The 72089-nt window shown below is 35.9% G+C and overlaps 3 protein-coding genes and 1 non-coding gene across 4 annotated transcripts; 3 read left to right on the forward strand and 1 right to left on the reverse strand.

The window, feature by feature from the left end:
• Nucleotides 1-21588: 21588 nt before the first annotated feature.
• On the forward strand, nucleotides 21589-23177 carry LOC131639311 (uncharacterized). The gene is made up of 3 exons (XM_058909814.1): nucleotides 21589-21776; nucleotides 21857-21909; nucleotides 22867-23177. The coding sequence occupies exons 1-3, from the start codon at nucleotides 21686-21688 to the stop codon at nucleotides 22987-22989; spliced, it is 267 nt and encodes an 88-aa protein (XP_058765797.1). The 5' UTR covers nucleotides 21589-21685; the 3' UTR covers nucleotides 22990-23177.
• A 2776-nt stretch (nucleotides 23178-25953) lies between these two features.
• On the forward strand, nucleotides 25954-26060 carry LOC131639315 (small nucleolar RNA R71). Its single transcript, XR_009294918.1, has one exon. It is a non-coding gene; the product is annotated as a small nucleolar RNA R71 (small nucleolar RNA).
• A 2078-nt stretch (nucleotides 26061-28138) lies between these two features.
• Nucleotides 28139-32870, forward strand: LOC131639313 (ubiquitin-like modifier-activating enzyme atg7). Its single transcript, XM_058909817.1, has 14 exons — nucleotides 28139-28400; nucleotides 29491-29708; nucleotides 29820-30011; nucleotides 30109-30163; nucleotides 30273-30367; nucleotides 30504-30696; nucleotides 30790-30889; nucleotides 30983-31127; nucleotides 31202-31360; nucleotides 31452-31640; nucleotides 31778-31969; nucleotides 32052-32167; nucleotides 32272-32428; nucleotides 32536-32870. The coding sequence occupies exons 1-14, from the start codon at nucleotides 28262-28264 to the stop codon at nucleotides 32701-32703; spliced, it is 2118 nt and encodes a 705-aa protein (XP_058765800.1). The 5' UTR covers nucleotides 28139-28261; the 3' UTR covers nucleotides 32704-32870.
• Nucleotides 32871-32881: 11 nt separating this feature from the next.
• Nucleotides 32882-35937, reverse strand: LOC131639314 (serine carboxypeptidase-like 40). The gene is made up of 6 exons (XM_058909818.1): nucleotides 35528-35937; nucleotides 35068-35175; nucleotides 34665-34939; nucleotides 33651-33908; nucleotides 33356-33564; nucleotides 32882-33261 (listed from the first exon to the last, which is right to left on the reverse strand). The coding sequence occupies exons 1-6, from the start codon at nucleotides 35910-35912 to the stop codon at nucleotides 32997-32999; spliced, it is 1500 nt and encodes a 499-aa protein (XP_058765801.1). The 5' UTR covers nucleotides 35913-35937; the 3' UTR covers nucleotides 32882-32996.
• Nucleotides 35938-72089: the final 36152 nt, after the last annotated feature.

Raw genomic sequence — 72089 nt, forward strand, 5'->3', positions numbered from 1 at the left:
AGGCTTAGTTCACTCCTAAGACTTTCTGCTCAGCCAACTGCCAAGACTTCCTGCTCAGCTAACTGCTAAGACTTCCTAGAGTATACTGATCAACTGATCACTCTAGTTCCTTACAACTTAATGTAATCAATTCAAGAGTTTACAAATGCTTCTAAAAAGCGATAATCACAACTGTGATATTTCTCTTACAATTTAAGCTTAATCTCACTAAGATATTACAACAGCAATGTAGTGAGCTTTGATGAAGATGAAGATTCTGAGTTTAGATTTGAACAGCGTTTCAGCAAGTTTGATATGAGTTGTTTTGGTGCAGAATCGTTAACCTTGCTTCTCATCAGAACTTCATATTTATAGGCGTTGAGAAGATGACCGTTGAATGCATTTAATGCTTTGCGTGTTCCGTACAGCTTTGCATTTAATGTTATACGCTTTTGTCAACTACCTCGAGCCTTGTTCACGCTGTGTCTACTGACGTAGCCTTTAGTAGCTTTAACGTTCCTTTTGTCAGTCAGCGTAGTCTGCCACGTGTACTTCCTTCTGATCTGATGTTTGTGAATACGACGTTTGAATAACATCAGAGTCAAACAGCTTGGTGCATAGCATCTTCTGATCTTCTGACCTTGAAGTGCTTCTGAGCGTGATACCATCTTCTGATCTTCAGTGCTTCTGATCTCATGTTCTTCTGATGCTTCCATAGACCCATGTTCTGATTCTGCTTCGACCATCTTCTGATGTCTTGCCAGACCATGTTCTGATGTTGCATGCTGAACCATTTGAGATACATCTTCTGAGCGCTGAATTATGCGTACTCTTTATATATTTCCTGAAAGGGAAATTGCATTGGATTAGAGTACCATATTATCTTAAGCAAAATTCATATTATTGTTATCATCAAAACTAAGATAATTAATAAGAACAAATCTTGTTCTAACAATCTCCCCCTTTTTGATGATGACAAAAACATATATAAATGATATGAATTTGCGATCAGAAAGAGTAGACGGCAAAAGACAAATTACACAGCTATAGCATAAGCATATGAATATGTCTCCCCCTGAGATTAACAATCTCCCCCTGAGATAAATAATCTCCCCCTGAAATAAATACTCGAAGAACTTTAATAAAAGACTTCCCTGATTATTTCGGTAGAGACGATCATATGAGCTTCTGCCTTCAGAGAATTCATAGCTTCTGACTTCTGCTTCCATTGGACAGCTTCAGAACTTGAATTTCTTTGATCTTCAGAACATTCACAGCTTCTGACTTCTGCTTCCATTCAGGACAGCTTCAGAACTTGAATTTCTTTGATCTTCAGAATATTCACAGCTTCTGACTTCTGCTTCCATTCAGGACAGCTTCAGAACTTGAATTACTGGATCTTTTGGAACATTCACATCTTCTGATTTCTGCTTCCCTCGGATAGCTTCAGAACTTTGAATGTCTACCAACATCACTTCATGCTAGTTTTGTATCAGAACATTGTTGAATGTACCAGAGCATCATTTGAGCATCTCTACATCCTGAAATGTTACAGAACAAAAACTAAACGACAAAAGTCAGCATGAACGAGTTAGAACATAAAATGTATATTCAAATACATGATATGTATCAGAGCCAAATGTATCAGAGCATTTTAGGCTAAAAACATGTATCAGAGCAAATAATGTATCAGAGCCATAACATTATGTGTATCAGGGCAAATAGAATTTTGTCAGAACAGGATAGACAATGATATTCAAATTCTATTATCAGTGCTTCTGATTCATTCTTCTTTCTTGCTTCTGATCTCTGAAGCTTGATAGCACTCAGCTTGCTTCAGTTTCCATGGTTTTGCTTCTAGTGTTTGCTTTGAAGATTCACTTCACTTCTTTGTACCTGCAAAACACTTAAACCATATAGAACTTGCAGTTCTTGTTAGTGAATGCAACTGATTAAATCAAATCATTTATCACAGTATTTCTCCCCCTTTTTTGTCATATCATCAAAAAAATAGAAAAGATTCAGATGAATAAAACAGAACACATGGAGGAAGAAAATGATTTCATTAAGGTTCAACCAATGGGTACAAAAGTACAGGATGAAAAGATCAGATGCACAGAAACAAAACAGATGCAAAGAAAAGAAAGAAACAACATAGACTCAATCTAAGATGGCCCTAGTCTTGACAAGATCTTGGCCAGCATCTGTTTGACATCATTGTTGTGTCCTTCTTGCCTCTCAATGAAAGCATCATACTTCTCATTGAGTGAGCTTTGCTCATCCTGTCTCCTCTGAATTTCTTCTAGAGTCCTTGCGAGACGAGAAGGTTCATCAAGAGAAGTTTCACCGCTTTCAACCACAGGAATGACAACTTGATCTGCAGCTTCCATAGAAGTATCATTTGCTGGGATATCCTCAACAGGGTCTGATTTAGCAACATGATCTTCAGCATCTGCTTCTTGCATAGAAGCATCTCCATATTCTGCAGCAGGAATTTCCGAGTCGCCATTCTCAAGAGCCTGAAGAATGGCAGCTAGATTCCTTGGAGCAGAGGGACCTTCCACTTCTGGTGGGTCAACAACTTCTGGAATGACCAAGCTAGGGTCTTTCTTAGAAGGGTTTTCCCTCAGAAAGTCAAATAAGGTCTTGAAGTCTCCAAGCAGAACAGGATACTCAGGAATCCAGATAACCATGTCCCTGCATGGGTTTGCTTCCATTGCAGCAGCCAGTCTCAATACTTCCAATTCATCCACAAAGGGCTTCTCTTCCAACAGATATCTGCCTCTGAGACGAGCAAACCAGAAGTCTTCGTAATTCCGCAGAATTCCTCGAGGCCGTGGGGCAGCAGCTACACAGGCTTCCTGAATTTCTAAAAACAGAGCATCTGATTCTCTGCGAAAGATCCTCCAGAAGTTCCGCATAGCAACATCATTCAGTCCAGAACCTTCAGCGAGTCTGAGAGTATCAAAGATACTTCTGAGATTCCTCTTTATGTTTTCAAAAACTACACCAATAGGATATACAGGGCGGGATTTTATTTGGGTTTTTGAAAAGGCAGGATTGGAGGTGAAGTATGGAAGAGGTTCTCTATCCAACCTATAAGAAGATTCTGCTTCAGTATCAGAATCTATCACTACCACTTCAGCTTCAGGACGAGGCTTGGGAGTGTAGTTGCAATCACGGAGCAGTTGCTCATGTGATGCAGAGGTTGGAAAAGGAGAATCACAAGGATTGTTTTGAGAGGTGGAGGGAGTATGTTCAAGAGTGGTATAGGGAGAAGGTTGAGATGGAAAGAGAGTTTGAAGGGGTTGTATGTTCAGAACAAGATTGTCAACAGCTTGGTCAGAGACAAGATTAGTGGATGGTGGGGGAGACGGAATGGATTGAGGAGATGGTGGAGATTTTGTGAAGGGAAAAGGTGAGGGAGGAAGAGAATTGGATTTGTTTGCATGTGAAGAAGGAATGGGTATAGGGGAAGACGGTGGTGTAAGAATATGGACAACAACGGGTGATTCTGATGAGGCTTTTTCTGGATCAGGGGTAGGTACAACTTCTATTGGTGTAACTTCTGATCGAACAACAGGAACAGAAATAGGTTCAGAGATACATATACCTTTGGAACCTTTCAGAAGCGCTTTGGTCACATCCTCCGTTTTCTTCAGCTTTTTACTCTTCGGCTCTTCAATAAACTTTGCTTTGCCTCTAGAGATTTCTTTTCTTCTGGCATAAGCCTGAACTTCTTGTTGATTTTCAGCTTCTTGAGGGATATTGTCTTCATCAGAGCTTTGAATAATCATTTTCCTCTTCTTGGTTATCTTCTTTTCAACAACTTCAACTATCTCATCATTTTTGTTTGACTTCTTCTTTTTCTCTTTCTCAAAGTCATCAGATACGGCCTTAACAACATTAGCAATCACCTTTTTAGAAACCTCTTGTTTCTTAGAGACAACAGAAGGATAATCATGCTTTCTTTTAGTTCTTTCTTCCCTTTTGCGATTTACTTTGAAAGGGGCACCTTTGTCTTGATCTTTAAAGCTCTTATTCTCTTCAAGAGATTTCAGATAAACAGTTTTGACTTCAGGTACCTCACTATTGAAGAAGGTTTCAAAGTCATCCAGAACTGGTTCTCTTATGGTTCGTGTTCCAGCTAGAGGTTCAGGAACTTTGAGAAAAGTGTCAATGATTTTCATCTTCTTTAAAGAGAAGGCATTCAGACAAGATCCAGTGGTGACATCAAGATCTTTGATGATACCTTCAGACTCCAGACTTTCAACAATCTTGGAATGTATCAGAAGGTTTGTAATAATCCTACCAAAAGGAATGGTTGTTCCAGCATTTTCCTTTCTGAAAGCATTCCTGGAATCCTTTACTGCTTTCCACATATGGTTGAAGATAATGTAGATCGCATCAACCTTCTTCTGAGTGGCAATGCAATAAAGAACATACCTTTGATCATTACTGATGAAATCCGAGGCATGAGTTGATTTCCTATGATAGAAACACCCGAGAAGGATCTTTGTCCAGATTCTGTAGATATCTCTCAAGTTCTTAACATGTGTAGTTTTCTTGACATTTTTATAGAGAGTGGATAGAATATCTTCCACATCTTCTCTTTGATCAGACTCAAAAACCCCTTCAGGATTTTTCAGATCAAACATCACTCTTAGGATGTTTTCAGTAACAACAACAGACTTTCCATGGACGAAGGAGAGTATAGCTTTTGGTGCAACCACAGCATGTACCCAGAATTCTTTGACAAGATCCGGATAAACAGGGCCGACGAACTCAGCAAATAACGAGGTCCATCCTTGAAAGATGATGTCTTCTTTAAGATGAAATTGATTTTCTTCAAGGTTATCAAAGTCGACCATGAGTTCACACAAAACTTCCAATTTATCTTTGGGGATGGAGCATGCAACAACAGGGGTGAGTTCCTGGTGTGTTTCATCGTGCATATGAAGAAGAGTAGATGAACCAGCAAAATGAGATGAAGAAGCAGCCATTTATGCAGAATGAACAAAAACGAGCAAGAGAAGCGAACTAGATTTTCGATTAGGGTTTTTAGAAAAACGGCTAAAAACTTTTCAAACGAGAGAATGCAAGAAGAGAGAGAGACAAAGGAGCGAAAAAGATGTATGATATGATTTGAAAAGCATATATAGGGACGGAAAAAAAATTGAACAGTTCCAGAATCAAAGGAAATCAAATTTATTAAATGATGAGTGACGTGAGGAGAGAGAACGTGGTAAATGAAATAATTTAAAAACAGTTACCTAGGTCGGCGTCTTTTCAACTGCACGCTTTGTACTAACCGTACAGATACGTGTTCATCATTAGATAATAGATGACAGCTGTAAATATCAGAGAGATTTTACGCCTTCAAATTCTGATCACTGCTTCTGAGTTGATCAAGTTTCTCTTCTGGAAATACTCCTTCTGAAGTGTGCAGATATAAGACTGAATGATCTTCTGATCCATTACTTCAGATGTACACAGCTTCTGGAGGTTTACTTCTTTATTCTGCAGCTTCTGATAAGACAAAACTGTATCTGCAGAAATTCTTAAGCTCTTTGTTTCATCAGAAACAAGTTTATCATCAAAACAGATGTTTGTTGATTTGTCCACAATCAATGTTTCAATGTTTGTATATTCTGTAGCATCAGGAATGAAACATCAATGCTTTAGAGACAAACAAAAACAGATGGTTCCAAGACTAATAAACTTTCTTTTCTGAATTCCTACAAACAAAGTTTCTTCAACAGATTTAAGAACCAGAAATTGAAAGACAATCTTTCTTCCCTTCAAGTGTTGAGACCAACTTGAATCCAGGTGTCAAGTCATGTTGAATGTTGTCTTCTTTGTTATCAAGAGAATCTGCAAAAGAAATAATCTTTTTCTTTGGTACCCACATCTTCTTGGGTCCTTTCTTGTTAGATTTTCTCAAGTTCTGTTTGAACTTGGGTTTAACATTGTAAGCAATAGGAGGAACAGCATGATAATTCTTAATGTGAGTTTCATGATATTTCCTAGGTTGTGTCACATGCTTCTTAGTGTGTGTTATGTGAAAACTTTGTGCATGTGAGGTGTGCCTAATATCATGAGAGTGGCCATACTTGAACTGATCATACAATGGCTTGTATGTAATTTTCATTTCATCAACAGGTTCAAGTTTGTATGGGGTTTCACCCTCATAACCAATGCCAACTCTTTTGTTTCCAGACACAGCATATATCATAGAAGCTAGCTGACTTCTGCCAATACTTCTAGATAAGAACTTTCTGAAACTTAAATCATATTCTTTCAGAATATGGTTCAGACTAGGAGTGGATTTTTCTGAATCAGAAGGAGATCCAACATTATTGGATAATTTTAAAAGTTTTTCTTTTAATTCAGAATTCTCCAACTCAAGCTTCTTTGTTTCAAATTCAAATTGCTTTTTCAGCTTTTTGTATTTGAGACTAATCTGAAACTTGAGTTCCAGAAGTTCAGTTAGACCGGAAACTAACTCATCTCTAGTAAGTTCAGAAAATACCTCTTCAGAATCTGATTCTGATGTAGATTCTGATCCGTCATCTTCTGTCGCCATCAGCGCACAGTTGGCCTGCTCATCTTCTGAATCATCTTCTGACTCATCCCAGGTTGCCATAAGACCTTTCTTCTTATGAAACTTTTTCTTGGGACTTTCCTTCTGAAGATTTGGACATTCATTCTTGTAGTGTCCAGGCTCATTGCATTCATAGCACATGACCTTCTTCTTGTCAAATCTTCTTTCATCAGAAGATTCTCCACGTTCAAATTTCCTTGAACTTCTGAAGCCTCTGAACTTCCTTTGCTTGGTCTTCCAGAGTTGGTTTAGCCTTCTGGAAATCATGGATAGTTCATCTTCTTCTTCAGATTCTGATTCTTCAGGATCTTCTTCTCTAGCCTGAAAAGCGTTAGTGCATTTCTTGATATTAGATTTTAATGCAATAGACTTACCTTTCTTTTGAGGCTCATTTGCGTCCAGCTCAATCTCATGGCTTCTTAAGGCACTGATAAGCTCTTCCAGAGAAACTTCATTCAGATTCTTTGCAATCTTGAATGCAGTCACCATCGGACCCCATCTTCTGGGTAAGCTTCTGATGATCTTCTTTACATGATCAGCCTTGGTGTATCCTTTGTCAAGAACTCTCAATCCAGCAGTCAGAGTTTGAAATCTCGAAAACATCTTTTCAATGTCTTCATCATCCTCCATCTTGAAGGCTTCATACTTCTGGATTAAGGCAAGAGCTTTTGTCTCCTTGACTTGAGCATTTCCTTCATGAGTCATTTTCAAGGACTCATATATGTCATAGGCCGTTTCCCTGTTAGATATCTTCTCATACTCAGCATGAGAGATAGCATTCAGCAAAACAGTTCTACATTTATGATGATTCCTGAAAAGCTTCTTTTGATCATCATTCATTTCTTGCCTTGACAGCTTCACGCCTCTGGCATTTACTGGATGTTTGTAACCATCCATCAGAAGATCCCATAGATCACCATCTAGACCCAGAAAGTAACTCTCCAGTTTATCTTTCCAGTATTCAAAGTTTTCACCATCAAATACCGGCGGTCTAGTATAACCATTGTTACCGTTGTATTGCTCAGCAGAGCCAGATGTAGATGCAGGTGTAGGTATAGTCCTTTCACTTTCATCAACCATCTTTTAAATGAAGCGTTTTTCTCTTCCTGAATCTTTTCTAAACACGGTTAAGTGCTTGCACCTTAGAACCGGCGCTCTGATGCCAATTGAAGGATAGAAAAACACTTAGAAAGGGGGGGATTGAATAAGTGTGACTTAAAATCTTGAGCGATAAAAATAAAATGCACAATTATTTTTATCCTGGTTCGCTGTTAACGAAGCTACTCCAGTCCACCCCCGCAGAGATGATTTACCTCAACTGAGGATTTAATCCACTAATCGCACGGATTACAATGGTTTTCCACTTAGCCGCAACTAAGTCTTCCAGAGTCTTCTGATCACAACCTGATCACTCCAGGAACAACTGCTTAGTTCACTCCTAAGACTTTTCTAGAGTCTACTGATCAACACGATCACTCTAGGATTAATTCACTCCTAAGACTTTCTGCTCAGCCAACTGCCAAGACTTCCTGCTCAGCTAACTGCTAAGACTTCCTAGAGTATACTGATCAACTGATCACTCTAGTTCCTTACAACTTAATGTAATCAATTCAAGAGTTTACAAATGCTTCTAAAAAGCGATAATCACAACTGTGATATTTCTCTTACAATTTAAGCTTAATCTCACTAAGATATTACAACAGCAATGTAGTGAGCTTTGATGAAGATGAAGATTCTGAGTTTAGATTTGAACAGCGTTTCAGCAAGTTTGATATGAGTTGTTTTGGTGCAGAATCGTTAACCTTGCTTCTCATCAGAACTTCATATTTATAGGCGTTGAGAAGATGACCGTTGAATGCATTTAATGCTTTGCGTGTTCCGTACAGCTTTGCATTTAATGTTATACGCTTTTGTCAACTACCTCGAGCCTTGTTCACGCTGTGTCTACTGACGTAGCCTTTAGTAGCTTTAACGTTCCTTTTGTCAGTCAGCGTAGTCTGCCACATGTACTTCCTTCTGATCTGATGTTTGTGAATACGACGTTTGAATAACATCAGAGTCAAACAGCTTGGTGCATAGCATCTTCTGATCTTCTGACCTTGAAGTGCTTCTGAGCGTGATACCATCTTCTGATCTTCAGTGCTTCTGATCTCATGTTCTTCTGATGCTTCCATAGACCCATGTTCTGATTCTGCTTCGACCATCTTCTGATGTCTTGCCAGACCATGTTCTGATGTTGCATGCTGAACCATTTGAGATACATCTTCTGAGCGCTGAATTATGCGTACTCTTTATATATTTCCTGAAAGGGAAATTGCATTGGATTAGAGTACCATATTATCTTAAGCAAAATTCATATTATTGTTATCATCAAAACTAAGATAATTGATAAGAACAAATCTTGTTCTAACAAAACAAACACAAATGCAACACCACGTTATAATACTTGAAGTCTTCCAATCATGTTATAACAAACGACTCTATGCATGTAGTACCAACACATGGGATTAACCCATCACACCGATCCAAACATCACCGAGATACGGCCACTACCAATTCACTAATTCCATACAATGGGAATTAGCTTCGCTGATCCAAACAACACTGAGATACAGCTACACCTATGATTTAAGAATTCAAGCATAACATATAACCTACAAATCATCACCAATAACTCACCAAAGCAACACCGAGTATAATGTATTCATACCTCAACACAATTTAAACAATTACATTATACATAATTCACACCGAACACAACATCACATTATAATCATTGTCATACCCCAAAATTTGCCCACCACATTTTCATACTCAAGCTCATTTAAATATCAAAGGCTCAAGACTTGACTGAATGCACACCCTCCTAATCAGAGGCTTCTGAACTAGGGTTTTGAATTTCTTGGTGAAATGGGATGAATCAGGACTTCCAATGGACTTCATATGACTTCTTATGTTTCAAACTATCTCTATGACAAAATTCAAGCTTCAATTCACAAGATTGCTCAGTCAGTGGCTCAGATCATCAACAGTCGACTAGTTTGACCTAAAAGTCAACTGTGGTCAAAATTCCTGACTTTTGGTCAACATCTTTATTTTGAAGTAACATTCATCATTTGATCAAAAGTTGATCATGATTCATCAAGGAAAGCTTCAAAATCATCAAAAGTACAAAGTTGCTAAATTAGGGTTTCTAGGTAAAAGTCAACTGAACTTTGACCAGCCATAACTTTCACATAGAACATCATAAATTTCCGAACCAAAGCCTATTTTGAAGGAAATTGAATTCTCTACAACGTCGTGTCTCACATGCCAAGGCTAAAAATGCTTTATTTGAGAGATATAAGTCAAAACATTACAGGTCATTCTATAAGCTCGCAAAAAGCTATTTTTTGTCAAGAGCCATATCATCAAGATAAAATCTTCAAATGGAAAAAAGGTTTCAAAGTGGCTTGTAGAGGATATCTTGAGCTTTCCAAAAAGATAATACTTCCATACCTTAAAAAATGAGAGAGATATGCTTGGTATAAGTTGGTCGATTTTTTAAGAAAGATGTGAAACTCTAATTGGCAAAATGCACACTCTTGAGTATTGGGCTTAAACTTTTAGTTTTCCCACGTGGTTTTAAGCTATGAAAAGGCCCATTGGTCATATATTATTTATTTCATGATTTTATTTTATTTATCTTTGGTTTTATTCATATAAATTCCAAAATAAATCAAATAAAATCATATTTAAATGAAATAAGATTCTATGATTCAATCACCAAATATTTGATCAGCCTAAAGTCAATATCCAATGGCCATAATACGTGAGAAAAAGCTTGAAAATAGAATGGTTCAAAAATAGAAGGTTTTTGTGCAAAATCAAATCAAATTCTTTTGCCAATCAATCATTGATTCATTCCTTAAGTTCCTAACCCTAATTCCTTCATCATATATATTCTAGTCATTCAGTAAGAGAGAGCACGTTTGGCAGCCAAGGAAACTAGGGTATCAAAGCCTCCACAAAGTTCAAAAATTAGAGCAAGCTCAAGAGAAGATTTCCATACGTTTTCAATCAATTTCAAGGATTATATGAGCCTCTTGGACGTCCCAGGAATTGATCCACGAGTCGCTGAAGCTGGCAGCATGCACCAACGATCTCCCTAGACACTCACGGTTTACACTTGTTTTCTTTAAACTCAAACTCATAATTTATACAACTTAAACGATTTCTAAGCATGTATTAGTGTTCATGTCGATGTTTAAAGTTGTTTAGAACCATTGTTTCAAAGGTTTGACACAGGAACAGAGCATCACCATGGCTAGGGCATCAAGAGCCTTCATGTTCGTTTTCTAACGCGAAGGCCGTTTCAGGGCAAATAAACACCACCAATTGATTCAGAAGGAGATTTAACATGGATCTGGGTCATCTTTTATTCTTGTTAATGCTGTTTTTGTAGGTTTCAGTCTTCAAAGGTTTTTCTGCATGAGAAAACGCAAATGAATCCATAAGTAGATCCGCAGGTAATTTAATGAAGAAGATGAACAGTGACGTTGAAACATGGACCATCGCGCGTGGCGTTTTCTTGCATTGCTAGTGGCCAATCAAACGCAATTCTCTCTCTCCTCACGCGTGGCGCCCCCTCACTTGTTGGTCAAACATTCAAGCCTCTCTCTCCTCTCTCCTGATTTGCTGATATGTGGAACAGCGGGGCCCAGCTTGAATCTTGGTTGAATGGTTCACTCAGAGCACATCTTAATATTTATTATTTGTTTTGTGTTATATTTATGACTAACCAATGCAGCACCACTGGCCACTGTACGAAACCAATCACCTTCATCATAGGGGTTCGAAACTCGTCCCTTACAACTAATTTTTTTTTGCAATTGTGTGTTGTTATGTTCTCACAGATCTAACGTGCGTAGCCCACAAGAGCTCATGATACTCCCTCGCATCGCTGCCATTGGATCTGCGTCGATCCAAATATGAAGAACCAGGAGGCGTTCCTCACCGTAGACTCCCAGGAGCTAGCCGCATGGGATCACTAGCGCTTTGGGCTTCTCCTTCAATATATTGGGCCATGTTTTTTTATTCTTAACACGTCCTTTTGGTTGCTATACCCCCGGCCCAATTTATTTATATTTTTTCCTTATTTCCTTTTAGTTTTTTTTCTTATTAACCAATTTAATCGTTTTTTTGATTAAAATCAATCTAAAAAAAATACAAAAAACATTAGATTTTAGGCTAATTAATAATTGGTTTTTTTTGTTTAGCATTTTTTTTAATTAATTGATTAATTAGGTAATTAGTTTTAGGATTAGATTTAGATTTTCACTCAAAATTTCAATTCTTTTTAATTATAAATTTTCCTCGCGACTCTCTTCTCACCTCATACTCTATATTTGTCGTATGTTTGTTTAATTCTCGTCTTTTATTTAATTATTCATTTATCCATTTATTTAAATTCTAGAAATTATGTATATGTCGCAAAAGGTTTTTATGTAATAGTTGTAGGCTTTATTTTCTGCCTTTAATTTTCGCACTTTACTTTCTCACAGTTCCCCCGGTTTTTAATATGTATCCCCCAATCCCGAAGCCATGTAATAGCGTAGGATTTAATTTCCGCACTTTATTTTTCTGAAAATATATTAACTGCGTGGTTAGTAATTTAGGGAGTGACAAGAACGCCAATTGAACGTAACTCACTAATTCAAGATAAATATCCGAATACAATCACATGATTGGTGCACACACACCTTTAAGGTAACCACTCTTATGCTGCCTTCTCGATCAAATAGTCAAGTCCCTCGATTCCGAGGATACCTAAGCAAAACAAATACTGCCTCAGTTCATTATCATCATCATCATATGAGATCTAGTCCCTCGATGTTGCCTCGAAATAAGATGATTGTCCCATTGATAAGGTATCCTTGCCTGTTGCCAAAATGACTATTATATCCTTCCCTAAGATTACCTGCCCTCTTTATGGCAGGGACAGTCTTGTGGCGAACGATAATTTCGATGACCCTTTTTAAATCTAATGAAAGGACTACCTGCCCTCTTTATGGTATGGATAGCCCTTTCCCATTAAAGTCTAAAAGAACAAAAATTCTAAACTTAAGGGTAATTGCTTTTTAATTGCTTTCTCTTTTTCGAATTCAAATTCAAATTCAAAAATTCAAAATCTTTTCCCACTTCTTTTCAAAGAATCTTTTCAAAAAGACTACGCTTATTTACAAGCTAAAGTTCTTATTCAAATTCTTTTTCTATTCACACACTACACTTCAAACATTTTAAACAAACAAGTGAGCTAACCAATTAAGAGCCCATGGATAACAATGGATACAAAGGGTGCTTACACCTTCCCTTTGTATAACTTACCCCCCGAACTCAAAGTCGTTCAAAAAGGTTTTTTCTGTTCTTTTAGCCTTTCTATATATTGGATAAAATAAAAGTCGGTGGCGACTCTTGCTATTTGCAACATTTTAAAAAAAGCCAGTTCTCCCACCGTATTACAATCATGTTGTCAAAATATCACCATTGTCACATTAACCAATTGATGCACACAATATACAAAACACACCACAAAGGATTTTAAATTGAGGTTTTAAAATAAAGTCTAGCCGCAGCTCATTAACCCATTTCATTAGATAAGAAACTCGATTACCTTTCCAACGCTCAAAACGGCGGTTAAAACGGATCTACGGTTTGAAGGTTATGACCTTTGGAAAAATTCGTCAAAAATTGAATGTTGTGAGTCGACGCATAACTCCTTCAGGTCGACGAATAGAATTCCTGTCCCCCTCGGGTTCACTCAGGCCGACCCTATAGGTCGACTCATGCTGAGTAATTTTTTTGCATGAGCCGACGCAAAGATTCTTCAGGTCGACGCATGGTTGTTTTATACAGAATTTTTCTGCGATTTTGTGATTCTAGGTCTACGATTCCTTGACCCCAAAACCCACGTTTTCCATAATTTTAAACAATTTTAAATCTTTGAATACGTGTCTAAGGCTATGATTATTAACCACGTCATCTTAACACAAATCCTATTATTCTATTGCATATTAACACACCTAAATCACCCAAAGTCATCTTATAGGTTCCAAAACCCCAAAACCCACCATACATACAATAGAGAGAAGCAATAATCCTAATCAATTCTATTATCCATAAACCGATAATAGATGCTAAAAGGAATTAGTCACCCCTTACCTTAGCAAATTATTGGGTTCTTCCTCTTCCTCTGCTTCTCCCCTTTCACGTGTTCTTGAGTTCTCCTCTTTTTGCTTCTAATCTCATTTCTCTCCAAATTCCTTTATTTTAAGAAAAATAGAAAATATCTACTAAGGCCTACATAGTTAACACCTCCCTTTGCTAACCACTACACTAAGCCCAATTGCTTATTTTTCATATTTCTTCCAATTAATCACCAAACTTCCAAATAATTCCAATTAAATAATTAAATTTCAATTAAATTAAACAATGGAAAATATGAGGTGTTGCAACTCTCCCCCACTTAAAGAGTTTTCGTCCTCGAAAACGTACCTCAAGTAAAAAGCTCGGGATAAGAGTCCTTCATCTGACTCTCCAGCTTCCAGGTAACGTTACCACCTGCTGGTCCTCCCCAAGCTACTCTGACCAAAGCTATCTCTTTACCACGTAACTGTTTCAACTTCCGGTCTTCAGTTCTCATAGGCAATTCCTCAACTGTCAAGTTGTCTTTCACCTGTACATCATCCACTTGGATCACATGAGAAGGGTCTGCAATGTATTTCCTTAATTGTGACACATGAAACACATTGTGCAAGTTCGCAAGCATCGGCGGAAAAGCAATACGATAAGCCACTTCTCCCATTCTTTCTGTAATCTGAAACGGACCAATAAAACGCGACGTCAACTTTCTTGACTTTAGCGCCCGACCAACACTAATCATAGGAGTAACTCTCAGAAATACATGATCTCTCTCTTGGAATTCAGGTTTTCTCCTCCTCTCATCATGATGGCTCTTCTGACAACTCTGAGAAGCTTTCATCTTCTCCTGAATCATATTGATCTTTTCTGTAGTCTGTTGAACAATTTCTGGTCCAATCACATCACTTTCACTATATTCATATCAGCATAATGGCGTCCTACACCTCCTACCATACAAAGCCTCAAATAGAGCCATACCAATGCTCGAATGATAACTATTGTTTTAGGTAAACTCAATCAAAGTTAAGTAACTATCCCAAGCACCACCTTTCTCTAACATACAAGCATACAACAAATCTTCCTACGATTGAATCGTCCTCTCTGTCTGACCACCAGTCTGCGGATGATAAGTAGAACTCAAACTCAACTTAGTACCCAAAGATTTCTGCAAACATTCCCAGAATTTATATGTAAACCTTGGATCTCTATCAGACACAATACTCGAAGGAATACCATGTAGACTCGCTATCTTCTCAATATACAATTGAGTTAACTTCTCTATCGAATAATCCATTCTCATCGGTATAAAATGAGCAGACTTCGTCAATCTGTCCATGATAACCCAAATAGCTTCAAAGTTCTTGACTTTCCTCGGCAAACCAGAAACAAAATCCATCGATATGCTATCCCACTTCCATTCCGGAATAAATAACGGTTGCATAACTCCATACGGCTTCTGATGCTCAACCTTCGACTTCTGGCAATTCAAACAAGAATAAACAAACTCAGTAATTTCTTTCTTCATTTCAGGCCACCAAAACAACTCTTTCAAATCATGATACATCTTGGTAGCACCAGGGTGAATACTCAATCCACTATGGTATCCTTCTTCAAGAATACTCTTCCTAAGTTCAGCAACATCAGAAACACAAACTCGATCACCAAACCTCATTATATCATTCTCATCAATTTGGAAATCACCTCATTTACCTTGATTAATCAAAACCAATCTATCAACCAACTCAACATCAGCTTTCTGACCCGCTCTAATCTCATCAAGAATACCACTTGTCAGCTTCAGCATACCTAATTTAATAATATTAAGAGTAAATTCACATACCAGACTCAAGTCTCTGAATTGTTTAATTAAATCCAATTCTCTCACCATCAACATAGACATGTGTAGGGACTTCCTACTCAATGCATCGGCAATGACGTTCGCCTTACCCGAATGGTAATTCAACCCAAAATCATAATCTTTAAGAAATTCTAACCATCTTATTTACCTCATATTGAGCTCCTTCTGATCAAAGAGATACTTCAGACTCTTGTGATCACTAAACACTTCAAACCTCAAACCATACAGATAATGTCTCCATAATTTCAACACAAAAACCACCGCTGCCAAATCCAAATCATGAGTCGGATAATTCCTTTCATGAACCTTAAGTTGTCTCGACACATAAGCCACTACCTGTTGATTCTGAATTAATACACCACCTAATCCCATCAATGAAGCATCACAATATACTACAAAATATTCTGCCGGATTCGACAAAATAAGAATAGGAGCACTAGTCAACCTTCTCTTCAACTCTTGGAATCCTTCTTCATATTTCGAATCCCAAATGAATGCTTGACCCTTCCAGTCAACTTAGTTAACTGCAATGTTAACTTTGAAAATCCTTCTATAAACTTTCTGTAGTAACCTGCAAGACCAAGAAAACTACGAATCTCTGAAACCGACTTCGGAGCTTCCCATTGAGATACCGCTTCTACCTTCATAGGATCTACGGTAATACCATTCTTGGAAATCACATGACCAAGAAAGCTTACTTCACTTAACAAGAACTCGCACTTTGACAAATTCGCATAAAGTTTCTTCTCCTTTAACAATTCCAATACAACTCTAAGATGTTCTGCATGCTCTTCTTCGTTCTTGGAATATATCAGAATGTCGTCTATAAATACCACCACGAACTTATCAAGATAAGGATGAAAGATCCTATTCATATACTTTATGAAAACACCAGGTGCATTAGTCACTCCAAATGGCATCACTGTATACTCGTAATGACCATACCTCGTTTTAAATGCAGTCTTCTGAATATCGTCCGCTTTCACACGAATTTGATGATACCCAGACCTCAAATCAATTTTACTAAACACACTTGCTCTATCTACTTGATCCATCAAATCATTAATCCTCAGCAACGGATACCGATTCTTGATAGTAACTTTGTTTAGCTGTCTATAATCCACACATAATCTCATAGAACCCTCTTTCTTCTTTACCAATAGTATCGGCGCACCCCACGACGAAACACTAGGACGAATGAACTCCTTCTCAAGAAAATCTTCTAATTGACTTTTCAATTCAGCCAACTCGGATACCGATATACGATAAGGTGTCATCGATACAGGACTAGTTCCAGGAATCAACTCAATAGCAAATTCCAATTCCCTCTCAAGTGGCAACTCCCTAACATCTTTTGGAAAAACTTCCGAAAAATCACATACTACCGGTAATTCACTACTCACCTCTTTTCCTTTCACTTCCATTGATGCAAACATCATAAACACGACAAACATCAGGAAAAATAACCGTCTTCGTAAAGAAATTAATATGAACCCGGTTAAATTCCAATTAGTTTATTCCCAGGATGATGTTAAGTTGTTTTAACGGAATACATACTAAGTCCATTTCGAACTCTCTACCAAAAATATCAATCGGACAATTCAAACAAGCAAACAAAGTATTCACTGAACCCGACACAAGTGTCAATAACCATACTTCCATTTATATCAGATATTTTCAAATTTAATCTCTAAGCACAATCCAAAGAAAGAAACGAATGAGTCGCTCCAGTACCAATAATTGCAATTAAAGGTGTGCCATGGATAAAACATGTACCTTTAATCAATCGATCCTCGGGAGTAGTCTCTGACTAGACAAAGCAAACACTTTACCACCAGCTTGATTCTTCCTTTGCTTAGTGCACTGTGGGCTGATATGACCTTCTTCACCGTAATTGTAGCAAGTCACAGTCTTCATTCTGCAATCGGTAGCAATATGACCCGCTTTACCACAGTTGAAACACTTCTTCTCTCCACTATTTCACTCATTCCTATGATATCCGACTTCACCACAATTATAACACCTAACAGGAGCACTAGAGTCTCCCCCACTAGGCCTTTTCCAATCACCAACTTTAGGATTTCCTCTATCATCTGGCTTACCCCGATCCATAGGCTTATTCCATTTCTTGTCAACCAACTCGCGAGAGTGAGATGACTTCACCTTGATATTATCCTCCTAAAAGATTCTACTACAATCCACCAATTCAGCAAACCGGCCAATCCTTTGATATCTGATACCTTGCTTGATCTCATCTTGGAGGCCATTCTCAAATTTGATACACTTAGAGAGTTCATTAGCCTCATCATTGTTGTAGTGGGTATAGTACTTAGTCAATTCCAAAAACATGGAAGCATATTCAGGAACAGACATATTACCCTGCTTCAGCTCTAGGAACTCAATCTCCTTCCTTCCCCGAACATCTTTAGGAAAGTACTTCCTCAGAAACTCTCTCTTGAACACAACCCAAGTGATTTCTACGCCATCAGCATCCAGTTCAGCTCTAGTAGCAACCCACCAGTCATCAGCTTCCTCCGATAACATGTGAGTACCATACTTCACCTTTAAATTCTCAGCGCAATCTATCACTCGAAAGATCCTCTCGATTTCCTTCAGCCACTTCTGAGCACCATCAGGATCGTATGTGCCTTTGAACAACAGATGATTGTTCCTTTGAAATTCTCCTAGCTGTCTGTTAGCACCAAGTCCAGCTCCGCTGGGATTCCCTCCCAGCACACCAGCAACCATGCCCAAAGCTTCGGCAATTGTGTCATCATTCCTTCCACCTCTTCCAGCCATTATTCTAATAATTCACAACACAATAATCATTAGAACAGAAGTGACGACAATATTGACTCACACTGGTCGTATAAAAGGAACAATTAACACTAAAACACTGGCCACAACGACTGACTATGCTCTGATACCACTATTGTAACACCCTTCTAAACCCCCGCAAAATATTAAATAAATTCAGAGTAAAACATGTAAAAGGATGTTACAACTCCTTGGATAAAATAAAACACCTGTCATGCTTTTCCGAGGAACATAATTCAATCAAACATGTTTAAACACAGCGGAATCAATCTTTAAAATTAGATAATGTAAACCTCAGTTATCAACATCAAAATTCACCATCTCACTTTAACAAAATTATCCAAATCAATAAAACAAGAGTTTATTAAATAACTCTAAAACAAATAATGTTCCCCAGTGTTAAAAGACTAGAGCATGACACCGACACAACCCAAAATAAACGGATTTACTCTACGAACTGTCCTCACCAAAGCAATAAGGTTGCTACCCCTCAATCTGAAAATAATCAACACTAAGGGTGAGACATATTCACAATTAACAAATGTTATAAGCTCATAAATAACAACATCATAAGCAATTGTTCACCCTATTGCATTATATTACGGAACTTAGAATTAATCTTCCACAGTTACGAATAAAAACAAACACAAATGCAACACCACGTTATAACAATGGAAGTCTTCTAATCATGTTATAAAAATACATACATTAATGCAACGACTCTATGCATGTGGTACCAACACATGGGATTAACCCATCACACCGATCCAAACATCACGGGATACGGCCACTGCCAATCCACTAATTCCATGCAATGGGAATTAGCTTTGCTGATCCAAACAACACCGGGATACAACTACACTTCAAACATTTCAAACAAACAAGTGAGCTAAGCAATTAAGAGCCCATGGATAACAATGGATACAAAGGGTGCTTACACCTTTCCTTTGTATAACTTACCCCCCGAACTCAAAGTCTTTCAAAAAGGTTTTTTTCTGTTCTTTTAGCCTTTCTATATATTGGATAAAATAAAAGTCGGTGGCGACTCTTGCTATCTGCAACATTTCTAAAAAAGTCACTTCTCCCACCGTATTACAATTATGTTGTCGAAATATCACCACATTGTCACATTAACCAATTCAAGCACACAATATACAAAACACACCATAAAGGATTTTAAATTGAGGTTTTAAAATAAAGTTGAGCCGCTGCTCATTAACCCATTACATTAGATAGGAAACTCGATTACCTTTCCAACACTCAAAATGGAGGTTAAAACAGATATACGGTTTGAAAGTTATGACCTTCGGAAAAATTCGTCAAAAATTGAATGCTGTGAGCCGACGCATAACTCCTTCAGGTCGACGCATAGGATTCATGTCCCCCTCGGGTTCAATCAGGACGACCCTATAGGTCGTCTCATGCTGAGTAATTTTTCTGCATGAGCCGACGCAAAGATTCTTCAGGTCGACGCATGGCTGTTTTATGCAGAATTTTTCTGCGATTTTGTGATTCTAGGTTTGCCATTCCTTGACCCCAAAACCCACTTTTTCATCATTTTAAATAATTTTAAGTCTTTGAATACGTGTCTAAAACTATGATCATTAACCACATCATCTTAACACAAATCCTATTATTCTATTGCATATTAACACACCTAAATCATCCAAATTTATCCTATAGGTTCCAAAATCCCAAAACCCAAAAACCCACCATACATACAATAGAGAGAAGCAATACGCCTAATCAATTCTATTATCCATAAACCGATAATAGATGCTAAAAGGAATTAGTCACCCCTTACCTTAGCCAAATTCTTGGGTTCTTCCTCTTCCTCTGCTTCTCCCCTTTCACGTGTTCTTGAGTTCTCCTCTTTTTGCTTCTAATCTTCTTTCTCTCCAAATTCTTTTATTTTATGAAAAATAGAAAATATCTAATAAGGCATACATAGTTAACACCTCCTTTTTGCTAACCACTACACTAAGCCCAATTTCTTATTTTTCATAATTCCTCCAATAAATCACCAAACTTCCAAATAATTTCAATTAAATAATTAAATTTCAATTAAATTAAATAATGGAAAATATGGGGTGTTACTGTGGATCCTTCAACAAACTCTTGCATATGTCCAACGCCTATGTAACGTTGTCTTCTTTCTCACATTCAAGAAATGCAAATCCAACCGAAAATGTCTTCTCCGTATAAGTGACACCAACAATTTCTTAGAAGCGGAAGCCTATACTTGTTGGTCTTTTACGTTGAATCAAGTATAAGGACGGTTGGAAATGTGTTGAACAACTTGATACCTTCCAATCACAATGCTAAACTTGAGTTTGCTAGCTTCCATTTGGACTTAGTCAAGCATATGTTGACAGACATTGAAAACTTGATCATTTGTAAATTGTTGCCAAACATCTATCTCGACAACAATAATTTTAGCATCATCATTCACCTCATCCGACTTAGCATCATGATTCACCTTGGCCGAAACAGCTTTGGGATATATGTCGCGGTGCACCATATCTAAAACGGGCAAAAATATAAAACCTGTTAAGAATTTTGCTTCTGTAACAGACAGTTTTGGAAATGCACTTCCGAAATAATTTAGGTGAGTTTCGGAAGTACATTTGCAAAGTGAAATAGTATTTTGATCCAAAAAAACAGCTCCAATGCAAGGAAATGAGGGACGACATGGTGAACATTTACCTGAAATTGTAGTTTTTTATGCTCTCTTTGACATGATGAAACACTTAAAACTAGATTTGAAGACAAAAAATGGATTGAGCATAGATGGAGTTTTTTTGAAGGGTTTTGGTTATGGGGTGAAAAGAGGAGAATGAAATAGTTCATACAAGAAGGTGGTATATACTGAATTATTTCAAAAATACATCTCTGAAAATATCCTTGAATTTTTAAATTTAACGTTTAAATATAAATAGGGTGTTTTCGCAGATGCATTTTCAAAACGCCTTAAAATTTGATCTGAAGTGCGTTCGGAGATGCATCTTCAAAGAACATTTTAGAGTTTTAAGGGGTTTTTTAAACCCTACAAGGTGTAAAAAGAAATTCTTGGAAGGGTGTGATCTCAATCTGATATGGTGTGATGGGCAACTAATCCCAAACAATGAAAGCCCAATAGGAAACAGCTAGTAGCTACAGTGTTTTCAAATGTATCAGATTTTCATCCAAATCGAAACATAAAAATCAAAACCCTAAACCCTAACTTTTTCAATCAGAAGCAAAGAACAATGACGCAGAAATCGAAACTTTTCAAGGGGCAAAGTAAGAAGAAATCGATTCCTGCTAATCGTCATGGCAAAGTTCCTCAGACTCGCAAGGGTACTTTCTTTTCCCATTTTTTTTTTTGCTTAAATTTTCCGTTTAATCTTTTGCAACATTTTATAACCTTTTCTTACCAGGGAAGAGATTCATAAAGCCATCTAAGGTTACAAAGGACATGGATGCTGATCGTGTAAGTTCTTATCTTTTTTCGTGTTTTTTTTCTTGTGTTTGGTGGGTTCAATTTTCAGTTCTGATTTGGGTATTTGAAGCTGTGAAATTTGAGTAGTAAATTATGATTATCTGTAATTAAACGGATAAATTAAGATTTTATAGGATTAGAGCTTATCAAGTAAGCTCATAAACTGTTTCTATAGTGAAAAAGATAACATGGTTATATGTTTCTATATAAATAAAAACAGTTTGTGAGCATGTCCAAATAATATAAACTGATTTTGATTTTGTAAGCTCTGTTAAACATCCTGCCAAGAGTTTATATGCGGGTAGATAACCTGAGGCGATTCATGAGCCAATCCAAATGCAGCATATGTTGATTGTGTTTGGTCATTTGTATGAATTTACTTTCACCCTGGGCGTTTAGAAGAGTCTATTGAAGTTTACTACTTATGAGAAAAGCACACTTTTGTAAAGTATTTGGAAGATTAGGAAGAAAATAGTTTATGCTATGTTCGTAAGCTGTCATGCACTTATTTTTATAATTTTCTTTTGGATAACTCGTGTTTAGTGTTTATACGATGTTTGTTTAGTGTTTATACAATGTTTGTTTAGTGTTTATACAATGTTTACTAGCTGATTATACAGCTTATGAGGTGTTTACATGGTATTTGTACAGCTTATATGTAGTGTTTTATATTTACTGGTCTTATTTTTTGGCTTATCTTATGGCATAGCTTGTAAGCATTTTGTACAAGGTTTTGAAAACCTTATATAAATAAGTTGATTATGGTTTAGATGTAAGCTTTTGCCTTAGTATAATATGGTACTTATGGTAGCTTTTAGAAGCAACTTATTCAAGGATTGTAGTTTAGTTCATGAAATAACTTATCTTTATCTTTTGTGACACTATGCTTACTAGAGATATTTGAAGTATATATTTTATTAACTTTGGATTCAATTTTGGTTAAACCAGGAGGTGAGCAAATTCATTAACCATTGCAATGAGATTAAAGCAGCGACTGGAGCTACTAAGGATGGTGGTTATCTAAGCATAGTTAAGACGGCACCGGCGTCTGCAAGCGGGGCAGATAAATAGTTTGATATGCAGGATACTCGTGATACCTGATTATATTATATCTTATGATACACTTGTGTATTTGTAAAAGCAATTTTGATAATCCCCTCTTTCCTTACCTCACCACCTAGTATTTTGTAGTGTATGTATTGCTTTGAGTTGCTTCTTTTTTCTTCTTTCTAATGGATACATGGGGTTTTCGTTTAGAATATTGCACTTGTCTTGGCCTAATTCAATTTTCAAAGTAATTGATGATGTTTTGCCACTTTCATAAAAGGGGATTGTTCCCTCTGTTCACTCAACTAATGTCATCTCTTCCAAATATGATAAGGACTAACCACAACTTGATTCTACCTTGTGTCAAATTGAGTTCTTAATTTGCTAATTCTACAATACTACATAAACTCTAAAAACTTGAACAATATCAGTAAAACTTCGGGTGTTCAAAATAACTGGTGTTAAAATTGGTATTAGAGAGAGATAGTTGTTAAGATAAAATCTGATGAAAGATCTTGTATATTAAGGCTCTGTTTGGTAAAACTAGCTGATAGCTGGTAGCTTTTAGCTGGTAGCTGATAGTTGATAAGCTAATGTGAGTGTTTGGTAAATTAGCTGTTTCATTAGCTGATAGATACAAAATGACATTAATGACATTTTAATTAATGAGGGTAATAATATATTTTAGTTAAAATAATAAGGGTATTAATGGAAGAAAAACTCACAAGCTAAAAGCTACAAGCTCAAAAGCTACTTTAAATAGCTTTTGAAAAAAAAGCTAAAAGCTAGTAAAAAAGGTACAAGCTAAAAGCTAAAATAGAATTACCAAACAGAGCTTTTTTATTAATACGAGCTGAAAAGCTAAAAGCTAAAAGCTAAAAGCTCTTTTTTATGTCTTACCAAACAGACTCTAATTTTCATATTAAATGAGGAATACAAGGTTTAATTATATAGGAGACTCATAACAAACTTGACAGCCCTAGCCAGTTGGGGATAGCTGTACATAGAAGATATTCTCTAAATCTTATAAAATCTAAAATAGAAAACTTAGAGTTTTCATTATTATTTCTAACATTTCTTCGAAAAGTTGAGGGTGTGCTGACAAAGTTGTGTTTCGTTAGAACAAGATTTGGTTCTGCACTTAATCTCTAAGTTTTGATGATAACAACACATATATTTTATATGTAAACAATTTTATTTTTAATATTTTCTTGAATGTTCATATCAAAAGTTCTGTATGATTTAGGACTGTTGTCTAAAGAATCATCAAATATGTTGTCGTCAGAAAGACTAATCTACTTCACTTCTGAAGAAACATAAGTAGTTATATGGAATGATGAATGTTAATTAGAAAGAGGATCTCTTGTGTACTTCTCAACAAGCTGCTGCTTCAGAAGTCTCAAGTATCTCAAGATCAGAAATACAGATTAGTTGTTATGACTCTTGTTCAGATATCAAGATGTGTTCCTCAGATACGCTGTTGCACTATTATCTGAAGACATTGTTCTATTACGAAAGACTCTAATACCATTGCTCGTATTGTTCGTGATTTCTTTCTCACTCACAAATTCGTTATCTTTTTAGATACATATTTAATCCAGGAAGTCATGCGTCGTACTTCAGAAATGTAGTTGCTATTATCTGTGAAAGAAAAAGTTTTGTTCCTTATTGTTCTGATGTTCTCATGCTATCATAACAAAGTAGTTTTTGAACTTCTCATCAAATACATCATCAGACGAATAAAGAAAAGAAAGTGATCTCTTCCAAGCTTAATACTTCAGATCAGAAGTACATCAATTGAAGATAAGATCAAGAAACTTTCTCAAGAAGATTCAGTACAACTGTCTGCTCAACAACTCACAATTATCAAGATGTTTGTACTATTGAAAAGGTGTCTTTCACACCATCATGTCAAGGTGCAAGCTACAGGCTAAGGAAGTAACGTGCTCTACTATCCAACATCTACACTTCTATCCGTTGAAAAGTAACCATTGACTTTTAGAAAAGACTATTCTATCCTCACGACGTCTCTTTCTATGAAGACTATAAAAGAAGATCAATACTTTAGAAGAAAAGTTGTTGATTGCCACTGCAATAGCCATAACTACTAATTGCCTCTGCGAGAGCCAAAGATGCTTCTGGTTGTCAAAGCCAAAGCTGCAATCCTTGCGTAAAGGAGTTTTACACTCTTTACCACTTTTTAGCTTAATAACTTTGTAAGTTTCCACATTCTTCACCCCAGATGTGGATGGTGTTTCAGTCGAGCTTGGAAGCGTCCCCATTGGTCTTGAACTCAAAGCAGTGACAATTTGCCCCATTTGGTTCTCAAGATTCTTGATACCCACTCCTTGTGCTAAGAACTGATTCTTAGTCTCTTGAATAAATGACTTCAGTATGTTTTCCAACTAGTTGTTGCCTTGAGTCGGTGCTGCAAAACTAGGAGGAACTTGTGGCGCTTGGGTCGCTTGAGTAGCTTGAGGCTTCGGTTGACCTTGATTGTTGCTCCATGAAAAATTTGGATGGTTGCGCCATCCAAGATTGTAAGTGTTGCTGTAAGGATTGTTATACCTGTTGTTGTTGCCTACATAATTGGCAAAAACAGGGTTTGCAATGCATTTTTCAAACAAATATGCCCCATTACCGTAGACACATGAAACCTCAGATGCGTCAGTAACCACTTTTACAGGCTCAGGTTTAGTCGCTTCTGGAGTCATCCGATTTTTAATCATTTGATGAATTTGGGCCACTTAAGCAGCAAGGGCAACAATTTCGGTGATTTCATGAACTCCAGCAGGTTTTCTCTTAGTAGTACTAGAATTAGCTCTAGTGGCTGGCCATTGGTAAGTGTTAGCCGTAATGCTTTCTATCAACCGATATCCTTCTTCATAAGACTTTGACAAAAGCGCTCCTCCACTAGATGCATCAAGCATATTCCTTGAAGAAGGAATTAGCCCATTGTAAAATGTCTCGAGCTGGATCCAAATAGGGATGCCATGGTGAGGGCATTGCCGAAGTAACTCCTTAAAATCTTCCCAAGCTTCAAATAGTGATTCTTCATCTCCTTGCCTAAATGAGGTGATTTCATTTCTCATCTTTGCATTCTTGGAAGGAGGAAAATACTTAGCTAAGAACTTCTGAGCCAAGTCATTCCATGTAGCAATGGAATTAGGCTCAAAGGAATTTAACTAACTCCTGGCTCTATCCCTTAGAGAGTAAGGAAACAACCTCAACCTGAAGGCATCGTCAGTCACGCCTAGAATTTGGAAGTTGCTAGCCACATCCAAAATTTTCCTTAAGTGCAAGTGAGGGTCTTCATTTGGAGAACCAGAATATTGACCAGTCATCTGCAGCATTTGGAACATCATAGACTTGAACTCAAACTGAGCTGCAGTGACTTCTGGCAAGACAATTCCAGTGCTCATGTAGGTAGGGTCAAACACAGCGTAGTCTCTAATGTTTCACGCCTTGTCATTGACAATACCAATAATGTCACCGTCTGCCATGATTGGGATCTGCTCTTCCTCGTATGAATCCTCTGTCATTGGTGGTTCTGGTGGATCAAAATCAGTCAGATTAGCCTCTATAGGAACTTATATGATACGTCTAGACTCTACAGGAACTCTTTCACACAAGCGTGCTAGATGTATATTTCTTCTCAGCGCTCTGAATGTTCTTTCAGGTTCACGATACCCACTGAAAGAACATTCATAGCGCTGAGAAGAAATATAAGTCTTCAAGAGGAAACTCCAGTCGCGCTAATGATCATCAGTAAGCACAGACGAAGATGAGGAGAGAAGACTCTTTCACACTTCTGCAAACACACTCAGGGACAAGTGTAATATGAACTTGGAATATTTTCTACCCTTTCAAATGTTACTTCTAGATCTTTATAAAAGCCAAGGAATTAGGGTTTCTTCAGCTGCCTTGGATCATGGGCCTAGATTCAAGAATTTCACCCAGCCCACGCATCCTCAACGTCTTCAGCATAGAGACAAAGGAATCTTCGTACCAGCAGACAACAATGGGAGACAAGGTGAAATGTGCAAGCTGACACAGCAGGAGCAGGCGGCGCAGCAGTGTACCATCGTACTAGATTTTGTCTTTTAGCGTCACCTTCCTTATCTTTGAATTTGAATATTTCCACTATCAATTTCAGCACCACTGAATCTTTCCCTCCAATTAGTACTCTATTCCACTCTCTCTTTGTTAATATAGCAGCTTGCAAGTGTTGATTCTTTGTTACTCAAGCTTCCTCAGCTCGTAGCCCTTCGGCAGACTAGTTCAGTCTTGCCTTAAATTGACTAATGCTAACTTCTGCACACAAAACATAAATTAAACTAACAAATGGGAGCATCTAGTGTACTCCACACTAATTTGATTAAAACAATAAAAATGCAGGGAAAATAAGAAAATAAACATAGAATAAAACTAAACTATTAACTATAAAGCTATGTATTAACTCATGAAATGTGGGTTAACATCCACTTTACCGACACGACACCATCACGGGAATTTAAGATCACCATGTACACTCCAATTGAAGAAGTGCGTCTAACATTGAAGAAACTTGTACCTTATGGCGACAATCGCAAAGTTGGAAAGATCGAGTACTGCTCGCTATCTGTTGACACAGAGGGGAAGCTTGTGTTCATCAACCTTGACCTGAATAACAATGCTGATATGCGGGTTATGTGGAATACTTATACCATTTTTCAGGAGAAACCTCTGATTGAGCTAGATACGACCATTTCAAGATCGGTCGATGATATTATCATGATGTTGCAACGTCCACGTGGACGTTGATTTGTAATGTTTGCTTCGTGTTAAAATCCTTAATATATTTCCTATGTTTATGTTATGACCCTTATTTTTAGTTTGTGATAATGATGTTATTTATTGATGTTTTTTCTAGTTAATGTATAACACAAAATCGTAGTTATATCTCCGGTTCAAAACCGAAAATACATTTGCGGTTCTAATGTATAGTTTATCAATTTTTGGTACGCACCAGAAATATACTTCTGATTTTGAGGAGATTTTAAGAATTTTACGTGGTGCGCTAAAAAAACAAAGAGTGGAATAAGAATTCCCCTTAATTAGAGGTCAACTTATAGGCCCACAAGAAATCTAGCCCATATGGCCCATTAAGCAGAAGTTCCTTTGACAACTCGGAACACCAAAACAAACGTAATAAACTGAACAAAAACGATCTAAAGATCAATTTTACTGAAAATCCAAATCCGCTCGAACCTTATTCAATTTGAACTACATCGATCTACCAGTGGAAAAAACAACCATGGTGGAACCCAATTCCAAGAAACCTCTGCTTCAATTTGCTCCGATGCAGAGCTCCGTCGATGAAGGATTCTGGCATAGATTGTCTTCTTTGAAGCTCAACAAACTTGGCATTGATGATTCTCCGATACCCATTATTGGTTTTTCCTTTTACTGTTTTCTTTTTCATTCTTTAAATATGTTTTAGTCCACAATTATGTAAAAGATAAACTTTTGATACTCAATCTTTAAATTCTTGTAGGAAAGAGTTTAAACCTGGCTAAAAAATCTTTCTTTTCATGCTTAATTCTATACCATCTTTTTCAGCTTTCATAAACCATGTTGGGAGTAATTGATTAAACAGTTTAATTAAGTAGAAGTATTTAAGTATAAGCTATTTTTGCATGTACATTAAGCTGGATTATGGGTACAACTTATGGGATATCATTAGTTATTGATTATAGGGTGAAATATGTTTTAGTTACTATAATTATCTTGAATTTACTTTTTACTCTCTGTACTCACTATTTCGTCCTACTAATTATAAATCCGAATGCTTTTAGGGACTAAGGTTTTGTTTGGATTAACAATTTAATCAAATGCTTTTAGGGACTAAGGTTTTGTTTGGATTAACAATTTAATCAATTGCTTATAACATAAGTGATAATCGTATTAATCGCTTATATATATGCAGACTTTAGGCTTTGTTTGGATTGATGGAATCGGATCGAGCGGTATGGGATGGAATCAAGTGGTATTCCATAGTTTGAATCATTTTAAATCGAATGGATCGGAGAAGAATGGAGTGGTAGAGATTTCATTCCATTCCATCACTTACCACTGTATTTCCTCCCATCCGATTTGGGCGGAATGCAGAATTTGCCTTGTTTCGTCGTAGAATTTCCAAACAATGGAATGGAATCTTCATTACGTTCTGCTCCTTTCCCTTTCCATTCCGGACTGTTCATTTTATGATATCTAGTTAATGCCTTAAGCTGTATCATGACGGCACCTTATAGGATATCATTAATTATTTGTATAGGATTAAATATGTTTTTAATCCTATTATTATTTCAAATTATGTTTTTAATCCCTTTAAAAAATGAAAATTTTTAAGTACTAAATATAAGCTAAGCATTTACGCAGGTGCTTATGTGATGATTGTAAGTTATACCAAAATAAGCTTCTAAGCATCACCGTGATGACGTTTTTATACTCTATTCATTTTATAGTGCTGTGATTTGATTACAGGTTTCTATGCACCTTGCTCACACCCTCGAGTATCAAATTATCTAACTCTTTTAGCTGAGTCTTTACCTTCTGAATCAAGTGAAGCATCATTAATACCAGAACCAAGCCATGGAAACAGGAACAGGTGTTCTGTTTCAGGGATACTTTACAACACTAATACTGTGGAGAGTTTCCATGCACTTGATAAACAAAATCTGTTAAAGGAAGAGGCCAGAAAGGTAAACTGCTTTGTTCATGTAGATATTATTACAAGATGAGGTGATTGAGCACGACGACATTCTGACTAAAAAAGTTAGTCTCACATAAGTTTACCGTTTGTGTTAAATTAGATATGGGATGACATTCAAACTGGAAGAGCTGTGGAGGACTGTTCGGTACTTTCAAGATTTCTTCTTATTTCTTTTGCAGACCTGAAAAAGTGGAGTTTCCATTACTGGTTTGCTTTCCCTGCTCTGATGATTGATCCTCCTGCAACTGTGGTTAATTTAAGTCCAGCTTCTCAGTGGTTGAGCAAGGAAGAGGTGCTCTTAGTTACATTATTTTAAGCACTCAGTTTTTGTTGATATGATCATTATTTTCATGGATGTTGACATGGCTTTACTCTTAAATAAATGACAGGCGGAGTCCCTCTCTGCAGCCTGTAATGAGTGGCGTGGCTCGAAATCAACAGCAGGTATAAACCTCTTGAGTTCCTCAAACATGTGGAAGTAATCTCATTTATCCCTTCTGTTGCTTCCTCTTAATTCGGCATGTTTCGCCTAATAGTCGAGAATATGTGGCAGATGTCCCATTCTTTTTAGTAACTATAGATCCAAACTCACGTGCTACTGTTAGGCTTCTGAAGGACTGGGAAGCTTGTCAGAGCGATGCTCACAAGGTCCCTTTTTTCAAACTCTTGTTATAATAGTTAATTGCAAGTTTTGTGAAGTTGCTTTTTCATAATCATACATAGAACTCACTGGATACAAAACTATTGATGTCTTTATTGAAATTTTACTGGATTCTATTGGCAGATCCTATTTGGGTTTTACGACCCATGTCATCTCCCAAATAATCCTGGATGGCCTCTCCGCAACTTCCTAGCACTTATTTCTGCAAGGTGGAATCTCAAGTCTGTTCAATTTTTCTGCTACAGAGAGAGCCGTGGTTTTGCTGATATGAGCTTGTCCCTTGTTGGTGAAGCATTATTAACAACAGCTCCACATGGTAGAGCCGCGTTAATTATATGACAGTTATTTTATTGATAGATTTCTTTTTTTATCTTGTTGGGTTTCTAATGCGAAAAGATTAACTATATAGGGTGGAAAGATGATGTCCCTAATGCAGTTGGATGGGAACTTAATAAGGGAAGAAAAGTACCTAGGTGTATTAGTCTTGCACAATCCATGGATCCAACCAGGTCCGCTGTCTTTATTATTTTCTCCATGTAGGTTTTATTTAGTAAAGCAACTTATTTTTCAGCATATCTAATATCTTGAATGTGTTTTTATAGATTGGCCGTATCTGCTGCAGATTTGAATTTAAAGCTTATGAGGTGGCGTGCTATGCCATCTTTGGATTTGAGTGCTTTGTCTTCCCTCAAGTGTCTTCTCCTTGGAGCAGGCACACTTGGATGCCAGGTTGCGCGCATGCTTATGGTGAGTATTGAGAAAACCCTGTTTTTTGTTGTTTCAATATTTCAATTCTTGATAACATATATTTTTCGCTGCAGGCATGGGGTGTCCGAAAAATTACTCTAGTTGACAATGGCAGAGTGGCTATGTCTAATCCATTGAGGCAGTCTCTTTATACTTTGGATAACTGTCTTAATGGCGGAGAGTTTAAAGCTACAGCAGCAGTTGAAAGTCTCAAACGGATATTTCCGGCAGTGGTAGATCATCAATCTCGAAGACTTCACTTGAAGCTAAACCCTATAGTAAAATTTTCCACATAACTGAATGTTTTTTTTAATTCTTTTTCAGGAAGCGGAAGGCATTGTTATGGCTATACCAATGCCTGGACACCCAGTAAATAGCCAGGAACAGGAGAGCGTACTTGATGATTGCAGACGTTTGTGCGATTTGATTGATGCTCATGATGCAGTTTTTTTGTTGACAGATACAAGGGAAAGTCGTTGGCTCCCAACACTTCTCTGTGCCAATGCTAACAAGGTTGGTCAGATTATACTTTTATATCACCGATTAACACATGATTCATATTTTAAACTGAAGCATGTACTACTACTATTATTCCTTTCATAGTTTTGATTGCATCTTCTTGATTAACGTGAATACTTATATATTTGTAGATTACCATGACCGCAGCACTAGGGTTTGAAAGTTTCTTGGTTATGCGTCACGGAGCAGGTCCTTTGAGTAGCGCCTCTGACTTGAGTGCTGAAACAGCTAGTTCTTCATCTGCCGATTTGTGTGTAAATGATACAAATGGAAAACATAGACTGGGATGCTATTTCTGCAACGATGTTGTTGCACCAACTGATGTAATTTACATGCAGCATTGTGGTGTGATATTTGAAAAGATGCAACTTATATAACTAACTAATTCATACTTGCCTCCTGCAGTCAACGTCCAACCGCACTCTGGACCAGCAATGTACTGTGACCCGACCAGGGCTAGCTCCTATCGCTTCCGCTCTTGCTGTTGAACTTTTAGTAGGGATTTTGCATCACCCTCAAGGGTAATTCTGCCAATATTGAATTTATGTGGAACAATTTTGAAAAGATTCTTTGACCTGCTTTATGTATCCTGCATGAAACTCAGATATTGACTACACATTTTCAGGATATTTGCAGAAGCCGATATTAACAACAGTGTCTCCGGAGGTGCTGAGAACCCTCTTGGCATTTTACCTCATCAGATTCGTGGTTCTCTTTCTCAGTATTCTCAAATGAGCCTTATAGGTCACTCCTCCTCCAGCTGCACAGCCTGTTGTCATACAGTAAGTATGAATGATGAATAGTGTCTGGTAATGCCTCTTCGGTTGCCGCCAGCTATCATGATTATCATTTCCTAATCCCCTTTCTTTTGTAAAATTTCAACATTCAGGTTATATCGGAATATCGAAACCGAGGAATGGAGTTCATACTTGAAGCAATTAACCATCCTACCTACTTAGAAGATGTAACTGGACTAACAGAGTTAATGAAATCAGCCACCAAATTCTCATTGGAGATAGATAGTGAAGATGGTGAAGAAGATTGTTTTGAAATATGAAACTTCAAAACTAGTCACTTGTACATAAACTAATTCGGGCAATTATAAATTTTTGCCTATGTCAACAGTTTATTTTTTAGCATACCTTATCAAATGTACAAAACTGAATTTACATTCTTTGATTTATTTCAATAATTTGAACTACTTAATATGTTAAGCATTAAAAATTCTATGTGAATAATGCAAATTTGATATTTCATTAAGAATTATGATTATTTATACAAGTCTGATCAATGAAAGATCATAATTAGGATCTAAGAAATCCAATTACAATTGAATTTGCTTTGATTAGACTATGCCTTTATTTTTGGAGAAGGAAGAGGAGTGCCATCCAAGAAATGTTTAATCAAAGTAAGAGCTCTTGCTGGTTGATAACTTGGCACTTGATGTCCTGCTTCTCTCACTGTAACAAATGTTAGGCCTCCCTTGTATACTTCAGTATAGCCACCAACTTCTCCATAGGCTAACCAAGGGTGCCAAACAGTTTTAACCGGAAGGTTCATCTTCTTAATCGAATACTTAGTCGAAGTAACAGGAACCCTTCCGTCTGTATCACCGCTGTGTAATATAAACAAAAAGTAACCAATATTAATTTGATGACGTCGATTTTTGTATCCGTTAACGAAAAGAAAAGTGAGAATGAATATGTAACCTGAAAATCCAAACTCTGAGGCCGTTATTGAGAAACTCATGTAAAAGAGGAAGGACTGTTGGAGCGCTATCAACCCATTTTCGAATGACACCACTGCATGGACTCCATTCATATTTGAGTTTTGTGACATTAGCATGAATAGCCTCTTGAACATCTGGTCTATTAAGATAAGCATACACATAATTCTCACTGCATGGATCAGTCACAATCTACAAAAACAAATAAACATTAAGCCACATTAAATCTCTATTTATAAGGATTAAAAACATAAACAATATTGAAATTTGAAGCTTACAGTGTTCTTTTTGGGCTTGGAAGTGAGATTCTCATTCTTGCATAGTGGAGCATAAATGTTATACAAATCAATGAATGCAATATCTTCATTAACTTCATCAGCAACTGAATTGCATTCAGCAGTGAGATTATCCGATGAGGAGAAATCACAAACTTTGTTGACATCATAAGCTGCTTTGTCTGAGATGATAGCATGAGTAGCAAGAAAATCATACATTCCTGTCGAGTCTGTCGTATCATGGATCACTGCATTCCCTATCTGCACATTACAAAAAAATGTATCAGTTGAAAATTTTAGACTCTGTGCGGTAGTCTGTCCATAAGAACGACACATTATCAACAAATGCTATCATTTTTCATGATGATGATGATAATAATGCAATGTATAGTGCCTAAGGTGGACCAAAAAAATAATGGAGTGCTTATGGTCCACAAAAGACTAAAACCTTTCTAAATTCCAAATAGATTTTCCATAACAAAATAGAATGTCCCTTAGCTAAAACATGGAACATCCCAAAGGGACCACTTATCACAAATAACTACTACTTTGTCAATTTGTCTAATAATTTCTTAAAAAAGCATTTACATTTTTCTTATGTATCCTTTTGTATTTTTGCATATTTTTCTTATGTATCCTTTTGTATTTTTGCATATTTTTCTTTCCTTTTGTATTTTTATATATTTTTCTTTCCTTTTGTATTTTTATATATTTTTCTTTATTTCATGATGAATCGTTCATCTCATCTCTCACTTTCTTTCTACTACTTTTTTCTTTCTTATACTTCTCATCTCACACCCCATTCCAAAAGAAGTTAATAAGCCAATCATGAGCCATAAATAAACTAAAAAATATTAGACTCACACAAAAAGTAGTGGGCCTTAGTAATAGCATAATTGATTTTTATTTTCAAATCATAATATATATTATATTATTTGAAAAAGTTAATAAAATAACTTATAATATTTTTAATAGGAAATAAAAAAAGGTATAATTAAAAAGGAGAAAGTAACATACCAAGATTCCTTTGAGGTTGATGATTGTCTTATTTGCCTTTTTATTATGATAGAGAATGGTATGAGCAAGTTGAGGAACATAATGTCCAGCATAACTTTCTCCAGAAATATAGAAATCTCTATTTTTATATTCTGGAAATCTTTCCAACCAATTTACCAAAAATAAATAGTTATCCACAGCTGTTTTCTTGTCTCCATTGCTACTATAATCTCTAGAATTGTTTGAGTAAGAAAATCCCACTCCAACTGGAGACTCCAAGAACAAAACATTTGCAGCTTCAAAACCCAAATTGAATAATTAATTAGTCAAATATTTAACTAAACTCATATATTTTTTGCTATTATATAATAAAAAGTAAATAAAAAAAGAGAGTATAATTTCATATTTAGTAATATTTATTTACCATAATTCCATGAGTATCTATTTTGGTGAAGTGTTTTGCCATCACTGTTTACTCTAAAAGGTCCCAATTCTTGCATTGCTCCATAAGCTAGAGATGAACATCCAGGACCTAAATTCAAAATTAAATCATAATATAATTAATCACATCAATGAATATATTCAATTGTAAGTTTACTTTATTAATTATTAATTATTATTGGCCATGTTCTTTAGGATTTTTTTAATGGAACAAAATAGTTCAGATGTAAATGATGTTTCACCTAAAATGTGATAAAAAAGACAAAGAGACATGTTACATGTGCATGCCAGTGGTCATAGTCACACATAAAGACTTTCAATTTAAATAAAGAGTTTCCACCTTAATTTTATGATACTTCAACAACCAACATTATGCATTTAAATAAATATAAATTAAATTAAATTAAATCTAACAAATATAATGATAATAATATTTTTGTTACCTCCATTGAGCCAAAGAAGAAGAGGAAGAGTTTCTTTAGATTGATGAGCTTCAACAAAGTAATAGTAAAAAGCACTACCACTCAATTTATCCAATGTAACATACCCTCCAAATTGAGAGAATTTCACAAAGGGTTGACCAGGAAGCTTCTTGATTCTATCTTTCTCTTTGAGACCCTTTTGAGAATCAGAAATGGCATCAATGTCATACACAATCTCTTGTGCCTCAAATTCACTCTTATCAATTTGTGAATTTTGTAGGTACTTTGCTTTGTGAAGATTGTCAAGAGCTTCAACTTGTTTGTTTTTTCCATGGATTTCTATCACAAAGTGTGAGAGAATAATGAGAAAGGATAGAAGAAGATAAGTAGTAATTGGTTTGCTCATTGTGTTTTTCTGTGGAGATTCACAAGAGAAATGAAGGTATATATAAAGTTGAGAAGTTGAAAGTGTGTGTATATAAATCCAAAAGTAACTAGCTGTTTTTATGTAGCTATCATATTGTAGAAAAGAAAATAATTGTAAAATGATTTTATTTTTATTTTGTTGAAGTTGTAGAAAAGAAAATAATTGTAAAATGATTTTATTTTTATTTTTTTTTAACTTAGGAAACCAAGAAGGGGGTAAGATTGGTTAGCCCCCCAAAAATGATATGATAAGGATATGGACCAATTTTAAGATTAAGAGAGTTTGTTCTTGGCCACCAATCATGTTAAGGCCATGTGAGTGGATTCTATTATTAAAACACTATTCATGTGTAGTGTATTTTTCCACAATTCCACTCTTTGTTCTTTTGACTAACCACAATTTCACACTTGTGAGTCTAAAGGTTTGTTACTTTTGAATTCGAGTGTTATACTTATTATTTAATGTAAAATTATATATTTATTTATGACAAGATTTAGAAAAAAAAAACATTTGAAAATTAGTCAAGTGGTAAAGATAAAAGTGACAAATAGATGCCTCTGTCTATTAAGGTCTGTCCTGAAAAAATTTGTAAGAATTGAAATAGAAATTAGTCAAGTGGTAAAGATAAAAGTGACAAATAGATGCGTCTGGCTATTAAGGTCTGTCCTGTAAAAATTTGTAAGAATTGAAACAGAGCAGGACAAAACAAATATAACTAAGAATGCGAGACTAAAATTTTAATTTGTTTTCTATAATAAGAGGGTAGGGCGGACATGAAGGTCTTGCATTCTTAAAAACTAACAATTATTAAAAATTTATTAATTTTCACACTTGCAAAAGCTAAAAAAACCTATAAAAATAAGGGTGGAGCGGGGGAAATAAATACAATTGAGGCTGCGAGACTAAAACTTTAGTTCGTCTCCTAAAATATGAGGATATGACAGACATAGAGATCCTGCACTCCTAAAAACTAAATTATTAAAACGTTGTTAATTTTCGCATTCACAAAAACTCAAAATTTTGGGACGATGCAAACATATTACAATGTGTTTGTTTAAAATTTGAGAATTTCTTAATGCATCCTATGTATTACTAGAATACCTCGTGAAAATACAGTCATGTCTTGAGATTTCGGAGATATATCTCCAAACACACTAAAATTCAACACACTTCTGAATCAAACCCTAAATTCATAGAAAGAATACTTTACAAAAATGCATCTCTGAAATAATTTAACATTTAACAATCAAAAGGTGCGTTCGGAGATATATCAAAACTAAAAGACATATTCAAAATTGCATAAGATGCTTTTTCAAATATATAAGGTGGATTAAGAAATTCTTTAAAATTTTAACCACTAAAAAATGAATAAAAGGAACATAACATGCTGATGAGTTAGACTCATTTTGCCACCTTAGACTTCAAATCCATATATGTATTCTTTTTTAGATTTCATAGAAAAATTATGTACGTTAATTGTAATTTTTACGAGTTTTGCAAGGATCCGTTAGTTGTAATTTTTTATCGTCTTTCGGATTACTCCCGTCTTTTGTATTTGGGATTGAGTACCCCTGAGACTCTTTTTATATATTCCTCGATTATAAAAAAAAAACAATTTTTATTTTGTGTTGACAAAATAAGATTTAAAAAAAATGAAGAAAAGACCTTTTTAATATTTAATGGCATCTTTTTGTATGGTCCCGCTAAGCAAAATGTGGTTTTGTGGGGAGAAGCACTGAGTTTGATGATTAATCTATCTTTTACAATCACATGTATCATATATCCGATTAATAAAAATATGTTAAACTTTTGCCTCTATCTAATGATATCTACTCAATTTCAGAATCACTTTATTTATTAAATTCAGGAATAAGATAATTATTGTGTTCATTTCAATAACATGCTTTTTGCTGGAAATAATGATTGAAATTATGAACACAGCAAAGAGTGAGGAGAGAAAGGAAGGTGCCCAAGGAAGGAGGGAAGATTCATAGTCACAAGGGAAGCACATGTAAAGTGAGCTTCATTAGGGTTTCAATAAATACAAAAGAAAAAAAAAAACATTTATGAGATCTTATATTATGTGTCTTTATTATAAATTATTGATTAAGCTATCAATAAAAGGAAAAACTTAGTACTACAAATGGTAATTTTTGTCAAGTATATTACTTTTTTATACAAAGTTAATTACTTTCTTTTATTGTTTAATGAATATTTTTAGATATGTTGAATTAAATATAGTAAAATAGTGTATAAAAGATTAAAAGTTAAAATATTCATATTAAATGATGTGGTTGCAAATTCTGAAAAATATAAATATTAATTTGTAAACTTCAAGTGAATTTTTAAAATATATAGGAATTAATATGTACAAAAAGAATTAGGCAAAATTGCCTACAAGTTTCATTAAAAAAAGAAGGAGGCATGATAGGTTAATCAATTTCGTTTTTCACTTGATCACTTCTTCTTTGTCTTTAAATTTTAAATTTCTAAACCAAAAGCCTTAAAATTAAAGTACATAACTTTTATTTTGTTTAAATATCTTCATTTCGGATTAGTGGTTCAGATTAACCAACTAAAACAATAGGTCATTTATCTTTAGTGTGATGAATGAAAATCTAAATGTAAAAAAAAAAAATTAAATAGGTTTCTAGTCCCTAAAATTATCAAAAATTACTTTTAATCCCTATAAAAAAAAAAGTTGACTTTTAGTCTTTATAAAATTACTTTTGCACTCATTTTTAGTCTCTCTACAGGAACTAAAAGTGAGTGGAAAAGTAATTTTATAGAGATTAAAAGTCGACTTTTTTTATAGGGACTAAAAACCAAAATTGAAATATTTATAGGAAAAAAAATTTATTTAGTTTATTTATTTTTAGTGTGATAAATAAACATCTAAATGTACTTCATCTTTAATTATGAAGTAGAAGAATTTGTTCGTTTAGTCACAAAATATTGTAGAAATGACAATATTGTAGGAAGACTATAACTGTTAATGTTGCAAACATAATGTAATATAATTGACCAGTTCAAGAAAACATAATCTAGTTTAAATTACATTATTTCACAAAATTCTATCTTAAAAACCAGCTCTTAAAACTTGTAATTACTCCATCGAAATACACCCGTATACCCGTATGCTGATTTAGGGGACCTTAAAACAGACAAATTGTTAATTCTTAAAATTAATAAGTTGTTAGTTTAAAGGAGTTCACAAAACTTGTGAAAAAGTTAGAATCAATTTTTTTTTTAATATATGTGGTATCCAACTAGTCAGATCGACTAATCCACATAGAGGGCTTTCATCCCGCGTAGCCCTTGAGAGTTTGGGATTTTTTTTTGGTCCCGGACACCATCGAACTCGAGACCCCAACTTGATATTTTACTCGCATTTCATTATTATAACACCACAAACTAAAGCAACTATTTTCATGAAGGCTCGTTCTCACGAAAAGATGTGTGTTGATAGAGAAAACATAAAACGCCATGAAAGATAGGGAAATAATCCTTACATAGAGTGTCAAATATTCTAATAATTACAAGAATCAAACAGTACAAAAAAATAGACGAGCAAAACGAAATTTTGTAGATCATGATATTTTGGCCAGTAAGACTAGTGTTGCGAATAAATATTGTATTTATACATTTTATAAAACACTCTAAATTAATCAAAAAAACTTATTTTATTTTTTAAATGTATCCTTTTATCTTTCTAATTTTTTACTTATACATTTTTTAGTTTTGTAACTCAAAAAACTCAACTCCGTACTTTACACTTTTAGAGGAGTTAACAATGTCATAGTTATGGAATGAAACACCTTCCTTAGTCTAATTGTTTGAAGAAAAAAAGAAATCATACTTGTGAGTTATTAGTTGATCCCTCAGATAACCTTAACGTTGAACAAAAACTTTGGCATGGCTAATAGGAGATTACATCCAAAACCAATGAAAAATTTGGTTTGCTAGGCCCACAACAACATTTAACACATGTATGTGTGTTATCGTAGAACTACCAACAACATAAACTGAAATTTTATTCCTTAGAGGAATGATGTTGCACACAATGTCCTAGCAACTAGTTCGATAAGTTAAACCAGAACCACCATGGTTTACTTGTACAAGATGATGGAGCAAAAAAGCAACAAATAACACAATTAATTGGTAATCCAGTTCCGTGAAACCACACCTACGTTTAGAGGATTGAGTCCACAACCCAAGAAAGGAAATTCACTATTAGTAGCTCAGTACAATGAGTCTTACAAGCAATAAAAAATCATATGCGGTCCTCTGCCTTTTCTAACACTATCCAATGACTTTATATTTAGAGCCCCCATAAACATGAGAGTCTGCTCACTTCCTTCTCTATCACACAACTCGTGATGGGACTTTGAAATCTCCAAACCCTAGTGATCAACCTCAACCAAAACTATGAGAGATGTTGAATCTTACAACTCAACTAGACAAACCTATTATACTAAGTTGTTGAAACATAGAGGTGTACATAAAGATTATACACTAATTGTGTTAACTAAGTTACTGAAACTAGACAATCCTATTAGTGAAACATAGAGTTATTTTTCTTATAGCAAATGAGGGAATCACTCTATACGAGTTACTCTTTAAGAGAGCACCAAAATATGAGCACTTGAGAATTTTTGGTTGTTTATGCTACAAGAAAAATAGCTCATAAGGAATCAATAAATTTGATCCCAGAGCTAAAATGATAAAAAATGATTGGATATCCACAAACTTACAATCCCAAGACTCGTGAATGCTTCATATCAAGAGATGTAATGTTTTATGAACATGTATTTCCTTACCATGTGTAAGACAATAACGGGCCTACTAATTTTGGAAATAAATCATCAAATGATAACTTCAATGATGAGCCTTCACTCTATAATGATGCATAATTGGAAGCACTAAGCCTTGAGGAAATCACCCTTAATGACCAAACATCAGGTCCTATGGAGAGTTTACCTATTAAGGAGCCTGAGCATATAAATCACACTGAGAGTGAGTCTATAGAGGAAGAACATGTATCCATATATGACGTGAACGAGAAAGTCACCAATGATCCTAAAAAAGAATCACCAAGTGAAGGTGAAGGAGAAGCCTCAAATGAGTGGGAGCCTCAGGACATGTCAGGCATAAGACGACCTCCAACTTCTAAAAGACTATGATTGTGGAAAAGCAAACATAAACCCTAAGTGCATATAATCAGTTCCAGAATCATCTTCAGGTATTACATATCTCATCTCAAAAATTTTAAAATATGATAAGTTTTCACAAAAACATAGAGCTTACCTTGCAGGTATCACTAATGACGAAGAACCTCAATCATATACCCAAGTCGTCAAGTACACAGTTTGGACGGAGGCCATGGCTCAAGAAATCAAGGCTCTGGAAGACAGTGAGACATGGGAACTAACTAATTTACCGCAAGGAAGAAAATTGATAGGATGCATATGTGTGTACAAAATCAAACATAAAGGTGGGATTGAAAAAGTACAAGGCCAGATTAGTTGCAAAAGATTACACACAAATAGAAGATAGGACTTCAATGAAACTTTTGCATTAGTGGCCAAAATAACCACAGTCAGATGCTTGTTAACAAATACAGTGGCAAAAGGATACAAATTACAACAAATGGATGTTAGCAATGCCTTCTTACATGGAGAATTGACAGAAGAAGTATATATGAGTCTTCCATAAAGATATAAAGTTCCAAACAATTGAAAAATTTATTGCATGGCTTGAAATAGGCATCTAGAAATTGATATAGCAAACCATCTCAATCATTGATAAAATATGGTTTCCAGGACAACCAGTCTGATCATAGTCTATTTAGTTATTCACATGGATCAATTTTTATTTTTGTTTTGATCTATGTTGATGAATTGATCATTGCTAGTAATGACGTTGAGGCTTGTGATCAGTTCAAGCAATATCTTAGTCAATGTTTCCACATGAAGGATCTTGGGTCCCTTATATACTTCCTAGGCCTAGAACTAGCACAAGGGTCAGAAGGGATATTCCTTTGTTAAGTAAAATATACCTTAGACATTTTACAAGAATGTGGAATGCTTGGTTGTAAGCCTTCTTTGTTTTTCATGGAACAAATTCACAAACTTGCTTTGGTCAAGGGACCTCCACTCTTAGAACCGTCAAAGTATAGAAGACTAGTTGGTCGCCTAATTTACTTAACTATCCCTAGACCTGAATTAACCTACTCAGTTCACATTCTAAGTCAATTCATGCAAACACCACTCCAAGACCCATTGGGATGCTGCTACATGAGTCTTACGATATCTAAAATTTTCTCCGGGTCAAGGTATCATTCTTCCACAACATACTAATCTACAACTAGTTGGCTACTGTGACTCAGGTTGGGCATTGTGTCCTATCACCAGAAAGTCCATCTCAGGTTATCTAATGAAACTTGTCAATACTCCAATATCATTGAAAATAAAGTAACAAGCCACAGTCTTTCGATCCTCAAGTGAGGCTGAATATCGTGCAATGGTACATGCCACAAGTGAAATACTATGGCTGTGTAACCTGTTAGAGACTCTGCAAGTTCCATGCACCAAACCCACACTTCTGCATTGTGACAATCAAGCAGCTCTTCATTTAGTTGTAAATCTGGTCTTCCATGAAAGAACAAAGCACATTAAAATTGACTGTCACTTTATCAGGGAACACATACAGTCAGATGCCATAAGCACAACTTACATGCCCACCAAACAACAAAATGCTGACATTAAGCGTAAAAGTTTTTCAAGACCTCGTGTTCCATCACCCTGCAACTCGAGGGAGAGTATTAGAGATATATTTAATAGTCTGTTATTAATTTGTTAGGGTGTATTCTATTTTCAAGGTTTGTTATTAGTTTGTTAGAATTTATCATATTTTTAAAGTTTATTATTAGTTTGTTAGGGTTTATCCTATTTTCAAGCATTTAAAGGATAAATCATCAGCCTATATATAAAGACATATTATGCATCATTGTTTTACAATTATTCACCACAAAATACAATGTATTTTCAAGTTAACTTTATATTACTTTGAATCATACAAATGCATCATCATCCCTTGTGAATAACCCTCTAATTTTTTTTTGAACAAAATGTTTTTTTTCTTTCTTCGAGCGTAATATTTTCAAAAAACTTGGATTGAAAATTGTGGAATTTGACATTCTATCATCGACTTGATCAATGTTTTGTGTTCATAGAGAGTAAATTTTACACTTTAAATATACTTATGAGATCTATAAAATACAATAGAGTTGGTTGATGGTGACAAAAATACGATGTGGTTGTTGGATGTGACAAAAAATACAGTAAATTTTATTGTTAGTGGAAGAAATTGAGAATTTTAATTGTTAGAATGTTGATAATTTTGCATGAAATACATCAAGCTATTTGAATTTAGGTTAATTGAGATCCATTTAACATAAAAAGAAGAGTGATTTTGATTCAAAGTTAAAAGTAAAGAGATGAAATTGTGAAAATAAAAAATTTAATAATATTTTGAAAACATTATAAAAAATATTTCATAGGTAGAAGAATATTGACAAGTTATAAGCATGTGTAATTCTGTACTAATCGAACTATATAAAGCCAATTTGTTGTTTCTTCTCCAACATGCAACAAAAAATGCTTCATCATAAGATGCAACTGCTTAGCTGTACATTGTTCTCATTCGGAAAATGCTACTGTACGAAATACTTGACCTTGACTCCATAAGAAGATATAATAGTTGTCTTATTTTTATTGGTTAAATTTATATTTTATACTATTTGGCTTCTTAAATTCTTTAGTATAAAGTTATTGTTGAGTACTATAAAGTTTCATTTATATATGTTGTTCATTAATTTAAAGCATGTGCTAAGATTTAACGAGGAGGGAAAGAGAGAGGGTATCAATTAATTACATTTATGAATAATCAAGAGGAAAAATCGCTATCAATTGGTACATTTTGGTAAGGGTGATCACATGTGTGATCCCATTCAATTCGACGATCCAAATTAATTTGTGTTTTATTTGAGCTATTTAAGTTTGCGATTAATTTGAAATAATACGTTTAAACATAAGGTGTTTTTGTTTGGATAATATAATTTTTGTTTAAGAAAATCCATAAATCCAACCAATTCAATAAAAAATAATATTTTTATTTGTTTAATATATGTTATAAAAAAATGTCATTAATTTATAAATATTTATATTCATATATTATAAAAAAATATAAAGTAAAGTCATTCTCAAAAATTAAACTCTATTTTAATAATTTATATTTATCTAATTCAATAAGTATATATTAGTTAAGCTACCTTACTAACCATATAATTTTTATAAATTAATTTAAAAAATTATCAATTGAACTTAAATGTTAAAACTTTGAATTATAAAATTAATTAAGTTTTTGAATTTTCATAAAACATAAAGTTATTTAATTATATTTTTGGAAATTTTAAAAATAGTTACTTCATCCGTATTATGTTAATTTTTTTTTTTTGGCTTTATACCACCGGTTTAGTCCGGTTCGGGGTTCCATCCCCCTCCCGATCGTAGTTGCGGGGGATCGAACCGTGATTCTCCCTACCAAGTCCAGCGCCAATCACCACTGGACCAACTAACGATTGGTCGTATTATGTTAATTTTAATGACAAAACAAACATTATTTAATAAAATAACTTTATTAACAATAATGGAGTAATTAAATAAATTATGGTAAATTGGTAGAAAAATAATAATAAATACTCTATTAATATTTTAAACGGACAAATAGTTAAAGATAAATAAAATATAAATTTAAAAGAAAACACATATTGTAACACAGATATATTGTAACACAGATGAAGTACTACTTAAGATCAATTGAATTGGTTGGAATTTAATTTAAAAATAACAACTTTTAACTCAATATAAATCTATAAAATTTAATTGAGTTGGATAAAAGATTTAAGCAAATGCTACTCTCTCAATCCATCCCATGAACATCTTTCATGAACATTTTGGAAGGTTCCTTTTCCATTACTTTAGAGTATGTTTGGATGAGATAATTAAGAACTTTTAAGGAATTTAAAATTTTAAATAATTCAAATGATTCAAATGAATCAAATGAAATTCATTCAATTTTAAATTCTTTTGTTTGGATGGAGTATTAAAATGATTTATTGTAATATTTTTGAGTCATTTTCATCAATTTAAAATTTTTGAGCCAAATTTAAAATATGAAAAATAGGGATTAATTTTCAATTTTTAAAAATTTTAAGGGACCATTTTGTAAATTTGAAAAATTATTAGGGACTTATTTGCAATTTTTTGGATAAATTTATAATTTTTATAAATATAAGGACCATCTTGCAAATTTTAAAAAATTAATAATAAAAAATTTAACATGGTTCTTTACTTTTTGGTGTAATTTGAAATTCTTAAGAGTGTGTTTGGATGAGGCAATTAAATTTTTTTAAGGAATTTAAAATTCTAAGCAATTCAAATGATTCAAATGAAATTCATTCAATTTTAAATTCTTTTGTTTGAATGGAGTATTAAAATATTCATTGTTATATTTTTAGTCATTTTCATCAATTTTAAAATTTTTGGGCCAAATTAAAAATATGAAAAATATGGATTAATTTGTAATTTTTAAAATTTTAAGAGACCATTTTGTAAAATTGGAAAATTATTAGGGACTTATTTACAATTTCTTAAAAATTTTTGGGATAGACTTAATTTTTATAAAATTTAATAACCATCTTGCAAATTTTAAAAAATTAATAATAAACAATTTAACATTAAGTTATGGAACAATTTTAAATTCTTTACTTTTTGGTGTCATTTAAAATTCTTTAAATTTAACTTGAATACAATACTTCATAAATTTACATCATTTTTAACAAGTCTATATTTTTCATCCAAATAATGAATTTTGTTCAAATCATTTTCAATTCCCTTAAAAAGTTATTTTCTCTTATTAAAATGTCCAATCTAAACACACTATTTTATAAAAAAATATTTTATAAAGAAATATTTCATATATACTTTATAATTTTATTTATTGATTTTAATTTTAATTTTATTTAGACTAGAGTATTGATCTTTTATTTTACTTTATTTAAAAAATGAATTCTCATATTCTAAATTTAAATAGTTTTAATTTTTTCCTCAATTATTTGCACTAAAACGTGTATATTTTTTGTGAATAGATATCTTATAAATTTTCAAAGGTTTTTTTGCCACCTTCATTATTTTTTTACCAAAAATTGATGACATATTGATTTTTTATTTACATTTAGCTTATAAATTTTTATTTAAAAATTTACAAAAGTTATTATATAATTTATCACGCTTCACAAGAAACACATCAATTAACATACAAGTTAACATATTCATTTTAAGTACAAAAAGTATTATGAAATAATGGAACAAAAACTATTTGAATATGAAATACTATAATTAATTTTATAAATGAGGTAAGATATAGGATGAAAATTTAAGTTAAACTTATTGTTTAAAATTTTTATTAAATAATTTTATTATTAAAATCAATATAATTAATATTTTTTTTAAATCGTGCAAAATATAAATACTACATTTCTTCATGAGACTGAAAGTCGATAACTATATTTCTTTTAAAAATTTAACCAAACATATAATTTAAAGTTTTTACCTTTTCCCTCTCACATCAATTTTTTTCACAAAAGAATAATCTCTTATATAAATTAACAATTCTATTTTTTCTCGTTTGACATCGGTTTTTATCAAAAAAAGAGAATAATCTCTTATATGATTTAAGGATTCTACTCCTTCCTCCTCGCATCAAATTTTACATTTGAAAATAATTAATTGAAGTGATTTAAAAAATAAAAATATTATATGTTATAAAAACAGTACTCCCTCCGTTTTTTATTATAAGTCGTTTTGGGAAAAAAAATTGTATTTAAATATAAGTCGCTTTACAATTCCAATGAATAATTAATGCTATTTTTTCTATTATATTCTTAAATATTTATTATTCTCTCTCCTTTCAATTATATAAATTTATGTTCCACATGTGATTAATGAAGAATAATTTTGTAAAAACCTTCATAATTTCTCATTTTCATACAACAATTATTATTTTTCTTAATCTGTGTGAAAAGTCTAAAACGACTTATAATAAAAAACGGAGGGAGTAATGTTATTTAGTACGAAAGATTTTGAACAAGAAACACAAGAATGTACATGTGTCATTAATTTAGTGGATAATTTTAAATTTATTATAAATTAAATTTCTTTTTTAATAAGGATCATGGGGTGGTTGTGATAAAGAATGGTTGAAATTTATTCTTGCTTTTCTTGTTTTCTCTTTTTCTTACTAATAAGCATTTTCCTTAAAAATAATTATAAATTGTAATTAGATTAATATTTTAAAAAATAAAAAATCTTTAAAAAATATTAAATTACTATTTTAAAATAATTATTAATTAAAAAATATCTTTTTCTTAGACGAATAGAATGACTAATTTAGTTTGTAAATTAATAAATAGTGAATAGTAAATGTGAAATTTGTCCATTGCACACTTGACAAAGTAGAATGTTGACCATATAGAGCATGAATCACGGGTCTAACCTATAAGTAAGAAAAGAAGGAAGGGTAGGTAGGGAATAGGTAGTAGAATGAAAACCTAAGCAATTTATTCGTTGTGTAAATTTGATAATGAAACAAGACAAAGAAGATATGCAAATTTCATGGCAGAGACAAGATATGGAAACGCTACGGGAAAGGAAAAGGCATTACTCATTTCCAGATAACTTCCACCCCTTCCACCATATTTAACATATCACTTCTTTTACAAAAAGGTTACATAAGAATAATATTAAATGAAGATTGGTGTACGACCTCTTTTTTTTTTTGAATAAAGCCTCGTATATTAAAAATGAAACAGACCAAGATACAAAAGATTGCAGGAAAACATCCTCAAAAAAGAAGGAGAGACAAAACCATCTCCATCAACAGGATGAGAACCTAAAGCAAGGCAAACCTAGTCTATTACTTACAAAATCCTTCCTTAAACCTAAAGGAATGGACTCAAAAATGGTTAGAGAAGTTAAATTTAAGCCTACATTAGCTAAGAAATCTGCACAAGTGTTGCCTTCTCGGTAAATATGGGAGAAAAAAATACGCTTACTGCAATAAAAAGAAAGGCAGACTCTCCACCTTCTACGGAGCTGCCAGGGAACCAAAGAGGAGTTAGAGATGGACTGAACCACAAGTTTGGAGTCCGACTCAATCCAAAGATTGTTCCAACCCTTTTCCATAGCCATCTCCATAGCACATAGCACTGCCTGGAACTCAGCAATAGTAGACGAAGGCCAAGGAACAAAATTAGCGAAAGCTAAGAGGAAATTACCTAAATGATCCCGAAAGATACCGCCACAACCCGCAGACGAGGAACTAAGAGGGAAAGCTCCATCTGTATTACATTTAACCCAAGAAGGCGGGGGAGGATGCCAAAAAAATTCCAAAATACGAGGAGCATCCGGAGGCCTGATTTTAATGTCAAATACTTTAAGAATCCGAAAATCATCCATAGAAGAATTGGAAGTCGCAGAGGAAGTCAAACCGGTTAAGTAGATATGGTTGCGGATTTTTTGAATAGTGGCACGAAGATTGGGGGTAATATTTTTGAATCTAGCCCAATTCCTGGCCTCCCAAACAAAGTAAAAGATATAAATGATTGCTGCCTTGAGGACCACCGCACACTGCTTGGATCTAGACGAGCAACGAAACCACCAATCCTCCAAAGACGACGGCGGCGAAGAGACCTCAACAGACCTGTAAAACCAGCTCCAAACCTTACTAGCAAACTGGCAAGCGAAGAAAAGATGGTTAGAGGATTCCTCATACTTGTTACAAAGCGAACACATAGAAGGGAACCGCAAACCTCGGAGTTTGAGTTTGTCGTCCGAAGGAATACAGTCCAGCATGAACTTCCAAAGCACCAAAGATTTCGCAGGCGGGACAACACTGAACCAAACCGATTTCGGCCAGGAAAGAGCAGTGGAAGGATCTTTGTAACCATAAGCTTCTTTGAGAGAGAGATCACCGGATAAGGAAAAAGGCCAGTGTAAAATATCATCATCAGTAGGCGAAAGGGTAGGGAAATTCCGCTGACGAAGAAAGGGGAAAATCTGATCCCAATCAGCTGGAAAAATCCAGTGGCCATCAGTGAAAAAATCAGCAATCGTGGATGAAACAACAATACCGTTGGAGCGGAGAAATCCTAGAGAAGTGTCTTCAATAAGCGGAGGCCCGCACCATCTATCTAACCAAAAGTTAATAGAAGAGCCATTGCCAACAGACCAAACTCCAATCTCTTTAATCAAAGAAACTTCAGGTTTTATGGAGGACCATAAAGACGAAAAAATGTGGAACTTTATCGGACCGTAGCTCCTGAGGACCCTACTCTTCAAAATACAGGCCCACAGCTCCTGCCCAGTAATCAAATCCCAAGCTAACTTAAGATTACTAGCCTCCTTGAGCTTGATTAAAGATCTGATCCCTAATCCCCCATTAGCAAAAGGTTTACACATCTTTTTCCAAGCCACTTGAACTAGCTTCTTGTTCACGACGGAACCCGTCCAAATAAAGTTACGAATGCTTTTTTCCAAATATTTGAGAAGGGCGATAGGCCAGGAGTAAATGGCCATGGTGTGCGACAGCATGCCAAAAACCACAGAATTAACCAAAGTTGTTCTCCCCGCCATAGAGAGCACCGAACCTTTCCACGCAGCAAGCTTAGAGACAATTTTATCCGCTACCGGTTGCAAATAGGCCGCCTTAACTCTACCTTTGAATAGAGGAACTCCAAGATAGGTGAAAGGGAGGGAGCCTTGAGAAAAACCAGTCAGCGCCAAAATATTATGAAGGACATTCGGTGAAATGGAACCCGCGTAGACGAAAGACTTACTAGGATTCACCAGCTGACCGGAAGCCAAGGAATAAGATAAGAAAGTTTCTTTGAGCAGATTGATATTGCTAACATTGCCTTTACAAAACAGAAGGATGTCATCGGCATACATGATATGTGAAGGAATACTGTGAGAAGCAGAGGCCTTGATGAGAGAAAGAGAGCCCTGAGTGACGAGTTTGGAAATACCACGACTAAGAACATCCTGAGCTAAGCAGAATAGTAAAGGAGAAAGCGGGTCTCCTTGACGAACCCCTCTCGTGCATCTGAAAAACCCATGCTGAGAGCCATTAATAGAGATAGAGAGCTGAGCGGAAGCGAGAATACTGTGAATCCAAGAGCAGAAAGTATTATCAAACCCAAAGGAATTAAGCACTTTTAGGAGGAACTTCCAAGACAATGTATCGAAAGCTTTAGCGATATCCACTTTCATGGCAATATTACCACCAAAAGAATTTTTATCCAGCAGGTTGACAGCTTCAGAAGCAATACAAACACAATCCCTAATGCTTCTACCGCGAATGAAGGCTCTTTGCGCCGGCGAAACAATAGAGGGCATAAGAATGGCAAGACGGTCCGCAAGAATCTTTGTGATGATTTTAAATTTGAAGTTAGCAAGAGCTATAGGACGGAAATTAATCATGGAATCCGCATCTTTGACTTTAGGCACCAGGATGATGGAGTTTGAGTTATAGTTAGGAAGAATCCAGCCACAACGAAAGAATTGGGTGACCGCACTGCACACGTCAAGTTTGATAATTTCCCAATAGTTGTGATAAAAAGCACCACCAAACCCGTCCGGACCAGGAGCACTAGACTTATTAAGGCTGAAAACCGCAGTTTTGATCTCCTCCGCCGACGGGATGGAAGAAAGCATTTTGTTCATATCAGCCGAAACCATGCTGGGTATAATATCGTCCACCATGTCCAGCCCCTGCGGATTATCTGCAAAACAGAAAATATTAGTGAAAAATTCAACAGCATGATTCGCAATTGCAATCGGATCCTGAAGAGTCTGATTGCCATTCTTTAGAACAGAAATCTTGCTTTTGGAATGTTGGATCTTTGTCACCCTTTGGTAAAAAGCTGTATTCCGGTCTCCGTCTTGATGCCAGTTAAGTCTAGATTTGTCTAACCAAAACTTTTCCTCCTTGGCCAAAGCTTTCTCTAAGTCATGTTGAATGAGTAACTCATGATTTTTAAGCAGAACTGTGCATCCCTCTTGAGCAATTCTGTTCTGAGTTTCCAAAAGTTTAGCCTGCAGATCCTTCACCAAACTGTGCACATTACCGAAAGTATCCCGATTCCAGACTCTTAAATGAGATTTGAGCAACTGCAACTTTTTAGTTAGGATATACATCGGACAACCAATCACAATAGTCTCCCAAACTTTAGCAATCAAGGCCTCACAACCTTCATGGAGGGACCACATACTAAGAAATTTGAAGGAAGAGGGATGAACAGAGATATCAAATTGAGAAAGTGCTATCAAGTTAAGAAAGTCTTAGGAAAGTGGAGAATGTGTGTCGATTATAATGATATGAATAAAGCATGTCCCAAAGACTCGTATCCACTCCCGAGTATAAACAAGTCGGTTGACATCTCAGTCGGATAAAAGCTTTTATCATTCATGAACGCATATTCTAGCTACAATCATATAACAATGTACGAGATAAACAGAGAGAAGATTGATTTCATGACTGAGAAAGCCAACTACTAGTACAACGTAATGCCCTTTAGATTGAAAAATGCATGAGCAACATATAAAAAGGATGATGAATAAAGTTTTCAAAGAAGAAATATGAAAAGCAATGGAGTTGTATATTGATGACATAATCATTAAGTCTGGCGAAGAAGGGCTACACAACCAGCACATTGCCTAGGTTTTCCGAAGAGTTCGGAAGTATAATATGAGGTTCAACCAAAAGAAATGCACCTTCAGAGTGAGAGGTGGAAAGTTTTTGGGTTTGTTTCTAATAGAAAAAGCATAGAAGCAAATGCAAACAAATGGGAACTGATCATTTGGATGAAGACACCAGCAACGAAGAAGGAAGTCATGAAGTTAAACGTGATGCTTGTGAGTGCACTTTTCTATTAGAAATGGTTTACATGATGTAAAAACTAAGATACTTAGTATTTGTGTATGTTGGACCTTCTCTCCTATGTCTAGTTGTGAATTCTAAACCTCGGGACACTTAAAATCATGTTAGAGGGGTTTTACAAGCTAAAAAAAAAATCAAGTTTTTATGTGAAAAATCAGTGTATAGGTCGACGCATACATGCATCGGTCGACATATGATATTGGCTGCACAAAAAGAAACCTTCTGAAAGTTTCAGGTCGATACATGTATCATATAGGTCGACACATAGATTGCAAACTTGCTCTATAGGTCGACACATCCGTATTTCAGGTCGACACATATTGAAACAATGTTAAAAAATTATATTCTGCTCAGTATAGGTCGACACATGTGTGTTATAGATCGATGCATATAAGCAAAAATACTTTTATAGGTCGACACATCCAAGTTATAGGTCGACACATACTGTATGTTTTCAAAACCAGAAGTTTCTTTCCATTTCAGGTCGACACATAATACTTTCAGGTCGACCCATAGAAGCAAAATTTCTTCTACAAGTCGACACATATTGTAGCAACCTGCCCTAAAAATTAAATTTAGCTTAGAGAGTCGCCACCTATTCTGAAGGGCGAATAGGAAACCCTACGCAGTATAGAGATCGGGGTAAGATACTATATTCAGGTCGAGGGAAGGTGTTAGGCACCCTCAACCCTTTCCTATGGCTTTGAATCTAAGGTAACAGTTTTATGGCTAAAATATTGAGGTTTAATAGCTAAGAAAGTTGAAGGATAGAAAAACACTTAGAAAGGGGGGGATTGAATAAGTGTGACTTTAAAATCTTGGGCGATAAAAATAAATTGCACAATTATTTTTATCCTGGTTCGCTGTTAACGAAGCTACTCCAGTCCACCCCCGCAGAGATGATTTACCTCAACTGAGGATTTAATCCACTAATCGCACGGATTACAATGGTTTTCCACTTAGTCCGCAACTAAGTCTTCCAGAGTCTTCTGATCACAACCTGATCACTCCAGGAACAACTGCTTAGTTCACTCCTAAGACTTTTCTAGAGTCTACTGATCAACACGATCACTCTAGGCTTAGTTCACTCCTAAGACTTCCTCTAGAGTATTCTGATCAACCTGATCACTCTAGTTACAAACTGCTCAGCCAACTGCTAAGACTTCCTAGAGTATACTGATCACACGATCACTCTAGTTCCTTACAACTTAATGTAATCAATTCAAGAGTTTACAAATGCTTCTTAAAAGCGATAATCACAACTGTGATATTTCTCTTAACGTTTAAGCTTAATCTCACTAAAATATTACAACAGCAATGTAGTGAGCTTTGATGAAGATGAAGATTCTGAGTTTTGATTTGAACAGCGTTTCAGCAAGTTTGATATAAGTTGTTTTGGTGCAGAATCGTTAACCTTGCTTCTCATCAGAACTTCGTATTTATAGGCGTTGAGAAGATGACCGTTGAATGCATTTAATGCTTTGCGTGTTCCGTACAGCATCGCATTTAATGTTATACGCTTTTGTCAACTACCTCGAGCCTTGTTCACGCTGTGTCTACTGACGTAGCCTTTAGTAGCTTTTAACGTTCCTTTTGTCAGTCAGCGTAGTCTGCCACGTGTACTTCCTTCTGATCTGATGTTTGTGAATACGACGTTTGAATATCATCAGAGTCAAACAGCTTGGTGCATAGCATCTTCTGATCTTCTGACCTTGAAGTGCTTCTGAGCGTGATACCATCTTCTGATCTTCAGTGCTTCTGATCTCTTGTTCTTCTGATGCTTCCATAGACCCATGTTCTGATTCTGCTTCGACCATCTTCTGATGTCTTGCCAGACCATGTTCTGATGTTGCATACTGAACCATTTGAGATACAACTTCTGAGCGCTGAATTATGCGTACTCTTTATATATTTCCTGAAAGGGAAATTGCATTGGATTAGAGTACCATATTATCTTAAGCAAAATTCATATTATTGTTATCATCAAAACTAAGATAATTGATAAGAACAAATCTTGTTCTAACAATCTCCCCCTTTTTGATGATGACAAAAACATATATAAATGATATGAATTTGCGATCAGAAAGAGTAGACGGCAAAAGACAAATTACACAGCTATAGCATAAGCATATGAATATGTCTCCCCCTGAGATTAACAATCTCCCCCTGAGATAAATAATCTCCCCCTGAAATAAATACTCGAAGAACTTTGATAAAAGACTTCCCTGATTATTTCGGTAGAGACGATCATATAAGCTTCTGCCTTCAGAGAATTCATAGCTTCTGACTTCTGCTTCCATTGGACAGCTTCAGAACTTGAATTTCTTTGATCTTCAGAACATTCACAGCTTCTGACTTCTGCTTCCATTCAGGACAGCTTCAGAACTTGAATTTCTTTGATCTTCAGAACATTCACAGCTTCTGACTTCTGCTTCCATTCAGGACAGCTTCAGAACTTGAATTTCTGGATCTTTTGGAGCATTCACATCTTCTGATTTCTGCTTCCCTCGGATAGCTTCAGAACTTTGAATGTTTACCAATCATCACTTCATGCTAGATTTGTATCAGAACATTGTTGAATGTACCAGAGCATCATCAGAGCATCTCTACATCCTGAAATGTTACAGAACAAAAAACTAAACGACAAAAGTCAGCATGAACGAGTTAGAACATAAAATGTATGTTTGAACACATTATATGTATCAGAGCCATATAGGCTGAAATAAAGTATTAGAGCAAATAATGTATCAGAGCCATAACATTATATGTATCAGAGCAAATAGAATTTTGTCAGAACAGGATAGACAATGATATTCAAATTCTATTATCAGTGCTTCTGATTCATTCTTCTTTCTTGCTTCTGATTTCTGAAGCTTGACAGCACTCAGCTTGCTTCAGTTTCCAAGAGCTTATTCCTTTTACAGAATAACGCTTCTTATGGTTTTGCTTCTAGTGTCTGCTTCTGAAGATTTTCTTCACTTCTCTGTACCTGCAAAACACTTAAACCATATAGAACTTGCAGTTCTTGTTAGTGAATGTGTGGGAGCCTTTACCCAGCAACTGATAGATTTAATCAAATCATTTATCATTTATCTTCTCCCCCTTTTTGTCATAACATCAAAAAGAATATTCAAAAAGATTCAGATGCATAAGACAAATAGAAACACTTGGAATGTAAAACAAAGAGACTTTTTCATTGATCAGCAAAAAGGATTACAAGAAGATGTGCAACAAAGAAAAATAAAACGACTAAGACCAAATCCTAGGACCCTAGCTAAGACAACGTCTGTGCCAGCATGCCATGAAGGAGTGAAACGCCTCATTGACTGCTTCTAGGGCTTTCAGGCGAGGGATCAGGGAGACTTGGTCCTGAAGCAGATCTTCCACCACCTTTACCAGAGACAACATCCTCAGCGGGTGACGATGAAGAGATGTCTTCAGAAGAGATTAAGGGAGAGGAAAGATTAGAGGAAGCTGAGTCTTGAAGGTCGAAAGATGAGGAAGAAGATGGAGATGATGGAGGGCTTTCACCAGGAGGATGAAACACACGTCTAGAATAGTTTCCAGACAACATTGCTTCGAATGGATTCACCTTGAGAGGATCATAGGTGATTTTGATCTTTTTGGGTTTGGAAGGTGATGTTTCAACAGCTTTTCGTTTGTTGTTTTTATCATTTTCATTATTTCCTGGGCTTGATGAAGAGTTCATGATGGGTTTGCAGAAAAATGAACAGGTAGGGTTTGATATGGAAGAGAGAGAGAGACAAACTTTATGAGGAATGCAAAGAGATAGAAAACCAAAAACCATTTTGAAGAATATTTAAAAGAAAATAAAGTGAAACGAATGATGAAAAGCATTTAATGTTACGTGACGTGAGGAGAGATAATAAAGACGAATGAGATGACTAGCACAGTTACCTATGGTCGGCGTCCCTTCAACTGCACGCGCGCTTATCCATGAATAGTAACGACAGGTTTACCATCCCGAGATAAAACGTAACAGCTGTTTTGCTTTAAAAGAGGTTCTGAATCAACTTAGACAATGAAACGTTAGTAATAACCGAATCATAATTTCTAAAAGAATTCAATCAGAACTTCTGATTAAAAGAAATGTTCCACATTCATTTCAGAAGATACTCATACATGAGAACTTCTCATCTTCTCATTCTGGGCATAAATCCATACTGATGTTCTTCAGAATGAACTTAAACCTATCTTCAGCCAGGGGTTTTGTAAAGATATCAGCCCATTGATGGTCTGTATCAACAAAGTTTAAAGAAATAACACCCTTCTGAACATAGTCCCTTATGAAATGATGTTTTATCTCAATATGTTTAGCTTTTGAATGAAGAATAGGATTCTTAGATAAACATATAGCAGAAGTATTATCACAGAATATAGGAATGTTACTCTCAAATATCTGATAATCTTCTAACTGAGTCTTCATCCAGAGCATCTGTGTACTACAACCAGCAGCAGCGACATATTCTGCTTCTGTGGTTGATAGAGCAATAGTTGCTTGCTTCTTGCTGTACCAGGAGATCAAATGACTTCCAAGAAATTGGCAACTTCCTGAAGTACTTTTTCTTTCAATTCTGTCTCCAGCATAATCAGCATCGCAGAATCCTACTAAGTTGTATTCTTTGGATTTTCTGTAAACTAAGCCAACATTAGTAGTACCTTTCAGATACCTTAGAATTCTCTTAACAGTAGTTAAATGAGATTCTCTAGGATCTGATTGGAATCTAGCACACAAACAAACACTGAACAGAATGTCAGGTCTAGAAGCAGTCAAATATAGAAGAGATCCAATCATACCTCTGTATAACTTCTGATCTACCTTCTTACTTACCTCATCCTTACCTAGGATGCATGTTGGATGCATAGGAGTTTTGGCTTCTTTGCAGTCCAGAAGATTAAACTTCTTCAGAAGTTCCTTCACATACTTGGTTTGGTGAACATATGTTCCTTCTGATGTTTGATTTATTTGTATTCCAAGGAAGTACTTGAGTTCTCCCATCATGCTCATTTCAAACTCAGCCTGCATAGACTTAGCAAACTCCTTTCCAAGTGTAGCATTAGATGTTCCAAAAATAATATCATCTACATATATTTGACAAATTAAAATATCCTTTTTAAAGGTTTTACAAAAGAGAGTAGTGTCCACTTTTCCTCTAGTGAAACCATTATCCAGAAGGAAAGAACTTAAGCGTTCATACCAAGCTCTGGGAGCCTGTTTCAATCCATACAATGATTTCTTAAGTTTAAAAACATGATTAGGAGACATAGAGTCTTCAAAACCAGGAGGTTGATGGACATAAACTTCTTCATCTATATAACCATTTAAGAAGGCACTCTTAACATCCATCTGATAGAGAGTGATGTTATGTTGAGTGGCAAAAGAAATTAATAGACGAATAGACTCTAACCTGGCCACTGGTGCAAAGGTTTCTGTATAGTCAATCCCTTCTTGCTGACTATAACCCTGAGCCACCAGTCTGGCTTTGTTCCTTACCACTTCACCTTTCTCACTGAGCTTGTTTCTGAAGACCCATTTTGTACCGATTATATTGAATCCATCTGGTCTAGGAACAAGATCCCAAACATCATTCCTTGTAAACTGATTTAGTTCTTCTTGCATAGCAATTATCCAGTCTGGATCTTCTAGAGCATGATCAACAGAAGTTGGCTCGATCAAAGATACAAGACCTAATTGACAGTCTGCATTGTTCCTAAGGAATGCTCTTGTTCTGATTGGATCATCCTTCTTTCCAAGAATGACATCTTCTGAATGACCAGAGATGAGTCTGGATGATCTTCTGACAGATGGTTCTTCAGAAATACTTAGATCCTCCAGAGAAGCTGATACTTGATCTTCAGATTCTTTGCTTCTGAGAAGCTCTGCTTCTGATGCGTTGCTTCTTGGTTCAACAACTTCTGATATGTCAATATCACAATCTGCAAAATTATCAAACTGCTTTGGTTTTTCAGAACCAAGCTTATCATCAAACCTGATATTGATTGATTCTTCTACAACCAATGTTTCAGTATTGTATACTCTGTAGCCTTTTGAGCGTTCAGAATATCCAAGAAGGAAACACTTTTGAGCTTTGGAATCAAACTTACCAAGATGATCTTTAGTGTTCAGAATAAAGCATACACATCCAAAAGGATGGAAATATGAAATGTTGGGCTTCCTATTCTTCCACAATTCATAGGGAGTCTTATTTAGAATAGGTCTGATAGAGATTCTATTCTGAATATAGCATGCAGTGTTTATTGCTTCTGCCCAGAAATGCTTAGCCATATTGGTTTCATTGATCATGGTTCTGGCCATTTCTTGCAGAGTCCTATTCTTTCGTTCTACAACCCCATTTTGCTGTGGAGTTCTAGGACAAGAGAAATCATGGGCAATACCATTTTCTTTGAAGAACTCTTCAAAGGATTTGTTCTCAAATTCACCACCATGATCACTTCTGACCTTTATGATTTTACACTCTTTTTCAGATTGAATCTGAATGCAGAAATCAAAGAACACTGAATGAGTCTCATCCTTGTGTTTTAAGAATTTTACCCATGTCCAGCGGCTATAATCATCTACAATGACTAATCCATATTTCTTTCCTCTGACAGATGCTGTTTTGACTGGTCCAAACAGATCAATGTGCAAGAGTTCTAATGGCCTTGAGGTAGAAACAACATTCTTAGACTTGAATGCAGGTTTGGAGAACTTGCCCTTCTGACATGCTTCACAAAGAGCATCTGATTTGAATTTCAGATTAGGGAGTCCTCTGACCAGATTCAGTTTGTTAATCTGAGAAATCTTTCTCAAACTAGCATGACCTAGTCTTCTGTGCCAGACCCACTGCTCTTCAGAAACAGACATAAGACAAGTCACCTTCTGACTCATAAGATCTTGCAGATCTGTCTTATAAATGTTGTTCTTCCTCTTGCCTGTAAATAGGATTGAGCCATCCTTCTGATTTACAGCCTTGCAAGACTTTTGATTGAAGATTATATCATAACCATTGTCACTTAATTGACTGATAGATAAGAGGTTATGAGTTAATCCTTCTACAAGAAGTACATTAGAAATGGAAGGAGAGTTACCAGACTTTATAGTTCCAGAGCCAATTATCTTGCCCTTCTGATCTCCTCCGAACTTGACTTCTCCTCCAGACTTAAGCACCAGGTCTTGGAACATAGACCTTCTTCCTGTCATGTGTCGCGAGCATCCAGAGTCCAGGTACCATGACATGTTGTGCTTTGTCCTTCTTGCAGCCAAGGATATCTGCAATAGGAATAATCTTATCCTTAGGTACCCACATTTTCTTGGGTCCTTTCTTGTTAGATTTTCTCAAGTTCTGATTGAACTTGGATTTAACATTGTAAGTAGTAGGAGGAACAGCATGATAATTCTTAATGTGAGTTTCATGATATTTCCTAGGTTGTGTCACATGCTTCTTGGTGTGTGTTATGTGAAAACTTTGTGCATGTGAAGTGTGCCTAATATCATGTGAGTGGCCATACTTGAACTGATCATACAATGGCTTGTATGTGATTTTCATCTCATCAACAGGTTCAAGTTTGTATGGGGTTTCACCCTCATAACCAATGCCTACTCTTTTGTTTCCAGACACAGCATATATCATAGAAGCTAGCTGACTTCTGCCAATACTTCTAGATAAGAACTTCCTGAAACTTAAATCATATTCTTTCAGAATATGGTTTAGACTGGGAGTGGATTTTTCTGAATCAGAAGGAGATCCAACATTATTGGATAATTTTAAAAGTTTTTCTTTTAATTCAGAATTCTCCAACTCAAGCTTCTTTGTTTCAAATTCAAATTGCTTTTTCAGCTTTTTGTATTTGAGACTAATCTGAGACTTGAGTTCCAGAAGTTCAGTTAGACCGGAAACTAACTCATCTCTAGTAAGTTCAGAAAATACCTCTTCAGAATCTGATTCTGATGTAGATTCTGATCCGTCATCTTCTGTCGCCATCAGCGCACAGTTGGCCTGCTCATCTTCTGAATCATTTTCTGACTCATCCCAGGTTGCCATAAGACCTTTCTTCTTATGAAACTTTTTCTTGGGACTTTCCTTCTGAAGATTTGGACATTCATTCTTGTAGTGTCCAGGCTCATTGCATTCATAGCACATGACCTTCTTCTTGTCAAATCTTCTTTCATCAGAAGATTCTCCACGTTCAAATTTCCTTGAACTTCTGAAGCCTCTGAACTTCCTTTGCTTGGTCTTCCAGAGTTGATTTAGCCTTCTGGAGATTAGGGACAGTTCATCTTCTTCTTCAGATTCTGATTCTTCAGGATCTTCTTCTTTGGCCTGAAAAGCGTTAGTGCATTTCTTGATATTTGATTTTAATGCAATAGACTTACCTTTCTTTTGAGGCTCGTTTGCATCCAGCTCAATCTCATGGCTTCTCAAGGCACTGATCAGCTCTTCCAGAGAAACTTCATTCAGATTCTTTGCAATCTTGAATGCAGTCACCATAGGACCCCATCTTCTGGGTAAGCTTCTGATGATCTTCTTTACATGATCCGCCTTGGTGTATCCCTTGTCAAGAACTCTCAATCCAGCAGTAAGAGTTTGAAATCTTGAAAACATCTTTTCAATGTCTTCATCATCCTCCATCTTGAAGGCTTCATACTTCTGGATTAAGGCTAGAGCTTTAGTCTCCTTGACTTGAGCATTTCCTTCATGAGTCATTTTCAAGGACTCATATATGTCATAGGCCGTTTCCCTGTTAGATATCTTCTCATACTCAGCATGAGAGATAGCATTCAGCAAAACAGTTCTACATTTATGATGATTCCTGAAAAGCTTCTTTTGATCATCATTCATTTCTTGCCTTGACAGCTTCACGCCACTGGCATTTACTGGATGTTTGTAACCATCCATTAGAAGATCCCATAGATCACCATCTAGACCCAGAAAGTAACTTTCCAGTTTATCTTTCCAGTATTCAAAGTTTTCACCATCAAATACCGGCGGTCTAGTATAACCATTGTTACCGTTGTATTGCTCAGCAGAGCCAGATGTAGATGTAGGAGTAGGTGTAGTCTTTTCACTTTCATCAACCATCTTTTAAATGAAGCATTTTTCTCTTCCTGAATCTTTTCTAAACACGGTTAAGTGCTTGCACCTTAGAACCGGCGCTCTGATACCAATTGAAGGATAGAAAAACACTTAGAAAGGGGGGGATTGAATAAGTGTGACTTTAAAATCTTGGGCGATAAAAATAAATTGCACAATTATTTTTATCCTGGTTCGCTGTTAACGAAGCTACTCCAGTCCACCCCCGCAGAGATGATTTACCTCAACTGAGGATTTAATCCACTAATCGCACGGATTACAATGGTTTTCCACTTAGTCCGCAACTAAGTCTTCCAGAGTCTTCTGATCACAACCTGATCACTCCAGGAACAACTGCTTAGTTCACTCCTAAGACTTTTCTAGAGTCTACTGATCAACACGATCACTCTAGGCTTAGTTCACTCCTAAGACTTCCTCTAGAGTATTCTGATCAACCTGATCACTCTAGTTACAAACTGCTCAGCCAACTGCTAAGACTTCCTAGAGTATACTGATCACACGATCACTCTAGTTCCTTACAACTTAATGTAATCAATTCAAGAGTTTACAAATGCTTCTTAAAAGCGATAATCACAACTGTGATATTTCTCTTAACGTTTAAGCTTAATCTCACTAAAATATTACAACAGCAATGTAGTGAGCTTTGATGAAGATGAAGATTCTGAGTTTTGATTTGAACAGCGTTTCAGCAAGTTTGATATAAGTTGTTTTGGTGCAGAATCGTTAACCTTGCTTCTCATCAGAACTTCATATTTATAGGCGTTGAGAAGATGACCGTTGAATGCATTTAATGCTTTGCGTGTTCCGTACAGCATCGCATTTAATGTTATACGCTTTTGTCAACTACCTCGAGCCTTGTTCACGCTGTGTCTACTGACGTAGCCTTTAGTAGCTTTTAACGTTCCTTTTGTCAGTCAGCGTAGTCTGCCACGTGTACTTCCTTCTGATCTGATGTTTGTGAATACGACGTTTGAATATCATCAGAGTCAAACAGCTTGGTGCATAGCATCTTCTGATCTTCTGACCTTGAAGTGCTTCTGAGCGTGATACCATCTTCTGATCTTCAGTGCTTCTGATCTCTTGTTCTTCTGATGCTTCCATAGACCCATGTTCTGATTCTGCTTCGACCATCTTCTGATGTCTTGCCAGACCATGTTCTGATGTTGCATACTGAACCATTTGAGATACAACTTCTGAGCGCTGAATTATGCGTACTCTTTATATATTTCCTGAAAGGGAAATTGCATTGGATTAGAGTACCATATTATCTTAAGCAAAATTCATATTATTGTTATCATCAAAACTAAGATAATTGATAAGAACAAATCTTGTTCTAACAAAAGTGAATAGGGGAAAATTGAGATTTTGGGGAAGGGGACTCGCCTTGTTGCCAAGTGCCTACGTAGTTCGGGAAGGGTTGTACGCCATTAGAATTGAATTTGATTAGAAATGTTTTTTAGAGGCTTTTTGAATGGCCTTTCGTAGTTTGATGATTTTGTAGTTTTGAATGGATTTAAGAAATATTTTAAGATTCGGGCGTACAACCCTGATTTGGCACAATTAACCGCAATGATCAATAGGTTTGATCACCATAGTTAAGAGATTAGGGGTTTTGCACCATTACCAATTCAAATCGATTGATTCGATTATCACTAATAATGAATTAATGTGTTTTATTATCTTTGTGAATTTTATTTTGTATTGTCACCCCTCATAACCGATTAATACGATTACAAATAATAACAAATTAAATTTAGAACAAGGGAGGATTAATCATCACAATCAATAAGATAATTGCAACCATTTAATCGAATATAATTTGATTTGTGTTTTATTTAAATAACATTTTAATTAAAATTATTATTGCCCATAGCGATTAATCAATTTAATCGGCACGAACAATAAATTGGCATTTTAATATAAATATCATATAATAATTTATTTATAAAAAATAATTATTATACAATTAATATATATTAAAAGATATTTTATTAAAACAAAATAAACAATTAAAATTATTTAGGCTAATTAGGATTTAGATTCAGTGTGGCATGCACATGGTGCTCGGTGCTCCTTCAGAGGCAAAGGGAGGACCGAATCTACTTTGGGATAAATCAACGGTCTGCATGTGAGGGATCATAGTAATAGGATAGATTATTGGGACAAAATCGGACCACTCACATGGCCTAGGAATGGCCATGTGTCGCACACCTAATGGACCCTAAAGAGTATCTTATCTCTTCCCAACCACCAAATTTATGACCATTCATTTTCCCAACATGTTATGATAACAAAAAAGACAAAAAGAAAAAAAACTCTTCCTCTCTCTCCCTCGGTTTAACGCAACAGCATGGAGGAAAAAAAACATTTCTCATCATTCTCTTTGGCTTCCCTCTCCCTTATTTTCATTAGTTTTATCTTTCTCCATTCATAATAACAAACCCAGAAAGGAACTTCCAAACCCCTCAAATCCTAAATCCCCCAAAACAATCAACACAATAATCAATCCTAAAACTAAGTGGTTTTCGGATTACCTCTTTGTTGTGTGTCTTCGTATGAGTCTCCTCACTCTTGATCGCTCTTCCTCTCGAAGGTGACGGTGGCGCTGCAAGAAGATGAAGATCGGCGACGGAGAGAAAGGTGAAGAGCGATGGCGTCAAGTTCGCTCGGAGCTTCGCGAAGAAGTTTCTCAGGAAAAACCTCGCCGATTCCTCTTCCCCGATTTCCTCCCCTCCTTCTGTTAATTTCTTTTCGTTTTATAGTTAGGTTAGATCAAAATTAGGATAGATTAGTTAAGTTTTGATTTAGATTTAAATTCGTTTGTAATTTGTTAATGTCTGAATCAAATAAAAATCTTTTTATTTCTTTTCAGTTTCCGTTTGATTCTGATTTTTATTTTGTGTTAAAGATTCGATTCGGTTTTGGAGATTTGATTGTGTTTGATTTCATGGATTTGGGCTTTGAAAGCTTGCTTAGGGTTTGTGTTGGCTGTGGGTGGCGCCGCTGGGGAGGAAGATGGTTGCAAAATGGTTCTAGGGTTTCTCCATGAGGGAGGAGGTGTACAGGACTCGGGTTGGGTTGACCCGGTCCATTCTTTGGGATCCACCGAGCCCAAGGTCCGCCCCACTGATCCACTTCAGCATTGCTTAAGCGTTGCCTAAGCTGGCCCAATTACTTGCACTTGACTTGTTTAAAGTAATTAATCAGTTAATCAGTAAAGTAAACTAATTAACTAATAATATACCCCTAACAATAACCCAATGAAAAATAATAGTAATTAACACCAATTAATTTCCAATCAGTACTAATAATAATGCTTGACTAATCTTAATAACCCCAATATTAATTTTAAAACTAATAATAGGAATTAATAACATTAATAGTTAGTAGTAATATAAATGGTGATAAACAAATGGGCCTATTGGGCCCCAAATTTTCTATTCCTAAAACACACCCCTCTACCTTCTCCTCTAAGAAGCAAAATATGGATGGGTCAAGTATCGATTGGATTTAGCAAGGTTTGCTATTTACACCCTTACTTCACTTTGACCAATTTATAAGGGAATTTTATAAGAGATCGAGTTTAATAATAGGTATATTAAACCCTGTGGCTCCTAATTTTTAACGCCCTTAATAAATTAGCAGATGCAAATTATGTTGGGTAAATTTTGGGATATGACAGCTGCCCCTATTTAATAATCTTGGATTGAATGGCGTGAGAATACGCAGGTCTCACGCCTTTCGAATCGAAGAGTTATTAAATAATGGAAGACCCCTAAATTTACCTTGTGCTTGAGTGTGAGAGGAAAGAAATGTCCTGCTAACGCCTGAGTCTTACATAGCGAGGACTTGCCGTTAATTGTGATCAGCTTGTTATATTGCTAACAAGCTCACCTGCACTAATAGGATCATTTGTCCTAGTTCAGACGAATTCCACCTGCACCAATAGATCGCTTACCCTGGTTCGGGCAAGTTCACCTGCGTAGAAGTTTGTTTTGCAAACGCGTATGCATCATGCGCATGCATTATGCGCATGCATATGCCCCTGTTGTTTGTATAATGTATATGTATGAATGTTTGCACATGTAAATGTTGCGTGTGTGCGGATGAGTATATATGTATGTATGATAACTCCGCCGTCTTATCTCCTTATCTCCCATTGAATTCGTTTCACCCTTTTGAGATGTGTGCGAATCCTTTGTTCGGATTGTATTTGAGGAGAGATGAAGTAATGTCTTACATAAGACTACCTGAAGAGGTTTCCTGAACACGGTATATCAATGACTGATGTGACGGAGATTAGGCTTCAAACAAAGCTCGGGAAGAATTGTCTTAGAGAAGACTCACTGAGGAAACTCTTTGAAAGAGCGAGATGTGTCTTTAGAAAAAGATTGGATAAATTTTTGAAGAGTATTACCTAAAGAGGTTGAGATATGTCTTAGACAAGATTATCCAGAAAGGCTCCTAAAAAGGGTGTGAAACGTCTTAAACAAGATTACCTAGAGAGGCTCCTAAAAAGATGTGAAATTTCTTAAACAAGATTTACCTATAAAGGTTTCTAAAAAGATATGAAACATCTTAAACAAGATTTACCTATAAAGGCTTCTAAAAAGATATGGAATGTCTTAAACAAGATTACCTAGAGAGGCTTCTAAAAAGATATGAAACGTCTTAAACAAGATTGACCTGGAAAGGCTCTTAGACGAGAGATGACATGTCTTAAACAAGACTAACCTAGAGAGGTTCCTTGAGAGGATATGAAATGTCTTAAACAAAACCAACCTAGCAAGGTTCCTAGAAAGGATACGAAATATTTTAAACAAAATTACGAGGTTAATCCAGATATGTCTTGAACAAGACTGACATAGGAAGACTCCTAGAGAGGATAAGAAAGGTTGATAAGCGTCTTGGAGAAGACTACCTTAAGAGGTAATAAATTCTTTGATTGTTTCTGAATTGCCTTTGAAGAGAGGCCCGGAATGAAGCATCGAAATTGTTAAGATTAAATCGTCGAAACGATTGTATTTGCACCATATTTGGATGATAATATCCTTTTGACTTTGGAGTGACCTGAAAAGGCAAATGTTGATTTCATGCAATGTCATGATGCATGTGTCATGTAATGATATTCTCGAAATAAACGAGAATTATGTATGTACAACAATCCCACGTTGTAGGTTGTGAATAATACAGGCGTAGGAAGGCCGATTATGCAGCAATGCTCCTTGTGTGATATTGGCGTGATTTCCTCAGTATCAGGAATTTTGAGAGACGCAACATTTATTCTGATGGAATTATCCTTAGAGGGAACCCGAATGTCGTGCCATGAACCTGATATGCGCTGCCCCAGTATTTGAATTCTTGGAAGATATGCCCCAGTCAATAGGATCATTGATTGTATGCCCCTGTTTAGGAGAACCCCCTAGATGTGGTTCACCCGGTTCAGGGATCTTTATTAGCAATGATCGCCTTTGATTAACCCAATCTCCATGATGCTAAGTATTGACTCGGATGTGAAGCAGATGCTTTTCAGAATTAGTCATGCGTCTTGGTCGTGTCCGAGGGACCAAAGTTCACTGAATGAGATGATGTATTTTATGAGATTACCTGAAGAGGTTCCTGGAAAGGATACGAGATTGTCTTGAACAAGATTGTGCTTTAAACAAAGCTCGGGGAGGCACGTTTGCAAAGAGGGTCAAAGAATCCCATAGAGGATAAAGACTATTTTAAGGAATGTAGTGTTTTAAACAAAACTCAAGAAAAGACATTTTGAAGAAGATTACCCTAGAAAGGATAGGAGACCGTCCTAAAGAGGACTGTACTTTAAACAAAGTTTTACAAGGTTCTTGGAGGTATAAGAGAAATCATGGACATGTCTTAAGAAAAGTTATCTGAAAAGATTGACGGTTATCTTAAAAAGATTACCTAGAAAGGTTCCTGGAAAGGGCAAGGGATATTTTAGAGAATATTACCTGAAACGGGTAAGGAATATCTTAAAGAAGATTACCTGAAAAAGTTAAGAGATGTCTTACAGAAGACTACTTAGAAAAGGTTCTTGGAAATGAATATGTCTTAGAGAAGACTGTCTGAAAGGGTTTGAAAATAGAAAGGATAAAAAGGTGGGTCTTTAAAAGACTGTCTGAAAAAGGCTCCTAGAAAGGGTAAAAAGTATTTGAACATGTCTTAAAGAAGACTATATGGACAGATTGAGAAGTATCCTATAAAGGTTCCTGGAAAGGATGTGAGAGCTGTATTGACCCCATCTGATACTGAGCGATCTTTGCAACGTGCCCCAGGTAATGGACTTGCCCCATGGGCTATTCAGCGTCCTTGAGAGATTCCTATGGATCTTGATTAGATTGCCCCATGTAAATGGGATAATGACGAGTTATGCCGTGTGTACACATTAGCCATCCCAGTCATGCGTAAGGGATGTCTCTTCTTTTGACGAGTTTTTAAAGCTACTTCGTCAGTCAGTAGGATTTTTAGCCATTAGCCATGCCCCATGCAAATTCTCCCTGATGTTAAAACATTCGAATCTACATAGACAAGTGTACTTTGTAATGAAATTCATAAGATGCGAATGCATATGTCTGTCTTGAAAGTTTAAAAACATTTTTTTGAGTAAAACGAAGTTTTTTTTTGTAAGAAAGTGATATCAACTCAAGAGTTATAGTAGACCTTAAGGAGTCGGGATACCTTTGGTAACGGTATGCTTTCGAACTAACCATGCTTCAGTTAGGACTTTTAAGGGTTGTAACGTGGCCTGGTTCACTGTTTAAAGAAACAAAAGATAGAGGCTCAAAGTTCATTTGTACCCATCCCCATCTTCGTGATGTTCTCCAGTCCTATGCTCAGTTAACTATGCATTTAGTCTCCAAAAGAATTTGGGAATTATGACGTTGACATTTATGATGGTTCAAAAAACAGAAGTTTACTTTGCAAAGGCAGTCATCCTCCTTTCTTTTCCTTTGTGAGGGTATGTAGTGACCTCTTTTCAACTTTGCCTGAACTGTTCGTTTTAAAACTACAGTCAGCGGGATGCCCCAATTTTGCCTAAGTATCCTTAATAGGTTTTGACTTAGCAGGCCCTTGTATTGCTTTCTTTTTCTTTGCGGACATTGACTGCCGGACTTAATTGATGACGGAGAACCATCAGCGATTATGTTCAAAGGAACAATTTGGAATGATTAAGTTAACTGAGCAGCTACCCTATCCCAGGTTATATATGAAGGGTTTTATTTTATATGAAGGAAAACTCCTACTTCTTTAGGCTCAAAGGGGTTGACAAGGGATTAACATCCTTATATCTCCATTATTTGGGAATTGAAACAATGCCTGTACATCGTCAACACGGTCTGTTTGAAAGCATAGTGTATGAAATTGTGGTATCGTTTTCGTCATTCTCCCTCAAAAGGTGTACGACTTTAATCGAGAGTTGAATATCACAAAGAAGAAAACCGAGTAAAAACACAGTTTTAAATATAGTGAGAACACTAGGAATGAATCAAGACAAACGTAAGCAATGCATTAATGATTGTTGTAAAGTACATAGCATATGTCATAAGACTAATGTTTAAACAAACGGAAAGAAATTGTGAATGAAAACAAAACTAATGATCTAAGAAATCCTCCTTCTAGCCACTTATGGCTTTAGACTTGCTGGGATCTTCGAACTCAATGAGCCCTTCTTCAATCAAATCTTGGATCTTGTGCTTCAACGGCCCACAATCCTCTGTATCATGACCAGGACTATCTGAATGATAAGCGCACCTAGCATGATGCTTGTACCCAGGAGCGGGGTTAGCTGGAGCTGAGTATGGAGGCAGCAAAGTTACCAGGTTCTGACTGAGCAGACGTTGCAAAGCTTGAGACAGCGACATGTGCAATGAGGTAAACGATCGTTTTGGCTTGGACCTCCAGGGGCGTTGGCCACCCTGTTGTTTTTGCTGATCCCTCTGTTGTAGTGTCGGTGTTTGATTAACCAGGATCGCTCCAATAGTGTTGGGTTCCTTTTTTCCGTCATATGACTTCTTTGTGTGATAGGAACCTGAGGGTGCCCCTTGTATCTTCCCATTTTTGATTCCATCTTCAATCCTCTCACCAATAACTACCAAGTCCGAGAACCCTGAAGATATGCTTCCGACCATCTTGTCGTAGTATGGTCCTTGCAAGGTGCTCATAAATATGTCCACCAGTTCTTTTTCCATTAGGGGAGGTTGGACTCGAGAAGCCATTTCCCTCCACCTTTGGGCATACTCCTTGAATGATTCATCCTTCTTCTGTGACATGTTTTGTAATTGCATCCGATTGGGTGCCATGTCCAAGTTGTACTTGTACTGCTTCAAGAATGTGTTAGCCAGATCATTCCAGCTTCGGACAGAAGACTTCTCTAGTTGCATGTACCAGTCAATAGACGCTCCGCTTAAGCTTTCTTGAAAGAAATGTATCATTAGCTTTTGATCGTGGGCGTAGGCAGCCATTTTCCGCACATACATGCGCAAGTGATTCCTCGGACATGTGAGTCCTTTGTATTTCTCGAAATCGGGAATCTTGAACTTGCGAGGGATAGTCAAGTCTGAGACCAAACTCATTTCGAAGGCATCCACATCGAAGGCATCGTATCCTTCTACCACTTTTAGTCTTTCTTCCAGCGCCTTGATTTGTTCACTATCCTTGGAGTCTTCCCTAGAGTCGGGGTTAGACTGTTGCGTCTGAGGTGCTTGGTCTGTATTGTCCACCTCTTGCACTCCGTATTGTAGATCCAGGTAATCTTCGTCCTTAGGGACATCGTCAGCAGGAATGCGAACTGTGCGGGTTGTCCTTTTCGTTTGTAGAGTGGGGACAAATCCTTCTTGGGAGGTTTCTCCTTCCTCTTGGAATTGGATAGCTCTCCTAACAGATCGGACTTGAGGTCTGTCCTTAGCAGGGCCAAAGCCTGGAACAAATCCTAGCAGCGGGTTTTCGTCATTGGGGATCTCATCCTGAACCAGGGTATCCCTAGACTGAACCTCTTTTTCCTTTTCTTTGTTGTCCATGAGGGCCTTCATGAATTCTAGCATCTGAGCCATACCTCCTTTAACCTCTTCCATACTAACCTTTAGTTGATCCACATCTTCGCGAAGGGCGGTTTGATTCTGTTCTAGCTGCTCCATCGATTTCTTTTGCTGAAATCTGGTTTGATAAGACGGTCGGGATGTTAGGTTATCCTCCCCAATGGTTCCTTGCTCTGGAGATAGAAGAGAAATCTTCTCTTAATGATAATGATGTGTATGCCATGCATGATATGCTTTGTTTGTATTGATGTCTTTGCCCATGTCTATGGATAATTTTTTTTCTTTTTTGGATAAGTGATGCAAGAATGCAGATGAGGAATGATGCATGAAAACACAAAGATGTGGCTGATCCGCTGTCGCGCACGGATCAAAAACGAGTATTTTGTAAAATGGTAGTTTAGCGGTAACGACAACTCGAATATCGTTCTCACAAGGATTCTCGTTGATTATTAACCAAAGGTAAATCGATTTAGGGGGGGTTTGTTTTAGATTTCGATTAAACAAAATAGTGAAAATAAGTGATTATCAAAATAAGCTGAAATGATTAATCTACTATTTTGGCTTCCTAACTTATCATCGATCCAAATAATTTCCAACTCACAAGCGGATTCTATTCCCTTTTCGATTATAAAAACAATTATACAAGCGCAATTGAAATTATGTGATGTATGTTCCTAATTCCCGAATTAAGCAAACGGATTATATATAGCAATCGTGAATTAAGCAAACACGACAAACATACGCGGATTAAGCAAACGCGATTAAAGTATAGGAACACGCAACCATCGAAATAAATCAATCTAACCTTGGATAATATCGAATTAAGCAAACAACATATCAAAGATTAGAATTGAAAGGAAATAGATTAATTAGAAAATATAAGAACCTCAAAGTATCGGCGGAAACCGTTTACAGCAGATTAACCTCTAGGAATTAGTTCTTCATGATCAAACGTACAAGCTCTTCCAAAAATGTGAATGGTGATAATCAGTAACGCGGCTGCTACCCTAAGGGGAAATAGTACAACCCGTTTTACAAACCAACTGGGTCAACACATACGACCCAGACCCAAAACTAATGACCCGAAACTTAAATAAACTAGTGCTGCAACTTCAACGAATTTTCTGGCCCTGCTACAGTCCGATTCTGACTTTGACTCCAACATAAGAATTGTAGCTCTTTCTCTTAGCTTTCCGACGATTATTAGAACGCCTCAATCGGACTCCTGGAACTCCAGATATGATCGTTTCCGTGCAGACTGCTAATGCTGAAAATTAAATACGAAAATCAAATAACAATAAAAATAAATTAAAATATAAAAACATTATAAAATACAAAAATAAGACAAGAAAACCATGAAAATGTATAAGTACAAACGTAGAGGAATGTGCATCAAAATGCACTGATCAAATTCCCCCACACTTGAACTTTTGCACTCCGAGCAAAATGAAAAACAAAACAAAGAAAGCACAAATACATCAACAGTTACTCATCCTAGGCTACAAATCTTCTTCGGGTAAGTTTGCATCGACAGGTACTAATCTTGCACACTAAGGACATCGTAAGAACACTAACCACAGATATGCAGACATAAGCCTCCTAAATACATAAACCAATTCAATTCATATTATTATACCATAGCCTAACTTACTCATCCTTTTTGCTCTTTTTCATTCAGGCGCAATCACATTAAGCCCGTTATCTCCACACACTTATAGCAGGACGGCCGGTTAGTGACTCTGATCCTTTTTTGCACGGGGTTCCGGTACTTACGTGGCATAACCCTTTGCTTACTCAGATGTAGTTGCGGGGGATCGGACCGTAATCCTCCCTACCAAGTTCAGCACCAGAAACCGCTGAACCAACTAACAAAGAGTTTTGAAAACTTTTTTTTTTGAAGATTACACAACCGTTGGGTTAAGTGACCG

The sequence above is a fragment of the Vicia villosa genome, unplaced genomic scaffold (assembly GCF_029867415.1).
Source record: "Vicia villosa cultivar HV-30 ecotype Madison, WI unplaced genomic scaffold, Vvil1.0 ctg.002594F_1_1, whole genome shotgun sequence".
Lineage (NCBI taxonomy): Eukaryota > Viridiplantae > Streptophyta > Magnoliopsida > Fabales > Fabaceae > Vicia > Vicia villosa.

What these genes read in the sequence shown, in the direction of transcription:
- LOC131639311 (XM_058909814.1), top strand. Translation starts at nt 21,686, where the DNA reads ATGACGCAGAAATCGAAACTTTTCAAGGGGCAAAGTAAGAAGAAATCG. An exon ending in AGTTCCTCAGACTCGCAAGG is followed by an intron (nt 21,777 to 21,856) that starts GTACTTTCTTTT and finishes TTTTCTTACCAG; the next exon opens with GGAAGAGATTCATAAAGCCA. An exon ending in AGGACATGGATGCTGATCGT is followed by an intron (nt 21,910 to 22,866) that starts GTAAGTTCTTAT and finishes TGGTTAAACCAG; the next exon opens with GAGGTGAGCAAATTCATTAA.
- LOC131639313 (XM_058909817.1), top strand. Translation starts at nt 28,262, where the DNA reads ATGGTGGAACCCAATTCCAAGAAACCTCTGCTTCAATTTGCTCCGATG. An exon ending in AGGTTGCGCGCATGCTTATG is followed by an intron (nt 31,128 to 31,201) that starts GTGAGTATTGAG and finishes TTTTCGCTGCAG; the next exon opens with GCATGGGGTGTCCGAAAAAT. An exon ending in ATTTTGCATCACCCTCAAGG is followed by an intron (nt 32,168 to 32,271) that starts GTAATTCTGCCA and finishes ACACATTTTCAG; the next exon opens with GATATTTGCAGAAGCCGATA.
- LOC131639314 (XM_058909818.1), bottom strand. Translation starts at nt 35,912, where the DNA reads ATGAGCAAACCAATTACTACTTATCTTCTTCTATCCTTTCTCATTATT. An exon ending in TAGATACTCATGGAATTATG is followed by an intron (nt 34,940 to 35,067) that starts GTAAATAAATAT and finishes TGGGTTTTGAAG; the next exon opens with CTGCAAATGTTTTGTTCTTG. An exon ending in CTCAGAGTTTGGATTTTCAG is followed by an intron (nt 33,262 to 33,355) that starts GTTACATATTCA and finishes TATATTACACAG; the next exon opens with CGGTGATACAGACGGAAGGG.